The sequence below is a fragment of the Colossoma macropomum genome, unplaced genomic scaffold, assembly GCF_904425465.1.
Source record: "Colossoma macropomum unplaced genomic scaffold, Colossoma_macropomum, whole genome shotgun sequence".
Classification (NCBI taxonomy): Eukaryota; Metazoa; Chordata; class Actinopteri; order Characiformes; family Serrasalmidae; genus Colossoma; species Colossoma macropomum.
This window is the reverse complement of record NW_023494787.1, coordinates 14,231,380-14,303,468: the sequence shown is the minus strand read 5'-3', so window position 1 is coordinate 14,303,468 and position 72,089 is coordinate 14,231,380.

Sequence of the window (72,089 nt, the reverse complement as noted above, 5' to 3'; positions counted from 1 at the left end):
TGATACGTGGCTGCTGTGGGGCTGCCTGGGCTGATAATGTTTGGCTGCGTAAGCAGTGCTATGCCGTGGCTAGATGGCCTGCTGGCGTTTGGCTGCAGGAAAATACTACCCCTTTGTAGCTAAGGACAATTTCGGCTTTTGAGGCTTCCTAGGCTGTCTGCCTGTGTGACGCACCGTAGTTGTGGAGTGAGACGTTTCCCTGCGGCTAAGGACTCTTATTGGGCTAGCTAAGTGACTCCATACTGTGGTCATTGTAATCCCCCCTCTCTAGCTGTTGGAAATGTAGAGTTGTGTGTGTGTTTGTTCTGTGTTGTTTTATTTATTGTTGATTATGTATTTTGTTATTTTCTGATCTTTTGGTCAAGTGTCCTTGGGTTTAAGCGAGGTACTATATAAATTGAACTTATTATTATTATTATTATTAGTAGTAGTAGTAGTATTATTGAAAATGTTCTTCACTCACGTGTCAGTTACACAGCCACTGAAAGGCTTCCAATGAACCAGAAGTGGTTCTTCTGTGGCATTGCGCAAAGAATCCGTTTAGGTACCTTTATTTTTAATAAGGTCCATTGTGTGAACATGATGAATCAGCCAGTAGAAATCATCCATTATTCCTTGGAATAAAATCATATCATTATCACTCATTAAAGTTAAGAATGTTTTGTCATTTTCCTCTGAAGTTACTACACTGGGGTGTACATGGATGATGGACAGAATTCTTTGCAGTAGGAACAGTCATCTGCTTTTTATTTCTGTATTTCGAATTCTCTTTTATGGTTCATCAGAAAATTTCCATTGGTCCAGATAAGAACACATCACTGAGCAAAAGCCAGCGTTTTTCGGTATGGTCGTATCTGTCTGAATGTTTCACATTAGAAAACAGAAAAAAAATATCATAGACTTCTTTCACTGCAGGTGTGCGTGTGGGATGTTTTCCCTTATTTCACTTAAATCCAGCAGCAAAAAACAGCCCACTAAATCCTCTCCGGATTGAGGGTCTGCTGAAATCTTTTTTGTGGTCCTGGCCTGCCCATATTTATTTGACATAAAGCAAGCAAAGCTGTGGAAGATAGTGTAATCCAGATAACAGCAATCTGTCCTATGTGGGCTGCGCTGGCGGCAGTGTGGTGGATACGCTGTTGACCAGTCCTGCTGTCTAACAGAGCCAGATGTTCATAACAGCTCGGTGGGTGGAAGTCAACAGGCCACATACACCTCAGCTGCTGGACGTCTCTCTTCACAACTAATGAGCCTATGCTCCAACATTGAATACTCCAACAGCCTAATCTCTATCTGCTGCATCTGTATCATAACACAGACAATGATTTCAGTATATTTGCCTGCAATTAGGAGAGAACGCAAAAGCCACTGACTCAAAAGACACTTAAAATAGAAATCAATGGGCAGGTGTTGAATTCCATGAATTCCTTGAGACATTTGAAATATGCAGATATATAATGCAAATGCGAAACTACAACTGTTAAATTCTAAGAAATCATATCTTAGACATGAAAGAATGTCCTTGTACCAAAACTGTTTTTATGAGGGTGTTTCAAATTTTTTTGAACACTACAGCAACAGAAACAGCAGCAGAAAAAATTAATAAATAAGTAATACATTAATTTCACCATTCCAGGTAATTTCGCTGTCACTAAGGTTTTTGGTTTTCTGGTACCCAAGCTAATCATGTGGGGCCTCTACATTGGTAGAAAATTAACAAATTGTTCCCTCTGGAAAAGTAGTCTCATCACAGGAGCCATACAAAGCAATGTGTGCCTGTTTTGGAGGTCCCTCAGCTGAACTATGCTTTTGTCTTCAATAATGTCGTTTGTATATATTTTGAAAGAAATATGTTTTTTATGAAACCAGAAGAATTTCCAACCTTGCAAATGAGGAAGCAACATTTATAGAAGTGTTTTTATTGTGCTTCAGTGCTATTATTAGTTAGTTACTAATAGTTATTAATTAGTTATACACAACTTTTGTCATATCAAGAAAGCTGCTGTTATCCTCATTGCTCACTAGCAGCTCAACACAGCTATATATATATAAAATCATCAGAAAATTTACATACAATGTAAAGGCCAACAGGCATTTGCAAATTATGTCAAAATCTGAGAAATGGCAAATATATATATATATATATATATATATATATATATATATATATATGTATATATATATATATATATATATATATATATATATATTTGTCATTTTCCAAAACTACTTGGAAAACAATCTTGCAAAACGATATATAAATATTTTCATTGCCATAATTCACACAGAGTAATAAAACCTCAACTTCATACACATCCACACAGGCATAGATGGTCCTGGCAGACCATGCAGTAATTGGAGAGGGGTAATCCTGTGTCTGTCAGAGAGCTGAGTGGTGCCAGAGACTCTCAATGGTGGGGTGTGAGATACAGGAGCACTGATTGAGGGCAGGACAGAGACTGAGATCCCCCATCTGTCCACAAACTCACAGCCATACCACACAAGCCTATTATTAACCCCGGTCTCTACGTCTTTGATCAGCTTAATCCAGCATATTACATTGTAAACATTACACTAAGTGGTTAATGTTGTGTGCTAGAGGTTAAAGTATTTGTCACAAGTAGGATTTATTATCGTATAATTTTTAAGGCAAATCAACCAGCACTGGCAATGTAGTGGTGTAGATGTTGTTATGTTGGAACATGTAACAGGGTTATTAACATTTACTGATGCTAAAAATCCCATATTATACAATTTTCATCTTATAGTGTTAGCTTTGTTTTGTATACCAAAAACAGTCAAAGCTCAGTTTCACATGACCACCTCTTTTTATCCCTTAGGATTAAACAGGCTGTTTTTATATGTAAATGACCTCTTCTTAATGGCTGCTCTGTATTGTGTTTCATTCAATAAGCATGAAATGAATCATTCCTTATAACTTCAGTGTTAATGGGCAGGGCTAAACTGCTGTAGGCTTAAGGGCAGATATATGTAAATGTATTGACATCACCAAACCAGTGAATTCAAAATGAGCTGTTTTTACATTTTGAAACTAGCAATATTCACAAATAACATCAAATGCCTTTATTTGAAAAAATAAAGGAAAATGTGTTTTTTCCATGATGTGGACCCTTTAAGACCCTGATTTAATAGTTGCTTTGATCTCCTCAGACATCAAAAGCTTTAAACAGTCATTATAATTTTTATGCTTTGAATAGCAGATATAGATAGTTGACCATATGGTTCTTTGCCAGGCATAAGGCGTCCATTAAATCTGCCTCGGCCAATCAGTGGGCTGTTCGTCAGCTGTCAGTCAACCAGAATTTACATTCAGATCCATTTCCCCAGCAGCACCTGCTTAGCCATGTGTAATTCCTGCTTTTGACAGGTATTTATCCGGAAACATCATGAGTTTATTATAGCTCAGACAAGCACGCACACATGGCAGACAGGAAGGCCGTCAACTAGAGCGCAGTCTGAGCTGATGGGGAAATGATTTGAAATCATGCTTATAAAGCTCCGAGCTCAGCTTTAAGCTCTCCTGTTTCTCAATCCCTGCTCCACTGCCGCTGCTAACTTTAATACAGCAATCTGCCGCAACGCAAACAAGAGGGAATCTCACTTATTGATCTGTGGCCAAGCCTGACTCTCTCTCTCTCTCTCTCTCTCTCTCTCTCTCTCTCTCTCTCTCTCTCTGCAGGGATTAAACACCTCACCTCTTCCACCTTCATCGCCTTGCTGCGAATGCTAGCATTATTTTTCTCTTTCCATGGCTGGAAGATAATCCGTTTGAACAGATGTGTCCCAAATGGCATCTGCTGTGCTCACTTCTGCTTATATAACGTGTTTGTGGCCTGGGAGGACGGCAGCGGGTTCTGCAGCCCATGTGTGATATCATGGAAACAGTTTGTGGGAGTGCGAATGCAAATGTGTCAAACTGCTACACGACAAGAAAAGTTTCCTTTTTTCATTTGGACGCGAGTATTTTTGCTGTCAGCATGTGATAGTGGGGATCGGTGTTGGCACGGGGCTATAAGGCTGCCACGAAGTTAAAAAAAAGGAAAAAATAAAAGTCTAAAAATGAAAAGTGCTTTCAAATGTTTGCTAATTTAAAGCAATGGTTCAGCCAGAAGTCCATTTTACCCCACATATAGCTAAGAAGCCAAGACATTGTCTATAAAAATGAACACACTGTACACTGGATTAGTGAAAACAGCAGTAGCAGCCAACTTGAAGCTTGAATTTTGCCCATACTGTTTTCCATTTATGCATGAATACACAAAAGTTTGAACACCCACTGGTGAAAAGATATGTTTCGTTGATTTTCTAAGTGAAAATAAGTCAACCCTACAGGGATCAAACTTATAATTATTTGCTTAGTTTAACATTTAAAAAAAATAAATGAATAAATCATGAAGTATAAAACATGTCATAACTTGTGCACAGGCCGCATTTTATGGCATATTTTTTCCAACATGTTGAGTTCAACAAATAAACAAAACAGTCATTTGACCAGAGGCATCCAAACATTTACAAACCACTGTATAGATACCAATATATCATACAGCGTCAGAAAAAAGTCTCTTTGACATTCTCCCTTAAAGGTGCAGTGTGTAAGATTTAGGATTATTAATTAGCAGAAAAGGAATACAGTATACAAAACCATGTTTTCCTTAGTGTATTATCACCTTTAACTATGAGTCATTGTGTTTTCATTAACTGATAATGAGTCTTTCATATCAACATAGGAGCAAGTCCTCTTCCAACAGGTCACACCGCCATGTTTCTACAGTAGCCCAGAACGGACAAACCAAACACCAACTCTAGAGTGTGGCTTTTGCCTTTTTACATTGGAGTTGCTGCTGGTGCTGACTAACCATTTTGTGTTGTGAGTAATTTGAGAACCCAATTTTTGGCAAATGGAGGATCATACTTATTATTCAGCAGATGAAAAAAGCAAGATAGGGTGAGTCCTCATCATCGAAGAAACAAAACAAATCAGGACAAAAAAATATGATGACCACCATAAGTTCTACCACATGCTTGGAAATGGAGGGGTGAGGGAGGAGTATTCAGTTGCAATCTGCAACATTACCACTAAAATACCACTAGATACCACTAAAAATTACACACTGCTCCTTTAAAATAATTGTTTTTGCTACCTGTCATGTTGTGTAGTATTCTGTAGTGCCTTATCAGTTCATCATTCTAGCTTTAATCAGCACAAAGTGGAGAAAACAAGCCAAACTCATGTAAAATATCTACATAGCCAGCTACCTTGCTAACTTGCTAACTTTTAGCCAACGGTTCACTTCTTGCCCCTTAAATCTGACATCATTTCTGTCATTTAAGTAATATTCACCAAAACAACCTCAAAAATCCACCTTAAAGCAATTATAATGTTTGTAGTTCCTCCCACCTCTAAGATACATCATCAGATGTTTTTTTCTCTAGTCTTTAAATAGGAAAAGCTCACCCAAGACACCACTGCAGCACTGCTGTATGATGCGATCTGTTTACAGCAGATATAGTAATGATGACATTTTTCATTTTGAGTGCTAATTGATAGGGTATAAGCTTCCATTGCTTCTTAGCAGTAGCCTCATAGCTCCAATAAAAAACTAAAGAAGCAAACTTCCAACACCAAACATGTCTTGGCTGATTGACTACATTTGAGATTATGGGAAAAGTGTGTAAATTAGATTTTTGGCCTAACTATCACTTTAAAAATGCATGTGCTGTTCGTCACAAATCACGCATATTTTGACTTTGTGTGAAAGCAAAGTTCAATCAAATCACTGGCATGCAATTCAAACACATCCTGCAATTAGACTGAGTACACAGAGGGACATCAGCGCTGCTGAATTATGAGCATCCAAAGGCACACTTTTCACAGCCCAGCATAACACTCCTAAGTGTGTGTGTGTGTGTAAGCGTAATGCCCGTTCCTGACATCTTTCATGTCAGAGTGCTGAGTGGGACAGTATTTGAAGCCCACACAGGAGAAAGTGAAGTTTAAAAGCACGTTTGGCTGATTTGCATGTGGGGTTAAGCGAGCCGGCGCTGGTGTAGGCCTGCAGGCTTATCTCTCCAGGCCTGAGTCAATGCTGTTTTTCTCCACTCTCCTCTCCTGTTGATAATTGGGTCACTGCTCTTCCCAAATGCCTGTGTGTGAGAGCGTGGCTTGCCTCCAGGGAGAGTTCAGTGCTTTTTCAGCAACCTCTGTTTTCTGTCTGTAAAACACCATTTCATTTTATTATGTGCTTACTAAGCAGACTCTGAAGAAATCCATACAGGCGGCTCTTTTTCCCTGTTTGTTTCTGTTTTTGTGTGTGTGTGTGTGTGTGTGTGTGTGTGAGGCAGAGGGGTAATTCATTAATAAATATTTAGAAAATGTCCTGATGTATACTCATAATGTAATTCTTGGATTGCAGTGCACAGTGGCAAGCTGTAGCTATTAGAGCTGGGCCTTCAAAACACAATACAAGAATGATTAATTCTTGCTAGTGGCCTCCAGGATTCTAGTAACATGAACATTTTTTGGCCATTCTAGATAAAATCCAGACATTCGAAGCTTCTAACTGACTAACATTTTACCCTGTACAGTTTTACAGGGACTCTTTCAGTAAAGTGCTCTGGTACAGAGCTACTGCTGTTATCCTGAACTGACTGACAACTGACTGACAACTGACTGAAACATGGTTAGGCTACCATTCGGACTCAGTCAGTGATGTATCTAGAACTTCCGGAAGGCCGAGAGTGATGTTTTTTTTCCTCACATAATTGGTTCCACTCATTGCAAGTCAACATGTGATCATTTGACTGCACTGCCATTTCCTAATTATGTTAGTAATTAATCTGACGTTAGGTCTTCAGTTCAGCTCCTGAAGTCCTAACCAATGAGAGAGCTCACTTGACTGTATCTACCAAGATACCAGGAAGAAAAAAGTCCTGGTTAGATCATTTTCCTTTGGGCGTTTCAAGATTTTAACCCTTTTTTTTCCTAACTAAAACTAAACAATGATTTAATAGTGATACTACAATACTTGTAAAGTTTGAATACAGTAAGCATAAAGATTCTATTATTATTATAATATTATTTTGTTTTTTTATTTCACTAAAATCATTAGGCCTTGAATACACCACTGCTATTATATTATATTATATTATATTATATTATATTATATTATATTATATTATTGTTTGTCCTTTTGAAGCTGCTTTTTCAAGGGAATTCCACAGTTCATTCATATTTTCTGTGTAATTAAATGGTTAAGATGTAAACCAGATCAGTCAGAGTGGTTTGACGTGGAATGCTCTGGAGAAAATTAACAGTCAGAATTGTTCACAGTGGTGGTGGAACCAGACATCTGGAGTGTTTAATGCCCCTAAATGCTACATCACAGAAAGCTATTACATGAAATTTTAAAAATGATGTTGTCTGATGTCTGAGACTTTGTGCTACAATAGTAATGAGGCAAGCTTTTGGCCTAAAGTGGTGGAGAGCTACATGCAGGACATTGTAAAGAGGTTCACCTGTCATTCTGGACAATAAAGAAAAATGACTATATTTATGACTCCTGGTTCCACCACTGTAAAGAAATCTGTGTTGTTAAGTTTCTCTACAGTGCACCATTTCACATCAAACCACTCAAGGTTTCCAAGGGCCAAAACTGCTGCTTTGAAGTGGACATTTGGGGGTTGTGCAGAAAGTGATGAAGGGCTGTGTGTGCATGCACATGCTGTCTTTTATTGATTTAAAATGTTTTGTTTTGTCCCAAAAATGCACCTCAGTACAGTTATAAATTTCCAAAAGTCCCTCTCACTTTCAAAGTACATCATCAGGAGTTTTTCCCAGTCTAGGTGGAGTGTCCTTTTAAATATACATCATAGAAATACAGTTAGCAGTGACTCTGGCCTTGCGTTGCCCTCTCTTTTGAGTCTTAATGTGCTGTTGACCCAGCAAACAGCATTCTCAACCTCAGAGTTAACTGTCCTTTATAGAGCACTCTGTATGAAACAACCTGCAGCTGATTCTGTGGTGAGTCATGAGAGAAATCTCAGTGTTCTGATTAAAGGACAAAGGACAGCAAGTATACAGTCATATGCAAAAGTCTGGGCACCCCGGGGTCAAATTACATGCTTTGTTGTTAACACGTCCTCTCTAGAGAACACACTATTGCACATTTGAACGCAAAAACACAAAATAATTGTTTATTGCTTTATTTAACATATGGAAAAACATATATATTATATATATATATATATATATATATATATATAAAATGTGGCTGGTTAAAAAGTTATGACACATGGAATTTTTTTATGTTTTATATTTCCCAAGATACGTACCAAGAGCCAGTTTCTGTCGCAGGGGCCTAGGCCACCAAGGGCCCCCCTGCAATCTCCCACTGCCTGTACGGCACTGCACCACTCCCCCATGCTGGACCTTGCAGGTGGTGGGCCCACATGGTCCCCCCACGTTGCCTCTTCGGGCTGAGCCCGGCCGGGTTACGTGGGCTGCCCGGCCACCAGGCGCTCGCCGAGGGACGCTACCCCCAGGCCTGGCTCCAGGGGTAGGTCCCGGTGACCCTCTCCCGGGCAGGGTACACGATGCTCTGTGTCCGTTTTTCATGGAGGTTTTTGGATCCAAGTTCGAACCAAGGATGTTCATAAGTGTACATGGTACCAGAGCTCCTTGGGTCAAAGGTCAATGATCGACTTTGTTGTCGTTTCATCTGACTTGGGACCATATGTTCTGGACACTCAGGTGAAGAGAGGTGCTGAGCTGTCAACTGATCACCATCTGGTGGTGAGTTGGATCAGATGGCAGGGAAGACTGAGGGTTAGACCCGGTAGGCCCAAGCGAATAGTGAGGGTGTGCTGGGAACGACTGTCGGAGGCCCCTGTTCGGAATGATTTTAACTCCCACCTCCGGGAGAGCTTTTCTCATGTCCCGGAGGAGGTAGGGGACATAGAGTCTGAATGGACCCTGTTCAAAACCTCCATTGTGGAAGCTGCCAGGCGCAGCTGTGGCCAAAAGCTTGTTGGTGCCTGTCATGGCGGTAACCCTGGTAACCCCTGGTGGACACCGGTGGTGAGGGGGGCCGTCAAGCTGAAGAAAGAGGCCTTTAGGGACTGGATGGCCCGAAGGACTCCCGATTCAGCAGATAGGTACCGACATGCAAAAAAGGTGGCAGCTGCAATGGTGGCAGAAGCAAAATCCAGGGCGTGGGAGGAGTTTGGTGAGGCCATGGAAAAAGACTTTCGGTCGGCCTCGAGGAGGTTCTGGACAACTGTCCGGCCACTCAGGAGTGGTCGGGGTGGCTGCGCCCAGGCTGTATTCAGCAGGGGTAGAGAAACTCTGACTTCAAATGAGGATATTGTCGGTCGGTGGAAAGAGCACTTTGAGGAACTCCTTAATCCGGGTGACATGCCTCCCTCACGGGAGTCAGGGCCAGAGGCCTCTGGCGTGTCAAGCTCTATTTCCCTGGTGGAGGTCACTGAGGTAGTTGGCAAGCTCTTCAGTGGCAAGGCACCGGGGTGGATGAGATTCGTCCGGAGATGCTTAAGGCTCTGGATATTGTGGGGCTGTCGTGGCTGACACGCCTCTGCAATAGTGCATGGACCTCGGGAACAGTACCCTTGGACTGGCAGACCGGGGTGGTGGTCCCTATTTTCAAGAAAGGGGACCGGAGGGTGTGTGCCAACTATCGGGGTATCACACTGCTCAGCCTCCCTGGGAAAGTCTATGCCAAGGTGCTGGAAAGGAGACTTCGACCGATAGTTGAACCTCAGATTGAGGAGGAACAATGTGGATTCCGTCCTGGCCGTGGAACAATGGACCAGCTTTTCACCTCTCACGGATTGTTGAGGGGGCATGGGAGTTTGCCAACCCAGTCTACATGTGTTTTGTGGATTTGGAGAAGGCTTACGACCGTGTTCCCCGAGATATCTTGTGGGAGGTCCTCCGGGAGTATGGGGTGCCGGGGTTACTACTCCGGGCCATTCAATCTCTGTACGCCCGGAGTGAGAGCTGTGTTCGTATACTCGGCATTAAGTCGGACTCTTTCAGTGTTAGCGTTGGGCTCCGCCAGGGTTGTGCCCTGTCTCCACTCCTGTTTGTGATATTCATGGACAGGGTGTCAAGGCGCCCTGGGGTCAGGAGGGCATTATGTGTGAAGGCCGGAGGGTGGTGTCTCTGCTATTTGCAGATGATGTTGTTCTTTTGGCTGGATCACATGGATGCCTCCAGCGCACACTGGAGCGGTTTGCAGCTGAGTGTGAAGCGGTTGGTATGCGGATCAGCACCTCCAAGTCTGAGTCCATGGTCTTAGCCCGGAAAAGGATGGTATGCCCACTCCAGGTAGGGGGAAAGGACTTGCCCCAGGTGGAGGAGTTTAAGTATCTCGGGGTCTTGTTCACGAGTGATGGGAAGAAGGATCGTGAGATCGACTGCAGGCTGGGACAAGCGGCAGCAGTAATGCGGTCGCTGTACCGGACTGTAGTGGTGAAGAGGGAGCCGAGCCGTAAGGCGAAGCTCTCTGTTTACCGATCGGTCTACATCCCGACCCTCACCTATGGTCATGAGCTGTGGGTAATGACCGAAAGAATGAGATCGCGAATACAAGTGGCAGAAATGAGCTTTCTTCGCAGGATGGCGGGCTACACTCTATTTGATAGGGTGAGGAGCTCAGCCATCCGGGAGGAGCTCGGAGTAGAGCCGCTGGAGGAAGTTGCGGGGGACAGGGTCACCTGGGATTCTCTGCTCTCCCAACTGCTACCGCGACCCTATCTGGACTAAGCGGTTAACGATGATGATGATGATGATGATTTCCCAAGATGGTGAACTCAGAAATTATGCAAAAAAAAATGCAATGTTTAAGTATGTCCTCTGTAACAAACCATCATTTGACTGGGGTTGTTCAGACTTTTGCATACTACTGTAACTGGCTGTCACAAGGCTTTCTCCTTCTGAGGCAACACTGCCCAAACGCCTTGTTTGGAACCCCTCTCCTGCAGCTCCGCCTTGCTGATGTACAGTTATAGAGTTGGCATCAGTCAACCTCTAGCCCTTCATCAGGGATCAGATTCTGACCACAGAGCCGCTCTTGTCTGGATAATTTGGGGGGGGGGTATTATCAACCTAACAGTGACTCTGACTCTTTTAAAATGATTTGTTAGCATTCTATATTTTTTCAACATCCCGTGTTAACTGTACCATGTGTCAGAAATAAAAACTAGCTAAAAAAACAGACAGGCTGGAAGATTCTTTCCAATTTTGATGACCACTGCAAAGGAGAATTGCACAGATTTTTCATAATTAAATCATTACGATATACACAAAGTCATTCAGAGTAGTTTGGTGCGAAATGCTTCATTCTAGAGAAACTTCCCAAGTCAGAATTGCTCACAGTGGTGGCGATGGGAAGCATCTGAAGTGTTTAACGCCTCTAAAATCTCCCTCAAAGAAAATTATTACATGAACTGGTTGTGAATATGATGCCTGATGCCTGAGATGTTGCCTTATAATAGTTTTGCAGTAATATTTTGGCCTAAAACATATTTTTTATGGTATATACAGTGCAAAAAAGGTAAATGCATGAAATAATAAGGCAAAATATTACCTAAAGAAAACACTGAAGAAACACTGAAAAACATTACATATAAAAACTCAGACACACGTTGGTTAGCTGGTCAGTTTGAATAGCAAATCAACCCGGATTATTTGCATTCTTGTCATCATAACGCCTGATTCCTATCAGCACTACTACAAAGAATTCTGAGTCAGTAAGTTTCTCTACAATAAATCATTTCACATTAAACCGCACTGAATGACTTTGTTTACATCTCGATGATGTATTTATGCACGAAATACGAAATACAGGTGAAATTCCCCTTTAAAGCAATGAATATGTGCCAGATTCAGTGTAACTAAAGAGAACAGATCTAGCCTTGAAAAGCACAGATAACATTGCCTTTATGAATGATCAATAGATATCAGTCAGTTCAGAAGATCCTGACCAGATGCTTTGAAGATGCTATCGATCATAAAGGTCATTCAATTATAAATCTCTGAGATTCACACTGTTCGGATAATTATTATTTCATTTTATTTTTTAAATTTATTTCATTTTTGAAAGACTAAGGGTTCATAATGAATCCCAGTGTTACAGTCTTGATGACTGATCAAAGCTTGGTTTATGCATTCAGGTTAAATCAGTGCTGCTGGGTTTAAAGCGCAGGTTACATTAATACATATTAAAATGTTTTACTTTTTTTTTTTTGCGCACCACAGTGTTAATTGTACAGGATCAGAAACCCCAAGCGGATCCAGAACAGGCGTAACGTGGGTTAATACTTCTCTCTCAACTTTCATTAGCCCTTCAGCCCATGAAAATTACAATTATTTTTCATACACAGATGACTTTTATGATGACTCTTTCTGTCTCTCCTACTCTCTCTTTCTCCTACTCTCTCTCCTACTCTCTCTCTTACTCTCTACAGTTTGTCATCACTTTGTCTTTTAAATGCTAATATTAAGGGAGGAAAATGGCCATTAATTAGAAAGCAGCAGGGCGCTCATGCTGGGCTGGTGCTGAGGCGTGTGTAGGCTCTGTATTGATCTAAAACTGCAGAAAACTGCTAAAACTTGACCTTTAATAATCATATTTCATCATAGCTGGACTTCAGAGGTGCTTTGCAACTAGAGAAAACCCTAACACTTCAGTGTAGGGGGACATTATACTGCTCTTATTAAGCCTTTCGCTGTTTTCGGAAGAAAACCTCGAATCTTCAAAATGGTAACTTTACAGGAGAAGGAAAAAAGCTACTTTCCTTTTAATGTCAGTGGAACCAGACTTTTTTCCAAGTTGTTTTGGGCCGTTTCTTTTGATCGATTCTTCATGAAATTTACAAACGATGTGCAAGGCAACAGGCGTTTTCAAATTATGTCCAAAACTGAAAAATGACAAAAATGGAGATACGAGGTTTTCTTCCGACAGCACCGCTTTACAAGCCAGTAGCTAAATTAACTGACTACACATTACTACATTATTAATTAATAGCGAGGATGAGTTAAGCTTTTTCCAGAGCACTATTACACATCATAATTTTAACACAACATTTTAGCTGCCCAACGTTTTTCACAGAAGTTCATTACTGCTAATAAACTGACTGCCCATTACCACTTCATTAAGCAACGAGTTAATAAGTGAACTGAGCATCTATAATAGCACATACCACACATAATAATCTTGTGCATAACCCTTACACATGAGCATTGAGTCTATAATGTCCTTTGATTTAATTTCTATCACTACCTTGACAATAAATCACCAATTAGATCTAAATAGAGATGGTTTTCATTTCTAGTCTCAAGGTTTTATTTGAGCATGAGGTCTGACGGCTTATTTGCTGAGCTTCAGTTCCTAGTCTATTAGATTTCCCATCAGATTGTCTTAGCAAAGCACTAGTTGGAACCCTTCATATCAGTAAATGATATGCAAAAGATTATGATGCATAACACACACAAAAGCCTTGTTACTGCTTAGTAAAGAAGTAATAAGCAGCCAGTTAATTAGTTGCTACAGGCTGAATATGGCTTAATGAGAGCACTACTTCCTCTTCTTTATATCTGGTGCTAGTGTTAGTGTGTGTTGAGCTGGTATCAGTGGATCAGACTGCTAGAACTTTTAAAGACTGTGTCAACTCACTGTCCACTCTATTAGACACTCCTACCTTGTTGGTTGACCTTTTAGATGTAAAGTCAGAGAAAATAGCTCATATGTTGCAGCACATTTTGGGTTAGTCATCTTCTCATCCTTCATCAGCGGTCACAGAATGCTGACCACAGGACGCTGTTGGCTGGATATTTTTGATTTTTGGACTATTCTCAGTCCAGCAGTGACACGGAGGTGTTTAAAAACTCCAGCAGTACTGCTGATCCACTCGTACAAGCACAACACACACTAACATGCCACCACCACATCAGTGTCACTGCAGTGCTGAGAATGATCCACCACCCAAATAATACCTTTTCTTTGGTGGTTCTGGGGGGTCCTGACCACTGGTGAAGATGGCAAAGAAGGGAATGGGAGTCCAACTGTATAATATATACAGCTAAAAGATTTAAGCTGAGATTATAAATATAAGCATTTATAAAATATGTAAATTGCAATAAGTTAAAGTGCCACTACTTCAGTAGATGAAAGTGGGAAAGGCTCTTATTCAGAAGGATTATGGTGATATACAGTGGTTATGTACATTACATTGAGAGGGGTCCTTAATTAGAAGGATGATGACCTGTGGAAAGAAGCTGTGGAGGTGGCAGTTGGTCCAAGTCTTTAGGGCTCTATAGGTTCTCCACTGAGATGAAAACTGCTGGAAGAAAGAGTGATTGGGATGTGAGGAGTCAGCCATGATTTTCCCCTCCCTCAATCATCCTAGATGAGTGAAAATCTTCAAGATTAGAGAGCCAACAGCCCATGATTTTCTCTGCACATCGCACCGTTCACTGTAGCTTACACTTGATGTGTGAAGATGCAGAGCCGAATCAGACAGAGCAGGAGGATGTGATGAAGAATTCAATTATGGCGGTGTAGAACTGGAACAGCAGTGCTTGAGGCAGCCCAAATTTGAGTTCTTGCAGGAAATACAGGTGCTGCTGGGCCTTCTTTATGACTGCAGTGCTGCGTCTGTCCCATCTGAGATCCTGCTGAATGGTGATACCCAGCAATTTGTAAGTCTCTGCTCTGCTGACCGTGGAGTCCTGTATTTTTATTTCCAGTGGAGGCAGTTGGGTTTTTTCCACAGGTTTTGTGTGTTTAACTCCAGGTCGTTAGCTCCGCACCATGACACCAGCCACATTACTTCCTCCCGGTTCTTTGAGACGAGATCCTAAATTCATTGAAAATTCATTCTCGATGCTATATAGCTTTCTCAGTTTTGGAATCATCCACAGCTTTATTCATCATTGAATACTCTAAAGAGACCATATTATGGAAAAAAACCTCACTCAGTTTCTACTAAGAGTTTAATGAGATTAATTTAGTATGTAAACATTGTTAAATCTTTAAAATGTACTATTCGTATATGGAAATTACGTTGCAAAAACAGGATGTTTTAAAGTCATTGTTTTTGTGATGTTACACATTTACATATTTGGGTATAACGCAGTTTAGCCCACCTATTCACACTGATTGCTTTTTGAATCAGAGTATGCAATGCAAGGTAGCCAATAAGAGCAAGGTTATTTACAAACACTATATGGACAAAAGTATTGGAACACACCTTATAATCATTGAATTCAGGTGTTTCATTCAGTCTCATTGCCACAGGTGTATAAAATCAAGCACCTAGCCATGCAGCCTGCCTTAACAAACATTTGTGAAAGAATGGGTCGTTCTAAAGAGCTCACTGAATTTGAGCATGACACTGTAATAGGATCCCACTGTTGAAACAAGTCAGTTTGCAAAATTTCTTCCCTCCTAGATTTTCCATGATCAACTGTGAGTGGTTACAGAGTGGGTCGCCAAGTGCTGAGACGAATAGCGCATAAAAGTCACCAACGCTCTGCTGACTCAGTAACTGCAGAGTTCCAAGCCTCCTTTGGCAGTAACATCAGCACAAAAAAACTGCGCTGGGAGCTTCATGGCATGGGCTTCCATGGCCGAGCAGCCTTACATCACCAAGCACAATGCCAAATGTCAGATGGAGTGGTGTAAAGCATGCCTCCACTGGACTCTGGACTGTGGAGTGATGAATCATGCTTCTCTATCTGGTAGTTTGAATGCCAGGAGAACATTACCTGCCTTACTGCATTGTGCCAGCTGTGAAGTTTGGTGGAGGAGGGATGATGATATGGGGTTGTTTTTCAGGGGTTGGCCGAGGCCTCTTAGTTCCAGTGAAGGGAAATCTTAATGCTTCAGCAGAACAAGATATTTTGGACAATTGTATACTTCCAACTTTGCGGGAACAGTTTGGGGAAGAACCTTTTCTGTTCCAGCATGACTGTGTCCCAGTGCACAAAGCAAGGTCCATAAAGGCATGGCTGGGTGAGTTTGGTGTAGAAGAACTGGCCCACACAGAGCCCTGATCTCAACCCCATCGACCACTTTTAGGATGTACTAGTATGGAGACTGCGAGCCAGGCCCCCTCATCCAACATCAGTGTCTGACCTCACAAATGCTCTTCTGAATGACTGCACATTCTGACAGTCACACTCAAAATCTTGTAGAAAGCTTCCCAAAAGAGTTAAAGCTGTTATAGCTGCAAAGGGGGGACCACCTCCATATTAATGTCTATGGATTTAGAATGGGACGTCATAAAAGGTCCTGTAGATGTAATGTGTAGGTGTCTCAATACTTTTGTCCATATAGTGTATATCAGTCTAAGGAATAATGAGAGGTGGGAAAATAACCATGTAAAAATGAATTATGACTGGTCTTGGTACTTAAACACAAATAAACAATAAAAGTGCAACTCAAATGAAAACAAAAACAAAGTGCTGGAGAAATGTAGGCTACCAGCCTTCAATTTTACAGCCTCCCATAAATTGTTTGAAACTATAGTATCTTATCATTGTACTATATTGGAAGCACTTTATATGTGTCTGCAACAAAATGGGCTTTATATTATTGAAAACAGTGATTTGAACATTTGAACAGTAGCATATACTAAAATGTTCCTCAGAAATATTGAATTAATTGTTATATTAGTGGAAGCTTTTACTATATTGTAATTCTGCTGTTGAGAAAAGTGAAAAATTAGTAGTTTGGTCTTTTGTTCACAGAGAGCCCTGTGTGTGATTCCTGAACAAAAGGCATTTTGTTTCGAAGTGCTTAATAATGCAGTGCAGGCTGGTGCAGAGTTCATCGAGAGGCCTTTGGATACATTGCTCTGTTTAACACACAGTGAGAGATCGTGCTCTAATACCACAGATATTTCTCACTCAGCACACTCATTAATTAATGATGCTGCACATAAGCAAGAGCTCCACTTTATTTAACTAGAGGATTTCTCTGCAGACAAATTTTTCTTCTTGAATTTTAAAGTAATGCTTTTTGGATGATGAAGCAACAGAAAATGCCAGAGTTGGGTCAAGACTGACCTAAATGGGGAAATAGGTGCATACCAGCTTCAGATGGTTTCTGATGAGCTTGTGAATTAGGCCAGAAATACTGCTTTGTGCCAGTAAATGCAGTAAAAATCTCTCATCACCTTCTTTCCAATTAGAAATTCACCAACTTCAGTCCATTAACCAGATGGTGACTGCATCCTAGCTCACAAACTGGGATTATTCTAGTGAGGCCGTCCTCAGGCGCAGATGTGTCTGAGTGTCATGTAGGAGTAGTTACTGAACACTGTGTTGCTGTGGAGATGCTTTAGCATTGAAGCCTAAAGGCTCTACATTAAGTCTCTAGTTTATGAGGTGCACCTATCTTGAACCTCACTCACTGGCCTTGTTTTATCAGAAACACTAACCATATAGATGCACCTTGAAGGGGTCCTGATACACTCATAAACAGAGCAACACATGTATTAACATGCAACTACCAAGTTGAGGTCACTGGCATGCCACCAACTTTCGGTGAAGTTTGTCTAGTAGTCATAAAAGAATACATTTGTGGGTGGATCATAGACAGGTCAATTGCACTTGCACCTACTGGCCTTAATTGGTTTAATAGGAACCCATTCTAATACTGTGCAGGACTCCTCTTTGCTCTCCTGAATTCTTTGTGCCATTCTTAGAGAATGTCCTTATTATGCATCATGGAAATGCTGCACATTCATTCTGTGAATCTTCCCTTTTACCACATCCCAAAGGTGCTCTATTGGATTCAGATCTGGTGACTGTGGAGGCCAATGAAGTACACTGAAGTCAATCATGTTCAAGAAACTACCCTGAAATTATTTGTGGAGCACTATTATGTTAGAAGCAACCAATAGAAAATCAGAAAACTGTGGACATAAAGGGATGCACTTGGTCAGCAACAATACTTAGATTCGCCACGGCTGTGGTTTTGGGAAGCCTATGCCCACCGTGGCCTCAGACTCCTGTTCTTGTCTGAAAGAAGTGGAACCTGCTGTTGTAGCCCATCCGCCTCAAGGTTGGATGTGTTCTGCATTTATGGATGTTTATCTAAACACTACTGTTGGATATTTGAGTTACTGTGGCCTTCCTCTCAGCTTAAACAAGTCTGATCATTCTCCACTGACCTCTATTCATCAACCAAACAAGTTTTCTGTTTTAAACACATAAAGCTGTCGGTGAGTGTATACAGCAGATATAGTGTATAGGGCAGTATTCAAAAGGCTAGATTTATTCCAATAGACATAATTTGCTATACACTATTTGGCCAAAAGTATATGGACAGCTTATCATCACACCTGTAGAGCTTGTTAGACATTCCTTTCCATAACCATGGGGATTAATATGGAGTTAACGACCCTTTGAGGCAATAACATCCTCCACTCTTCTGGGAAGGCTTTTCACAAAATTTTGGAGTGTGTCTGTGGGAATCTGTGCCCATTCAGTCAAAAGAGCATTTGAGACGTCAGACACTGTTGTTGGACTAGAAGGCTTGGCTTGCAATCAACGTTCCAATTCATCCCAAAGGTGTTCAGTGGGGTTGAGGTCAGGGCTTTGTGCAGGCCACTGAAGTTCCTACACAGTAAAATTCTCAAAACACGTCTTTTTGTAACTCTCTGTGCACAGGGGCACAGTCATGCCGGAACAGGAAAGGGCCTTCCCTAAACTGTTTCCACAAAGTTGGAAGCATATAATTTACCAAAGTATCTTCTGGTATCCACCAAACCCAGATTTGTCCATCAGACTGCCAAATAATAAACACATTTCCACTGCTCCAGTGGTGGCATGCTTTACACCACTCCAGCCGACACTTGGCATTGCACATTGTGATCTTTGGCTTATGTGTCCGCAACAAGCTTCATTTCATGAGGCTCCTGCTGCACAGTTCTTGTGCTGATGCTGCTTCCAGAGGCAGTTTGAACACTTAGTTTAGACACTTTTACACTCTATGAGATCAGCATTTGGCAGCCCTGCTGTCTGAGTTTGGTGGTTTACTACTTTGTGACTACACAGTTGTTGCTCCTAGATGGTTTCACTTCACAGTAATGCCACTTACAGTTGACTGGGGCAGATCTAGCATGCAAATTTAATGAACTGATATGTGGCAAATGTGGCATCCTATGACAGTGCCCCGTTAAAAATCACCGAGCTCTTCAGTACAACCAATTCTACTGCCAGTGTTTGTCTCTGAAGATGGCATGTGCTGGATTGTATACAAAATGTACTTATTTTGCCCAAAAAAGTGCCAAGACACAACCCAATATCACCTGACATCACTTTTGTTAATTCAACTTGACATCAAAGTTGACAAAAGCAACCTTTATGATAGATGATGCCTATTGGAATAAGCCTTTATGAATATTTATGTAGGTTTGTCAGTTGTCATGACAAGCTAATGTAGGTTTTATGTATTCTTATGAACACGATCTTTCAGTAGTGTTACCACATATGCAACCTAATAAACTGACAGTCTGTAATGCTATTGGTGCAAGCATGCCAGTTTGTCTTGAGCAGTGCAGTACATTCTTTTAAAGCTAATTCTTTCATCTATCCTCTGACATCTGCTTCTCTGAAGCCCAGTAAGATTCTTAGGCATCTGCCCCATATGCACAGAACAGCAGTCCTAGAACATAAGCACAAAGTGCAATGCACCGTTAAAAGACAAACAGGGCCAGACGGGGAGCTATATCCACATTCCCCCACCCATTCTCTCTCTTCACTCTTTCCTGCACACTTTAACATACACTTTTAATCTCTATGCACCAGGCACCACTTGTCTACACTGTGTTGTTTCACTTTTGTTTAGCTAAGTCATTCTTTTTTCGGTTGTATAACCTCCCCAGCGAAACAGCAGTGTTTAACAATCAGTCTAGTGAGAGAGTGCGAGCGAGCGAGAGCTACTTTAGCGTGGCCTTGATAAGATCAGAACCTTGTTTCCAGCCTCCCTGCCAGGCCCAGCTGGCTGATAGAGCGTATGACCCATTTCTCATGATGCAAGCGCAGAAAGCTGCACTCAGCAGAATATGGGCTGGCTCTGTGGGCCCAATCTATCGCATTAGCATACAGCGCATGCAGTCTGTCAGGCCTGATGAGGCCATAGCTGCAGCACACTGGCACTTTACACTCCCATCACTGCACCGTAATGGCTTTGAGGATAGCCTCTTAACAGAGGAGCGAGCTGAGCCTCAAGTGCTATGTATGTGTGCACTCTTGAAAATGAAGGTTTCTAAATGGTTCTTGGCATGGATGTACAGTTCTAGGAAAAAACTACTGGTATATAACCTTTAAATTATGTGGAGTTTCTTTAAACTTTAAAAAGGTTTGTTGCACTTGCTATGAATTGAATTTATTGAAAGTTTCTTCTTTCATTCTATTGTTCCAAAGAACCCTTTTGGACACATTTGTTTTTAAAAATATCTGCTCGGTTTCTTATATTTCAGGACATTTAAAAGGTACCAAATTTGTAAGAAAACATATGCATAATACATATTGTGCAAAAGTCAGAGATCACCCTTCATTTATTTAATGTCTAAACAGCCATTAAGTACAAGTTATTCATTTTTCAGGAGATATTTTTGAGGAGATTTGTTACAATATATTTAACTTGCATAAGGAAGAAGAGGAAAAAACAGTTTCCATAGCTAGAGATCAAAAAAATGATTAAAAGGTACAGAAAAAAATTTAATCCTAACAACCACCTGCAACACCTGGTTGACCACCAAGACTGTTCCCATCAGATAAACAGCACCTAAAGCTTTCATCTTTGAGACTTTGAGAAAAATATCTAGTCTTGCTTCAGATCTGAAAAAATCCACAGGTGTCTCTGTCCATTATTCACTGTGAGAAGGCAACTCAGCACTAAGGGTCTGAAAGGATGTGTAGCTGTCAAGAAGCCTCACTGAGAAAAGGACACAGACAAAAATCAAACAAAAAAGCTACTGGTGTTCTCAGAACAATGGACTGACCAACTCAAAGTCCAGAACTCGACATCACTGAATGTGTTTGGGATTATTTGGATTGTAAGAAGCAAATAAGAAAATACAACCAACTTCTAAGACTGAACTGTGGAGGTGTGGAAAGAATATCCTTGCAGAAAGTAAGGTCTCCTGACATAATGGAATCGGCAATAAAGGCAAGGAATGAAAACATCAAATACTGAAAATGTTGATATTATATTCAGTTACTGAGTTAGTTTTGTTTTCTTTTTCTTTCCAGAGGCTGAAAAACATAGAACTGGTCCTTAATGGCTATTTTGGCTGGAAGTTAAATAAATGATGGGTGGCCTCTGACATTTTCACAGTTTATGCATAAATAATGCATATAGTACATATTAATATAGATACTTGCATATAAATAATGCATCTGGGTTTATGCATGATCTCACGTCCTGGCATTGTGTAAAAGAAACCTGAATGTGTGTGTGTGTGAGTCAGACTCTACACTGAACAGTCTGAGTTGACCTGTCAAGAACTCAGCTTCTTTAATGTGCTAGACAGCCTCATCTTTCCTTCTCTTTTTTCTTCTCTACTTGACTAAGTGGCAAAATATGATGCAACACAGAAGCATTCGAAGCTCTGATGTCCTGTTTTATTTCTGGACTTTTTCCTCTTATCTCTTTTCCTCTTATCTTTAAATGAAATCCACATATGCTCTTAGATTCCTCCAGATAGCTTATAATACTTCACATTTATATGAATAATTATGACTGTCAAATGTAGGAGGTTTTAAAATCCATTAAGGCTTTTTCAAAGATTAGCAGCCTGACAAGATAATGCTTCAGTCCCTTTTGAACTGTTTACCTACTCAAACCTGCAGCCTTTTTGTGCTGGTGTTTATATGTAGGCTTATTTCTTTGCTTTTCAAATCTGATGTCTTAGAAGTAGATGCAAATGTTTAGGCTTTAAATGCTTTTCTAAATGCATCACAATGTTTACTTGCCCCTAACTGAGAACACACTGGAGAAGGCTTGACTACAATGTCAAAGAAACACCATGTAATTATTTATGAAAATAAGTATTTTCAGCTTTAAACCTGATGTTTATTTGACACTGTTGTCAAACTTCCCATAATTTGTTAACAGCTCAGTTAAACACTGAGATGTGTTTAAAACCTGTTTAGAACCGAAACATTTTGGATTTACAGTGTGGATCTAATTTCTTGGGGTTTGGAAATTCTGCTGCAATGAGAGAGGGGAGGGTGAGTTTAGTTTTCCGTCCTGCCTATAGGTGGCAGTAGTGCTTTTGGCGTCAGTGAGGCCACATGCTGAGATAGGCAGTCTTGCATGAAGAGAGTGCATGTCTGGTCAACCTGTCTACTAGGCTGACCATGTTCTGTCGAACCATAAAACACAAAATGTCTTTTGGAAAGATTTTTCTTAGATTTTTAGCACAAGGAGGGAACAAAGACTGCCTTCCAGTCTTGGGGAGTTAGTGAGGCAGTGCATGGCAGCTTTTACCCAGAGAGCCGCTCCTCCTGAAGCACAGCCAGGTGGTCTGAACACAATGGCTCTCATTATAGAGCACAACTGTACTGTGATTACAGTCAGTCACTCAGAAACGTGCTCTGCTCTGAAAGACCATTACAGCCATTTTGTTTTCCTCCACTTGGTGACTGCACACATGTAGTTATGGGCTGTAGGTGAACATCATTTCCAGATTAATTACTCTGATATTTAAACACGTATGAGGCCGGAATTACAATGCTATGAATAAAAATGTTCCACTCACAAGTAAAGGTTCTTAAATGGTTATTGGCTTGGGTGCACAGTTCTAGGAAAAACCTGTAATTGACGTAAGGTCTTTCTTAAGGTTGAGGTTCTTGACACTTTGAAAAGGTTTTCATACATGCTTATTTATGAAAGTGGTTATTTAAAGTAAAGAGTAAAAAGTACTTTAGGGATTTGAAAGTGGTTCTTCAGTGGCATTGATCCATTTTGGCACCTCTACTTTTAAGAGTGTAGACTATTCCATTTGGTAGACAATCCAGTTTTTGTTGTTTTTGTTCTGAACACCTGTCCTGTTAGAAATAAAGATACTGTGCCGGTATTTTTCGTTCATCAAGGCACAAACAATGGAAATGTTCCCTCAAAGGTACAACAGTGGTTTTAAGGTCCAATTGTGAACCTTAAATAAGTTTTTTTCCCAGCTGTAAAGTACATATTTGTACATTTTCATAACCTAATGTTTAAAACAGAACAGTAAAATAAAAAGTCGAGACGAGACGGGGTGTGTGAAGTCAGTACAACTTAGAAAATATATTTTGAATGGGACAATTATGTTCCCTCTCTAAAGGTACTGAGATGTACCCTTGAGGATACCACCCCAGTGACAAGAGGGGAACTGCCCCAGTGACAGTTTTGTATCTATTTTTCTGAGAATGTGTGCACTGGATTTGAAATGAAGCAACACCTATGATGATAAAGAACATCAGCATTTAAAGAAATTTGTTATGATGTAAAAGTCATAGAAAGTGGTTTGACGCAAAGTTTTGATGCAATTTTCTCCCCAGTTTAGTCACATCCAATTCCACCCACTAGTCAGGACTGCCCCAGTCACATGATACCACCCGCACTTGAAGGGCGAAGGCAAACTCAAGCTTCGTCTGAGTCATGTGAAGCACCACTGCGTCTTTCTGAAGTGCCACTAATGCAACATTATTGGACAGCTGAACATGCTTGGAGGAGAACACTAACCACCAGCTCTGTTACGTCAGCTAACAGATGTCTATGCTGAGTGACAGGGAGATGGGGAGGCCATCCTACCTACCCACAGAGAGCAAGGCCAATAGTGCTCTCTTAGACTCCTGGCCACATTTGACTGTAGCATTACTGGGGATTAAACTAGTGATATCCTGATGTTAGAGTCAATAATGCTAATTTTATTTACCGTCCAAAATGACCAGTGAATTTGGACATATCATCTGAGTTTGTATATGTAATACTGATCATGATAAATAGAAGTATATATGAAAAAATGTTTTTTTCGGGGGGGACTATATTGCCTACTTGCTAAACTCTGCCAATGTATTCATGCATTTTTGCTCATTCTTAACACAATTTTTTGTTTTGACATAAAATGTCTTTTATGTTTTTATGTCTCTGAATTTAAGCCTCATTATGGTCTGTTTTACCAGCATTGACACTTTGTTAAGCCTCATAATGGCCTGGTTTACCAGCATTCTCCCCCAATGCTGAGTGAAAACAGCAACAGATTAAAACACAAAGGCCACATGAAGAATTAATTTAGCATGTTTTACTTAATATGTTTAGGCAGTAATTCTGTCCCTGTCCAATTACTGTTGAACTACACTTTTTATGGATTGTGGAAAATGCTGTGCAATTGTCTTACACAGCCATGGAAATAGTTTAAAACTGTTCATCTCAGCAGTGTGTTTTTACTTATTAAAAACACTATGCAACCTTAGAACAAATACAAATAAATAAAGAAAAACATAACATTTTTTGTTTGTTTTTAATAAAGTTATTAATATGTTGGATAGAAGAATACAGTAAGAACACAAGTTTCGTGCCTGACTTCTTGCTGCATTCCAGTCATTGTATGGATTCAATCAGCTGGACTTAATTTAATTTAACGAATGATTGGTCAGATAAATGAGGTACTGGGTGGTAACTACTGTAGATACTGGACTTTCTCAAGGGAGAGCTTTGGGAATAGTCACCCCTGTCACACACTGCTACCAAGCTGAGAGGCCTGGTCTCAGAGACTTTGGACCTATGTTCAGCATCATCATGTTAGATCTATGAGGCTTCATGGCTGCAAGTGTATAAGAGACAAATAAATGCTAAGAGGTCACTTAAACTCAACTCAGTTCCATGGTTCATATTCACACCACATTCTGCAAATCAACTGTGTATTTTGTACTGAATAATCAAATAAGCATTGTTATTTATTTATTTTTCATTTAATATATTTATTTTTAGTTTACATCATCACATGTATTCCCCTTTTAATTTTTAGGGATTCCATAAACATGTATTGTATCCAAAGCAGCCTGCAAAAAGTCTGCATTATCCCCTTTGCAGCCTAGATGAATAGTGGAATTAGACACTATGGACTTTCTCAGTAACGTGCACATTTAGTGCATTCTTTGCAAGTCTGGAGAAGACTGGAGATTTACATTGGGCACATGAAGGCTGGCATGTACTTCCTTCATTTTAGAAATCTCAACATGCTTGGAGGAGAACAATACTATTATGTCAGTGAACAGACACCCAATACTCATCTGACACTGCTGGGGATCAAACTGGTCATCTCCCAATGATTGGTTTAATGCTTAGACAGTAAGCATACCGCCTCTGTGGGCCTGAAAACATTCATGTCTTCCCTCTAATGACTCAATGCAATGAAGATGTTCGCTTTAAACATTTTTGCACAGCCTAATTTAGCATTCGTGGTAAAAGAGCATTGTAAGTGCAGACCACTGATGACAACCTTTTTTTGTTTTGTTTTTGGCTTTGGATTGGTAGAAAATGATACCCTGCTCTTTCAGGGGATGGGTTCTCAATTCAACAGGCCTTGACCATAACTGCAGCTTCAAATTCAAACACTGGCGCATTGACGACAAACTGAAGGCTTGAGGCAATGGCAAATAGCAACAGTTGCTAGGCAGTCATTGGAGGGCTGAGACAAAAGACGCAGAAATTGGCATCACTTAATTATTTTGAGCGACCACAATACAATGACAGCACTCACGGAAAACAATTCAAAATTCATTATCTTAAAATATGCAGGTTAATAAATATAGTGGGCCTGGCTATCCAGATAGCCCCTGGACCATGCAGGCCTACCCCTGGCTAATCCCCTGAGTGTATATATAGTCTAAGTATAAATAGTGGTGTATGTTGGTAATGACTTGTCAACTAACAATCATTGGATTTTCCACTATTAGAATACCCCTCTCTCTCTCTCTCTCTCTCTCTCTCTCTCTCTCTCTCTCTCTCTCTCTCTCTCTCTATCTCTTTAAATTTCTCTCTTTTTTTCTATTGACTCAGAAATCCCAGTGTAATCACTGGGTCCATGCACATTATAGGTGGTCTGGATTGTGTATGCTGAGGTTTACTTATTTATTATTTATGCATTTTAGTGTAGTTTCACCTGATGGACCATGAGTGATTGTTAAAGACACACCATGAGTACCAGTTGAAAAAAAAACTCGAACCATTTCACCACACTGTATGAACATTTCTGGCTGCTGTCCAGCTGTCACACAGTGATACACACATCCACGCTGTGTGGGTTTCAGCACAGCGTTCAGAGGCATCAACACTCAGGCAGCTTTCATCTCCAACATTAACATTGCAGCCTAGAATTATGATTCTAACACGCAGCCTACAAATATTAACACATGTAGCACATTGATTTTTCTCCTTCACTTTGATCAATAAGAGCTGTCTGAGGAACTTCACAAGCTGCGATCTGATATTCAGCATTGAGCATAATGTCTTCTCTCTGAAAGCATATGCATCGGCGTCCATTTAAAAGTATATTTAATATTTTCAATTCGAAATTCTCAAAAACACACTTGAGTTAAGGTGAAGCAGGTCTGAGGGCTGATCTGACACCAGGTGTGTGGGTGCGTGTGTGTGTTATGTGAGTTCCCACGGTGAGGCCTGGTGTGTGAGGAGGTCGTAAGGTCAAGAAGTACATTCAGCTATAGAAAATTCCATTTGCTAGACAGTCTATAAGTAATTCATAAGTGAGAGACAATTTGTGTTTCTTGAGTTTTTAGTCCATCACATTGGATTTGAAACATAAAGTTGAAGTGCAGGATCTCAGCTTTAATTCTCGGTGAAGCATCTGCATCCATGTCGATTCAGAGTTCATGTTTTTCTGACCTTTTAGCACAATCTCATATTCAGAGACACATCATCTCCTGTTAAGGTGAAATAGGTCTGTTAGGGTGAAACAGGTCCATGTGACTGTTTTTTTTTTGTGCTGTGCAAATGTCAGAAACCACCCTTCACCTTCCAAACTGCAGTCTTAGAAGTTGGTTGCATTTTCTGCTATGATCCATGTAATCCCAAACACATTCAGTGATGTTGAGCTCTGGACTCTGGAGTGGTCAGCCCCATATTCTGAGAACACCAGCAGCTTCTTTAGTTGATATGCAGAATTTCTGCTTTGTTTTGTTTATCTATTTTTTTTTCTTTTACACCGATCGGCCACTTTATTAAGTGCACCGCTTTGTGTCTACATTGTCCATTTTATCAGCTCCACTTACTATATAGGTGCACTTTGTAGTTCTACAGTTACAGACTGTAGTCCATCTGTTTCTCTGCATACTTTGTTAGCCCCCTTTTACCCAGTTCTTCAGTGGTCAGGACCCCCATGGACCGTCACAGCGCAGGTACTATTTGGGTGGTGGATAATTCTCAGCACTGCAGTGACACTGACGTGCTGGTGGTGTGTTAGTGTGTTTTGCGCTGAGTGGATCAGACACAGCAGTGCTGCTGTAGTTTTTAAACACCTCAGTGTCACTGCTGGACTGAGAATAGTCCACCAACCAAAAATATCCAGCCAACAGCTTCCTGTGGGCAGCGTCCTGTGACCACTGATGAAGGACTAGAGGATGACCAACCCAAACTGTGCAGCAGCAGATGAGCTATTGTCTCTGATTTTACATCTACAAGGTGGACTGACAAGGTAGGAGTGTCTAATAGAGTGGACAGTGAGTGGACACAGTGTTTAAAAACTGACCACTGAAGAACAGGGTAAAAGGGGGCTAAGAAAGTATGCAGAGAAACAGATGGACTACAGTCTGTAATTGTAGAACTACAAAGTGCACCAATATAGTAAGCGGAACTGATAAAATGGACAATGAGCGTAGAAACAAACTGATCTATGTACTTTCTGGTGTTTGTCCTATAAGCTCACTGGACAAAAAATGAGTCACCTATGACTGAAACATACCTAATAGCATATAATATCTCCACAAGCATGAATAACAACTGGTTGTGAAGGATCTGCATAGACTTCAGAAGCAATTCTTGCCTGAAAGCAAAGTGATTTTTATTCACAAGCTTTGAAACACGCCAACGATCCCTGTCCACCACTTTCACCTTTTGGCCACAATTCTGAGAATTTCCTGTAGACTGGGATTTTTGCGACTGCTGGTAGACTCGTATGACTGTACGCTTCAATACACCTACAAATTTAACTACTTCCTTCACACCGTGGCCTTTGGAAAGCCCAAATGCAAACACTCCTTTTTGACAATCATTAACATCTGCTTTGTGACCCTTTTTTCACACATCGAATGAGACATTCACTGCCCTGTACCACCTCTTCTCAATCTATGAATCCTGTCACACACACCGCAGGTATTTATAGCCTGATCATCCTGATGCAGTGTCATCTGCAGGAGCCTGAAGTTACTACCACCTTAAACACACAAGATGACTAATTTTTTGTCTGGCGAACTTAGTATTACAGTCTACACCTTAAGTGTAAGTAGCATTATAGTCACTGAATTAAATAACAGAAATTTATTAATACGATGAGTGATTACAAACTTTTGAACAGTAGTTTAGACGCATCCTTGGTTGAATTAAATGTATTATTGATATTCTAAGTGTAAATATGTTAACGGAGAAAAATCTTTCTGCAATTAAACATATTAGAGGAAAAAAAAGCAAATAAATAGACATTTTGCCTAACAATATGCAGAAAAATGCCATATTTAAGTGTGTAACCTGCAGAGGATCTGTTGACTTATTTTGAGCTGTGAGTAAAGGCAGTCTCTCTCTCTCTCTCTCTCTCTCCTGAATGCCAGTTTGACTCGTCCTTCTCATTTCAGTGACCCTGACAGCAGTGTACAGGGTCTGTGGGGAACAGAGTGTACAGGAACATCTGGGTGGGCCACAGAAGCCTCAAAGTGGTAGATTGATGTGTGTGTATGTGGGAGATGGAGAGAGATATAGGGAGTGAGATAGCGGTAGAGAGCAAGAGAGAGAAAGAGTGTTTGTCTCTGAGGGAGACTGTAGTAGAGGGGCTAATTGGTGAACTTTAACAGAGACCACAGGGGCAGAGAAGAGGGAAAGTGTTTGTGGAGAGTCTGTCCAGGAAAAGAGAGAGGGCGAGGGAGAGAGTGAGTGAAGAGTGTTCTCACGCTGCACCGGTGCACCTGCACAGCGGGGCAGTGTGAGGAGCAGGTGCATGGCAGGTGGCACCACACCTGTCCACACTCAGGTGAGAAAGAGAGGCAGCTGGTGCTCTGGGCTTTAGCTTTACGGTGCAGAGAGTTCAGCGCCGCCTCTACACCTCTCCCCACTCTAGCACACCTCTCCCTATTCTAACACAGCACCAGCTTAACAAAAGCAGCGTCTGCCACCTGTTCAGCCTTTCCAGGTCATGTCTGATTATCATACAGCAGGAAATGAGCACAGTTTTAGACTGAGAGCTGAGAGCCTGGAGCCCAATTCCAAAATACTGATATACAGTCGCATGCAAGTTTTAACACCTTCAGTGAAGTTGCTTGCTCTGTTGATTTTCTAAGTGAAAATAAGCTAACACATTCTCTACAGGGGACACACTTAAATATGGCAATTGTCTGCAAATTTTAGCGCATAATTTCTTTCTATTGGGAGATAACATACTGGAAAAAAACATAAAATTAAAGAAAAAACATAAAACATTTTATTATTTTTTAAACTTTAATAACCTTTGTATATATTTTATATAATTTTGTAAAATATGTTAAATTTAAATGTGTGTTAGACTGGTACAAGTGGATCAGACACAGCAGTGCTGCTGGAGTTTACCAGCTCTGTGGTGGTCCTGACCACTGAAGAACGGGGTAAAAGGCTAACAACGTATGCAGAGACACAGATGGACAAAGGCTGTAGATACAAGGTTGGTGAACTTAGTGAAGTGTATTTTTGTCCACACATATAAGCTAAAATGCACTGCTTTAAATGGGAAAAAAGAATCAAATTTGAGCAAATAAGAGAAATGCAACTGATTCCATGTAACGACAGTAAAAGAACGGGATTGTTTTAACCTACTACATAAGTTCTTACAGTATATTGTTTATAATTGAACAACCTCTTGATGTTCCATAAACAGCTTGAATAAAACATCTTTAAATACTTTCTAATGTTTACAGTATTACAATCTACACTATAAGTGTAAGTTATTATTGAAATATTACTATTCTTGTTACTGAATTAAATAGCAGAAAATATTAATACAATATGTTAAATTCAGAAAAAAAAACACTAAGTGGGCTTTGAAATATGCAGTGTGATCTCAGAGGATGTTCACTTGGGTTCAACAAAACAAGTAATTTAACTCTGGGCACCCAAACTTTTGCATACAGCTTTACACCAAATACCCTGACTGAGAGGGGAGAAGAGTACTGCACAAAACAATGTAACTGGACCCTCAAAGATACAACAAGGCTATTAGGGTCCAATTGTTGACCTTAAATGAGTTTTAAAGGTCATTCACTTTAACAAGAGAAAGGTGCATATTTGTAATTTATCATAACTTTTTTGAACAAAAAAATAATAATTTTAATGTTAATTTATTCAAGATTGAAGTCTAATAAAAACTAAAAAACTAAAACACACTAACAGAATATATGGTACAGTTTTGTCCCCTGACTAAAGGTGCTGATATATGGAGAAAAAAATACTGTTATATTACTGAACAAAATCTGTCATGACAGCTTATAACTGCACATGACATCTGCTCCTGGCATAGTTATGTCAGTGTTATGTAGGGTTCTATAAAGTGTTACCAAAAAATCTATGATACCTGAGATAGACATTATGTCAACTGGACATTAGAATTGACAAATAATGCTTAATTGAATAAGCATTTATAAACGTTTATGTAGGCCTATGTCAGTTGGCTTCAGGTAGCCTTAGGAACACTGCCCTAAAGTGCTATCATTCTTTCTAAATATACTTATGACAGCCTGTCCAGTTGTGTCATCATTTGAATTGTACTGCTGGCTTCTCTCTCCCAATATGTACATATGTGCTTAGGTATGATAAGTGACACTCATACATAAAGGAAGTGTTCAATTCTATATGTCTGAAAGATAATTAAACTGGAGGCAGAAAGGAATGCTTGTTGGATGTGGAAATATTTGGGGGCAGTAAGGAACTGGAGGTCAGTTCATGGTGTCTATTGATATCTAGAGTGTTTAATCTGTTAATATGGTCGAATAACTGTCACTTATAGTTTGGTCTTCTCTTATTATTGCTGTCCTCGACCTCCTGCCCCTTTCAATATTTATATCTACTGCATGTTCATATGCATGACTGGGGAGCCTCATTCATCCCATTTCCAAACCCTGGGTATCCCAGTCCACCACCACTGGTTGCCATGGTAACCCTGTGGAATGTTGGGAGTAATAGGCTGGCTGCCCGACCCAGCCATGAGGATGTTTTTGTGTGTGTTCAAGGGTCTTTTATAAACACAATTTTTGCTTTGACTAACTTTTGATCAGCTATTATTAGAAGACCAAAAGGTATTTAATCTCACTCCCTCATTGACTCACTGTCTGCAGACAGGAGGGGTATTAGTGTTATTTGATCCTGAGGAGACGGTACAGGACACAGTCTGAGCACAAAAAAGCACAATATTGTAACTTGAAGCTTGAGTCACTCCTCCTGTAGACTGTTGTCCTCAGTTAAAAAAAAGTGCATAGTGTATTGAGTGTACTGAGGATGGGGAGCATGGGGGAGGAAGTTTAAGGTAAGATTAATTTATTTAATTTCCAGGTAAAAAGTTATTCATTTTTCATGAGATGTTTAAATTAAAGATTAAATATAAGATAATGTATTTGTATAAGGGACTGGACAATAAGTGAAAAAACAGGAGTTACCAAAACTGGAGTTCAAAAAATGATTAAAAGATACAGAGAATCTGGTTGGTAAATGTCTGGTAGACCACCAAAACTGTCCCCATCAGATAAACAACACTTAAAGCTTTCATCTTTGAGAGAGAGGAGAAAATCAAGCTGATTCCGATCTGGAAAAATCAACAGGTGTTTCTGTCCATCCTTCCACTGTGAGAAGAAAACTCAGCAGTATTGGGCTGGCCAGTAGCCTAGTGGTAGGAGAAATCCCATGACTGACTATGTATACCTGGTTGTGCCTTTGGGCAAGGCACTTACCCCGCCTGCCCCAGGTTGGCGCTGCTCTGCTGGTGACGCTGTGCTGCTCCCTGACTGGGCATAGTTAGGCAGCAAAATGACGAATTTCCCCTGTAGGACCAACATAGTCTGAAAGGATGTGTAGCTGTCAAGCCATCCTCACTGAGAAAAGGAGACAGACAAAAAAAAGGAAAACATTTGCACATAAAGCAAAGAAGTTCCTGAACAAGAACTCATAATCACTGAATGTGTTTGGAATTACCTAGATCATGGGAAGACTGAACTTTGGAAAAATATCCCTGAAGATTTCTTTTAAACTGAAAAACTGAAAGCAAATCTCCTGATATATATATATATATATATATATATATGTGCTTGGGTTCAGACACATTAAATTCTCAGACAGTCAGAGTGTCTCTGATGGACTGAAGGACAGCGTTTATTAGGGTCCTGTTCTTGTGCTCATTATCGATGCTTTGCAGGGCACAACATTCACATATAGTTTGTTTTTGTGGGACATTAGGGAGCTGGACGTTCTTGGGCAATGTTGTCATGTCTGTGAACTAAACATAGCACACTGGTCTACATCTGTCTAGACCAGGGGGCCACAACTTAGGTCATAGAGGGCCAGAGTCTAGAATAGTTTGATTTCCCTGTACCACTAAACCTGGTCATTAACCCTTATAAGTCTAGAGTTATTACTGTTTATGCTGTTTAAGTCTAGAATTTATTATGTTTTTGCTATGACATTATATAACTTCTGGAATGTAATGGGATAATTACAGTAGTAATTAAATAGCTACATAATGAATTACATATAAATTTCATTTACATTCCATATCAAGAGGTTGAAGTCTGCACTCAATGTCAAAATCGGACAAAAAACTTCTCCACACAAAACATTTGCAATAATAACTTTCCAAAAAATGTAATTCAAAGTTCAGTATCCACAGATTTCCTCTGCTTGTTTCAATGAGGTAAGAGAGAGAAATAATTAATGTTCCATGCTTTTGTTATCATTGGTGATAATTGCCACTAAGAGTTAAGCTGGGAAATCACCAAACTGTGCTTGACCCTCTGGCCTTCCAGCACCAGAGACAGACCCTCTTGAGTGCACTCAAATGATGTCACTCAGCCAGACAAACACTCCTCCTCGTGCCTCTGCAGTCACAGCACAGCAACTTTAACATAACCAGCAGCCTCTTTATGTTATCAAAGAATGTCAATCATGACCTGCCTATGAAAAACATTCAGTAGAAGAATCCTTTGCTCGGTCTTGCTGCCACAGGTGTGATGATGAATCTCTGCTGGTCTGCAGCTTCTCAATAGAGGGTGGAGGGCATTGTGGAAGAGCACTGTGCATCGATTGGGTTATAATAGAGGCTGTGAGTGCCTCCAGCTGAGCCAAATGTCAGTGGCGCTCCAGTGGGCCTTGCACAATGGCAGCCTGTTTTCGTCCCCTGCCATGATTTTTCACTGACAACCAGTAAACACAAAGCCACGTACCTCTGCATGCTCTTACTGTCATGGTCTCCATAGAAACCAAAGAAAAAAGGAGATAAAATCCTGTCTGACTTCTTAAATCTCACCTTTGAGGTCAGAGATTTGGGGAAGTGAGGGAACAAACACTGAGGAGTTCTTCTCACAAAGAGCACACTTTCTTAAAACTAACAGCAATACTTTGGTGACAGAATTCAGGCAGATTTAGGCTAATTTCACTATATCCACTTTCTTCTTTAGTTGTGGACTAAAGACTCAAGGCTAAAGATGCAAAACAAGCTTATACCTCATGTTTTTTTTTTTTCTATTGTCTTGAACTTGCCTTGTACTTAGTAATATCAGTCCCAAGGATATGTCTTTGTCTTGGACATTGGTCAAGTCAAATTTAGTCTCTGGTCTCGAGGAAGACCAACTGCTAAAAAATGATTTATATGTATTTGCTTTCTTTTTACCTTCACCAACAGACACTGACTCATACTCAAGCAACTCAGAACCAAATCACTGTGTTCCAGTCATCGTCTTGGACTTGACTTGTACTTGGTAGTATCAGTCCCAGGGCATACGTCTTTGTCTTGGACATTGGTCAAGCCAAATTTTGTCTCTGGTCTCAACCAAGACCAACTACTGTGAAAAAATGATCTATTTGTATTTTGCTTGTTATAACCCTCACCAACAGACACGGATTCATACTCAAGCAACTCAGTTTTAACCAGTTCTAGATCCAGTCATCATCTTGGACTTTACTTGGACCTGCATAGGCAAAAATAATAGTAGCCTTTGTCCAGAAGCCTGGCCCTCTGTTGAATATATAGCAGAGTGTGTGAGTGGTGCAGAGTGGGAGCAGAACACGGAGCAGGGCAGTGTGATTTTGCCCAGAGTGCAGAACTGCTTTTCAGAAAGTCGGAGCGTCGATGTTCTTTCTTGCTCCAGCACCACTCCATCCCACAAGCCAGTCCTTTTTCCCTGCACTGACATGGGTGATGCAGCAGTGTGACTTCAACAGCTCGCAGATGGCGGCCATTCGTACACAGTGTTTGCACTGCATAACTGTTCAGCACACCTGTACTGGACATTTTCTCAGATTACTACAAAGTTCAACAGATATTACATAAAATGAGTTTTGTGTCATCCACTGTGCTGTGTGACTGATAAAGAAGACTGTGTTAAAAGCATGTGCAATGGTTTGCCATCAGCAGTTTTCTGGCTTGTGATTGGTCCATTGTTTCAAGCCTAGACCTTTCAAAAAAAGCCTGGGTAGCACAGAAGGTTTAACTAGTTTTTTTGTATTATAACTGCCCTAAATTATGTAATTCATGAAATGAAGTGCATGGTATATTGTCCATACGTTCAAGACATAAAGTATATATTATAAGAATGAATCATATGGAGCAGACATAAAGACGGGTTTTCTCTGATGTGTGAGCAAGGAGTAAGTTAGGAGTCGGGAAATAAAAAAACCCGGAGTGGAGTTGGAGTGGAGTGATTACAGAGCGCTTTAAGCAAGGAGCAGAAATCTCTGCCGCTCCACTCCACTCTGCACAGCACATCTAGCACCCTTCCAGCCAGATGCTGGTCTACACAGACAGGATATGTTTACATTGATCATAAGTAAGAAGAGTGGTAGGGCTGAAATATTTATCAGGCGGTGAATTGCAAGCCCTGGCCTGGGAGAGTCGTGGCCAGCGACACTTTACTTTAAATGCATGTGCTCAGTCATCCGGCCTTTCCGGCTCAGGGGGCTTCATTGACCTAAAAGCTCATTCAGCCTCCTGAGGCCCAGCCCCGGGTCAAACACTGCTCTAGGTGTAGACGAAAACATGGCGTCTTCCGTCTTCTGAAATGGAAGCTCTCACGCGTACTGATTTCAAACATCTGAACGTCAAACGCTCCGTTTCAAATAGAATATTTAAGAGCATGCTGGAAATGTGATGGGTCTTCAGAGGGTTGATGTGTTGTGACAGGTAAAGATCAGAAGAGACTGTGGTGGAACTCTGCGCTGATCAGACAGTGGAGCATGCTATGGTGTCTTTACATGGCCTGTCCTTCTCTGGGTCAGACAACACAGTCCTGTTCAGCCAGGACAAGGCTGCTTCTCTCATGGTGACCCACTCACTATTTAAAAAGCCTCAGTCTAGCTAAAGCCAAGGGACCAATCCAACAGAGGAGAGCAGATTTATTATGACAAACAACATCTGATCCACCAGGAGTGCTACATATAGAAATGTTTGATCTCTGTAGGCATCTATTTGCTATAGGCTGATGTTGGCAGTCAGCTTTTGAAACCTCTGAAGAACAAATCAGTTCTTATCAGCGCAGGGAAAACTAGTGGTCAACATTATTTTCTCTAGCAGGAGTAACCTCAACCTTGTTCTCCTGTGGAGGGCTTTTATTATTAATTGATACTGGACCAGATTCATAAATCGCACTGCCAAATTTACCATAATGTTAAGAGTAAATAGTTTTGCAGTGTGTTTTACCACTTGTGTAATATGTGAGACTGGCATGCTGATCTCTGCTATTGTGACTGTATGAATAGGCAGGGCGGCTCTACCTTTCTGGGGGCCCAAACAGGATTTTTAGGATTTTCTTGCTTACCCAGCTGATTTTAAACTTAGTTCAGTTAGTTAACTAGTTATTTTTTTCCTCTCACACGAGCATCTGAGACAACATAATCGTACAGTAATAACCTATAAGTTGTTAGGGGGCACGACATAAGCAGCTGCTTATGTCGCTTATTAGGAAGAGCGGGCACTCTGAAAAGCACTTCCGTGCCATACAATTTGCACAGCATATAAGTTTTATGAATCTGACCCAGTATGTTCAATAGTCTATAATTTCATAGTTTAACTAACATCACAGTTTGAGTGCCATATGTTTGTTGAGGATAGCGCTTTTATAAGCCTGCATTGCTAACAATTATAAGCCTATGTTGTTATGGATTTTTATATGAACTCAGGAAAAATTAAGCTTCTTCTTTGTGGTTAGCCTAATAGCATGCTACATTTTTTAGCATCTATTGGTTAAACTACTATAGCTAACTTAGTGAGTTGAGTCTGGCTAATACCGAACACAAAGGGGTGAACGCAACTTTGTTTTGGGTTTCAAGATGTGTTTTTATGTAAAATATGAACTAAATATTTGCTAATGTTGATAAAATGCAATAACGAGCAATATATTCATTTTTGTCCCCAATCCATGGGCGTGAGGAGCATATGTCATGGGCACCTAAATGCCTGCGTGCATGTACTTGCGAACCACTGGCATAAACAGTGGCATAAACTGCTGTAGCTTGTTGACAGTGACTCCAGCGCATGGAATTTAAGCCATTAAACGGGTTGTTTATGTTTTTCCTGCCTCAGAGAGGAGCACGCCACTCGAAGACAGCTGGATTTAGAGCGGCAAGTCCAGCTTTGCATCCCGCGGGAAGAAGGGGGTGGGGTTGTGGGGGGTGTGGGGGGGGGTGTGTGGGAGAGGAACGAGTCTCTGTCAGTCATGCATGAAAAAAACCCCGCAGAGGCCTGGAACACAGCAGTGATGTGCCGTGCTGACTGCGGGAAAACAGCGTGGGGGGGGGAAAGGCGGCTTATGGGGAAGAGTCAACCTGCCCAGCCTCCACAGAGCCAAACCAGCGCCAGAGAGTAAACAAAGCTCCATTATCCTCTCCTCCACACTGTCCGCAGCCTCTCAGCCCGGTCCTGCCGGCTAATCAGAGTGGATCTGCAGCAGTTATTTTTCATCAGGATGAGGCGAGGGCTGGAATTTTAATAAGGCCCAGTGGCAGCGCCGGTGATGAAGCAAGTGGCCATTTCAGTAGGGCTGAAGTGGGTGCTGTTCTGTTTTAAAGCTGCACTGATATTCCTGGCTCTGCTGTGAGAGTCATTGACTTTGATTATTTATTGTTAATGCATGATATTAGAATACATTATTAGCAAAACATGAACTCTTTTGACTTTTTTTCACTTTGATTTCAGAGGCCAATAGTTTGCAGCTTTCTCTTGTGGAAAGCTCCACTTCACTAACATGTTTCACCCATGTGCCCTTGGGGCAACTTCCCTCATCTGTGTCAGTGGAGAATTTTAAAATAAAGGCCCATAAATACATTCCAAACAGCTGTGGCAAAAGAACATAAGAGATGAAGAATTTTCCTATAAAAGCACTTTGACAATCTAGCCATGCCTTTGACTGTCTATGTGCCATAGGCCCAAAGTTGTGGATTTCCCTCCCCCAGACACTGATGCTCAGTTTCTTTTGTGATGTTTACATTTTTACTAAAGAAAAATCTGTTTTTCCTTGCAATGTTTTCATCCTTCTTCTAACACATAGGCATGCTGTTGATATGAGCTGTTTTAAATGAGAAGCACTTCATGGAACTGGCTTTTAACTCACTCACTCATTCACATTTAACAAGCTGAAGATTCTCCACAAGGGGGCACTGTTAGCACTCCAGCAGCATTTGATGCTTTGCACCCTACTTGATACATAGTTTAATTTTCATGAAACAAGCTTGAACTTGTGAAAGACATTAAGTAAGTTAAACTGATGGAGTCGTCATGATGATGAGTGATTTGATACATTTCAGAATCATACTGCTTTCCAACTGTATTATAGTAACATGGTGTTTGATGATATTTAAGTTTGTTTTAATAAAGTGAACAAACCTATACTGGTATTCTATGCTGTTTTGTTTCTCTTCTGTTTCTCTTAGACCTCATTTATTTATTTATTTAACATTATAGTCTGTCCAAACAAAAAATTGCATTTTAGGTAGAGATTTTATTTTTGGAAAATTTTGTTTTCAGGTTTTTTTTTTTGTATGGACGGGCAAAACACAGCTTTTTTTTAAACATTATGCTGGTAATTTGTACATAGTTGTTGCTATTTTCATTTATTAAGCATGCAGAACAGCTGATGACAGGGTTGTTTTTGTCCCCTTTTGTAAGCTTTTATTTTCTGGCAGAAAATAGGCATGCTCTCTGCTTTGTGCAGTACAGTCACGGAGTTCTCTTTAAGGCACTTGACAACAGATTTTATGAGGCATTATTGCCTCCCTACCAGGCTGACATGCTCATGTTAGCATTTTCGAGTTGTTGTTGCCTACATATATGATTGGACAGCAGTTTGAAAAGATGTGGATGAAGAAAAAGAGAAAACAATACATTTTCTAAAATATCCAGATATGTTTGGATAACGCTTCAAAATAACCCTGATCTCACACAGTACTGTAAATGATAGCTGGATAGAAAGTACCCTTCCAGAGAGAAAACTGTATTTTTAAATCTTTACAAAAAATTGAAGCAGCCAGCTAAAGACAAACATTACAGCTTTTATCAATCAAAGCGAATCAGTATTGTTTTGTGATTTCAGTCCCTGTACAGTGGTCTACATGATATATTGCCCAGCAATAATGATATGATGAACTTCTGCACCCCCCCTCCAGACTGTTCTGCTAGACTCTGCTTTGCTGCTGTCGTCCATGCCATGTGCCAGCCTGTAGTTTTGACATGTACACGGTGGGTTTGCTGAGGAATGATGGGGGGGAGGGGGGGGTGTAGTCTGTGCGACATAAATTAGCCATGATCTGGCAGCATTTGGATTGATTTAGCCAGCCGTGTCTGAGTGGCGCATCGTCGCTTCTTCCCCCCAGAGGGAGTGGAGTGCGGCTGCCCCGTCCACACCGCATCTCCAGCGGGACATTTACATCCATGCAAGCCACCAGCACAGGCAATTAAGGAGTTTAGTTTTATCTCTGAGGCTGAAGGCATTATGGTGCTGTGTTGGAGAAGAGAAGAGGGCTCCTGGGGGTGATTTTAGCGCGATCCTCCGCATGCTGGCTGTTGAATACTGACAAGTTGAAACGGTCCCAGTCCTGCGCTACAGGCTTCTGGAGTGGGGAGTGATTCTCAGCTCCTCGCATGTGGGAGATGGGGACCATGTCCAATTAAGCATGGTGTTTGCTTGTTTGTTTGTTCTTTTTTTAATCATAGGGAGCTACTTGTTGACAGTGCAGTGAATAATTGATGCTGTTTGTGCATTTCATGGAGCCTCTCTCACTCTTCTGATGATATGAGAGCATGATGATATAAGAGCAGGAGGCAGATTATAGCAGGCCGTGACGTCAGACGCAGGGAGGGGTCAGACTCCCGTCCGTCCTCCAAGCCCAAACAAACGACGCTGACCTTGTCACTCGACACAGAAGACATTATGAAAGCGAAAACCTTTTATATAAGTTGTCAATGTTGCCTTTAGAAAGACAGCTGTGGCACCCACAGTAGCCCAGACAAACTCACTGACCTCCTCCCTCCCTCACTCTCTGTCGGCTCGTCTACCTCACTGAGAGCGGATTAGCATGCTGGCCAAGACAGCAGGTCATGGAGGAGGTGTGAAAGGCATTTCTGATGAGACAACAATGTGGTGGTATGGGATGAAGTGATAAGAAGAAGAACGGAGGGAAAATAAAGGGCATCATGCAAACAAAAGTTTTGTGGTGGCTACTGTTGACAACAGTTGCATGAAATCTCTCAGGCAGTAACAATTAAAGTAAGTGATAGGTAGGTTCTTCTGGAGCAAAGTAGGTGACAAGCTACCTTGGTTACACCTGTGACATTCCAATATGCCATTAATGCGGAAAATATGAAATGAATGAGTCCCTGCTGCTATATCTGAATGTTAGGCTACATTAAATCAAATGTCTTTATTGAATGCTGAACTGTTTTTCTCCCTTTAGCCTGCATATAGATTTTACCACAGACATGTTTGTTAATAGTTGATATCAGGGCTACAGAAAGTTTAAACACAGTGATATTTGTGAACCATTGTTATTTAAAAAAGAATAAAAAAGTCTAGACCTATATCTATGATTAGGCTAGCTTAGTTAAAATTTGGCTGCATTGGGAGTTTAATGAGATGGGTCAAGCAACTGCACAAATGCGCAAGGCCATGTGTGGCTAGAGTGGTGTAAAGCATGCCGCCACTGTAGCTCTGGAGCAGTGGAAACATGTTCTCTGGAGTGATGAATCATGCTTCACTATCTGACCATCTAATGGACAAATTTGGGTTTGGCAGATCCCAAGAGAACACTACCTACCAGCATGCATAGTGCCAACAGTAAAGTTTGGTTGAGGGGGGATAATGATCTGGGGCTGTTTTTCAGGGTTTGGGCTCATCCCCTTAGTTTCAGTGAAGGGTAATGCCAATTTTACAGCATACAAAGACATTTTGAACAATTATATGCTTCCTACTTTGTGACAACAGTTTGGGGAAGGCCCTTTACTGTTCCAGCATGACTGTGTCTCTGTGCACAAAGCGAGGTCCATAAACACATGCTATGCTCAGTTTGATGTGGAGGAACTCCAGTGGCCTGCACTGAACCCTGAACTCAACCTCACTGCACTTTTGGGATAATTCAGCGTGTCAATGGTGAGCTAGGTCTTCTTGTCCAACATCACTGCCCGACCTCAGAAATGATCTTTTGACTAAATGGGTGGAGATTCCCACAGACATACTTCAAAATCTTGTGGAAAAGCCATTCTAGTAGAGTGGAGGATGTTATAGCTGCAAAGGGGAGTTCAAATTCATTTTAATTCCCATGGATTTGGAATGGGATGTCGAACAAGCTCTCTCTCTCTCTCTCTCTCTCTCTCTCTCTATATATATATATATATATATATATTTATATATTTATATACATACATATATACATAGACTTGCACTTGATTGGTTTGGTCTCAAGATTTCACAGCCCTCTACACCAAGCCGAGACAAGTCAGAGTCAAGAAACTGTCATGTCTGAGACAAGACCAATATCATTAATATAAGTCATAAGTCATACTATGCTAATACACTTTGACTCAATGACTTTCGCTGTTGTCGGAAGAAAACCTTATATCTCAATTTTTGACATCATTTGAAAATGCCTGTTGTCCATCCAAAAATTTCATGAAGAATGGACCAAAAGAAACGGCCCAAATGGCCCAAAATTAAAAAGAAGTCCGGTTCCATTGATTACATTAAAAGTAAAGTAGGTGTTTTCCTGTAAAGTTACCATTTTGGAGAGGATTTCTTCCGACAACAGCGTAGTGTTTGCGATAAATTAGTGATTCAACACATAAAAAAAACAAAAAAAACATTTGACCTTAATTGTCCCTTAACAGTCCTGACTGTTTGCTGAGATTGTGTGTGGGGAATTTACATAATACAGGGTCAAAAGTTAGGAAACACCCAAATATTAAGACACTTAATGTTAAATGTTCATCTTATCATTACCAAACCATGTATTCCACCAATCAGTATACCTAAAATGTATATTATTAATCGGCCTAATATGTAACAGCAACGATGAAAATGATCTAACATAAAGTGTCTTACATATATTTGAGGTTCTGACCTTTGACTAACCTGAAACCTAGTGGAGCTCTGTTTGGAACATAAGGATGGTCAGTGGGATGAAGAGAGAAGTGAAAGTGTGTCCCTTTAAAAGTAACCTCACTGCTGACTCATTTAAGATCTGAGATTTATCTATCTATCTATCTATCTATCTATCTATCTATCTATCTATCTATCTATCTATCTATCTACCTACCTACCTACCTATCTATCTATCTATCTATCTACTTTTCAGAAGCAAGTCTGAGAGACCGAGGGCAGGTGGAGAGCAGGACACTGAGAATAGCACTGGACTGGAGCTTCTTCTGCCGCTGTTGTTGTTGTTTTGGAAGGAGCGTGCTGTTCTCCAGGAAGCACTGAGAATTGGCGTGCTTCTCTTTCCCCCCGGCCACCACAGCTGTTTCCTCCCATCAGCCCCTGCAGGAGGCCGCACGGCACTCTGGCCCGGCCTGCTACATTACAGCTCGCTTCCAACTCAGCAGGGCACACACAGACGCACACATACACAGATCTTCACATTGTTCAGGAGGGGAAAGTGCTGTCATTCCTCTACAGTGAAGTCAGCTTTAGGTGGGAGATAGCCAAAAGGAAAACATTGCAGACCTGGGTCAACATCATGGGGGATGGCACTGACCTTTCGGCCTCTGGATCCTGCCACGCTCAGCTGACAATAATAACAATTCAGTAACAAATACAGGATTAGAAACCACAACACAGGCTAATTACACATAAATCATGTGCTTTAACTTTTAGAAGTCGTCGTTATGGCTGGGGATAATAAAAACATGGTCATGTTTTGATATTAGATAGCTCCCACTTGTAGCTCACTGAAAGAAGCTGAGAACTTCTGTGGGAAGTCTGGATTCTAAACTTTAAATCCAGACCACATTTGTGTTTGCATGCAGAACTTTTTTTTTATGACTTGAATTTGACAAAAAGTTATTGTTGTGTGCTCAGTCTTGTTTTGTGCTGTCCTTTGCATTCTTGTCACATGTTTGTCATTTGCTCGAAACAGAAAAAGGTCAGGGGTACAGACTTGAATCTGTAAATAGAGAATGTAAATAGTATGTAACCAGAATTCTTCATGCAATTAATTATGTAATTAATGGGCTAATTATAGAATTATATGTCAGAATAACAGAAATAATACTCAATTTATAAGGATGAATGTCCTGTAAGGATGATCTATTCTGGAAACTTCCATGCGTCGTGCTTTTAGTGCGACGGAAAGAAAGCTGTGTTTACACGATGCTCGTTTTGCATGACTGTGTTTTGGTATTTCTCCCCCGTATCTGAAACATTTCCCAAACTCTTGTCGCAGGGGGGCTGGAGGGGGCCGTGTTGGAGAGGTCTGAGGGAGCGTGCTGAAAGCAGCAGCTGAACGGCAGGCAGCAGATTGATTCAACTGAACAATGGAGCAGTGATCTCTGTCCTCCATCTCTCCCTCTATCCTCTACAAAAACAAGGGAAAAACTGATCTCCTGAGAGTGCTCTGGGCTTTCCAGCGCAGCTTTAATTACCGTCTGCTCCTCGGGTTCAGGCCCAGGCGCTGTTTTTGTGTCTGTCTGATGCTGTGTGTTTGAGTGAGAGAGAGAGAGAGAGAGAGAGAGAGAGAGAGAGAGAGAGAGAGAGAGAGAGACTGTTTGATCACTGTGGTGAGATGCTGGGTTTGCATGACAGTGAAATCTCTACATTTCCTGCACCTTTACATGACCATTTACAACTTTGTAATCGCTTGTCATATTAATAATTTCTGTTATTTTACGTTCAGTAAAGACTGTTGTTGTATATAATGATGACTATTGCTCAAAAAAACTTATTTTAGATGTTAGAAGACATTATATCATAGACTTTTATCATATCCCATAGATTATTATTCTGTAAAATGCAATACAGTGTAAACCTGCTGAGTTATTCATAACCTCTTTTTGCAGACCCCCAGTGGGCATTTGCATTGACATAATGTAAATCCATTCAGATAACTTTTTAATAAATATAATCCATTTTTTTTTCTCTGTTATCAGATTAACTAGGACAGTGTTGGCTCTCTGTGTGTAAAATGTCGTCACTCTACGTTGAGCTGCTAGTGAGCAATGAGGGGGTGAAGTAGGAAGGGTGAGACCCCCTTCTGTGAAAACTATTCACACCTCTCCACAAAGACAGCTGTGCAGAGATAAAACTGACACAACTGCAGCTTCTGTCATATCAATCTTGTACAACTGACATAATATAAAATAGCATTTAACAATAAAATAAACACTTTTATAAATGTTAACTTGATTTCTCACCCTTTAAGACCAAATTCCTTCTGCCTTTGTAAATCACTTTTCCTTAAAATATATATTTCATCAGTGTTACTGAAGAAAAGAAATACATTGTGCAAAATGGAGGGACCTCCAAAACAGGCAGAAATGATATATGATATAGAATGATATAATAGCTACTGTGAAAAGGGGTTAGTCAGGATTGCAAGCCTGGAACCTGTAGTTGTGTAGTTACCATAATTTTTTGCCAGGTTCTCAATGCTGACATTTAATCACCACTTTGAAAGACGAGGCAGTCTTGATGTTATTTTTTTTGTTGTTGTTGTTTTGTTTTCATCTAATTTTCTACCAAATTTAGTCACTGCCAATTCCAGACACCATCTCGGTCTCCCCCATCACATGATGCTACCAAGATGGGAAGGTGAAGCCTAGCACGAGCTCCGAGTCATATGAAGCATCACCACTCTACATTCTATCCTACCATTCAACCCACCCAGAGAGAGCAAGGCCATACCACAGAGGACGGTGGCATAGCCAAGAAATCGTACATGAGATTTCCTGACAGTAGGTCCAACATTAATATAGTTGCACCTCTTGGGAACCCCCTGGATGTTTTATGCTGATTATTTACTGCTGAAACCCCTGAAGTTGGACAGAACTAGCATTTTAGAATACTTTTACACACATATCTGCAACCAAAATTTAGATTACTGGAAACATTGATTACAATTACAAACAGTAATCTCTCTCTCTCTCTCTCTCTCTCTCTCTCTCTCTCTCTCTCTCTAATCTTCTCCAGCCTCTTCGGATGTGTCTCAGCATGATATTCCAGTGCTTTGGGCCCTCTCCTTACTTACTCATTTCCCTGAACCAGCGGCATCAGCCACAGAGCCATCCACAGCCCTATTTTCAGCATGCTGTTGTCTTCCATGCCGCAGTTATTGAGTCATAATTTTATGTGTTTTCAGTAACAATCCTGGCAGCCTGATCACTTTGACTTACAGTAAGTGCTCTCCAGAGAGGGAGCTGCACCCTAAGGTCGTGCCCATAGAGAAAAGAGATAGGGCCTAAGTTTAGCCACACTGATTGGCTCATGTGATGCATGCAGCTAATTGGCCCTTTAACACTTCGGCGTTACTCAAAGTCAGTGAAAAAGAGAGAGAGAGAGAGAGAGAGAGAGAGGAGAAGAGAAAGAGAGAGAGAGAGAGAGAGAGAGAGAGAGAGAGAGAGAGAGAGAGAGAGAGAGAGAGAGAGCAATCCTCATTAAAGCTCTAATGATTGAGAAAGAGATCAACTAGAAAATGACAGTTTACTACAGAGCACAATCAGAACCAGACTTTCTCCTCATACACTGGATAAAGAAATACACTGAATTGATTTGATTTAAATGTGTACATAATGTGTATTTCATATGAATAGATAGATAGATAGATAGATAGATAGATAGATAGATGGATAGATAGATACATAGATAGGTAGATAGGTAGATAGATAGATAGATAGATAGATAGATAGATAGATAGATAGATAGATAGATAAGCAGACAGACAGACAGGAAGGCAGAAAGACATACGGACAGTATACCATATTGGGGAATACTAAAAAGCCACTTCCTCCTCTCTCTGTGTTTAGCTTTCTCTCTCTCTCTCTCTCTCTCTCTCTCTCTCTCTCTCTCTCACTTTCCCAGCCTTGAAGCTCTGGGGATGTGCCAGATCTTTATATTTCAATCGTCAATAATGTAGACATCTTGGCCTATTTAACCCAAACAGCCATTATGTTTAGATGAATGATAACTCTGGCAGGCCAATATCTGGCAACCTTAACATAACCTTCCTTGAGATATACTGTTCACACACACATGTTCAACCCTTTCTACCATATATCCTCATTTCATCTCGCTCTAACTTTGGCACTGGACACTGGGGGCTGGGGCCAGCCAGTTGATCTAATAATGACCAGACAGACAGTAGCCACTGCCAGACCCACAGCCTCCTTCTTAACCCGTCCCAGCCCAGTGCTGACGAGAACTAAAGCTAACCCTGCTATGCTATTCATTTTGAGCTTAAATATAGCCCAGGCTGCTTTTTTCCCTTGCGCTCCTCCGAGTCTCCTTCTGCATCTGTGCCTCTTGGACGATGGCCCGTTTTTCTTTCTTTTTTTTTCAGAAGCAACATACCCTTTTTGTTTTCTATACTCGCCGAAAATGACATGACGAACGCCAGGAACGGAAAAGACGTTTTCATGTTTGACATTTGAATGGAAAATCTCGGCTTGAGCCAGAGGCTCGCTAATGCTGCAGACAAGGCAGCATGGAAAACACAAACAGGATGCTGCCGCAACCTTAAATAACATTATGTATGGATGTGATGTAACGGGCTGTGTCATAGCTGCAATGCTGTTTATCTGGCCTACTTTCTATTCTGCTCACTTTCATATGTTCTTTATCCTGAGGTCTAATGGTCTAAACTCGCCACAATACAAATCCCCACATCATAAACACTGTTAAATGAGAATACTTTGGAATATCATTGAAGTTTTCAGTCATGTACATACACTACATGTCCAAATGTCTGTAGACGATTGCTGATCCAGCATTTCTGCTGAGATTGCAGGTATTAATAGGGAGTGTGTCCTTTTTTGCTGCAGTAACAACCACTTTGAACTAGATGTTAGAAAACTGTTGTGAGGATTTCATTGCATTCCACCACAAGAGCATTAGTGAGGTCAGGTCCTGATGTTGGATGATTAGTTCTGGAACTCCAACTCGTCCCAAAGGTGTTGGATAGAGCTCCATCACTCCAGAGAACATAGTTCCACTGCTCCAGGCTCAATGCTGGGGGGGCGTTATAGTCCTCTAGTCAATGCTTGTCATTGGGCATGATAACCTTAGGTTCATGTACAGCTGCCCCAGAGCATCCCATTCTATTGATAAATGCTTTTCTTTGGAGATACACACAAAAAATACCTAAAACTCTTTATCAGCAACATGTGTACTTTTAACATTGTTGAGACACTTACCAACTTGGATTTCTCTACAGTGCTGGTGACTGGAAGCAATGTCTACAGCACAAATATAGCCATTTTATTTACCAGTGAGTGAAACTACAAGTGTTTACTGAGTTTTATATGTAATATAAAAACAAAAATAACAAATAACAAAATAAAGTTTTCTTTGGGGATTACATTCCTTGCTATGCCCTGCATGTACCTTTCCACTAATAAATTGAATTCTAAAAACCATTTTAGGTCAAAATGTCTCAGGCATATCTGTAATCATTTTCTGTGAGGGAGATTTTCACGGCCTTAAACTCTTCACATGCCAGGTTTCTATCAGAAGTTTCACTCAGTAAGTTTCATTTCTAGTCGTAATGGCTCAATTACGCTGACATTTAAAAAGAAATAGGTGAAATTTCCTTTTATAGTATTAAAAAAGGCGTGTCTGGATATGTCTTGGTAGTGCTGTCGCCTCACAGCAAGAAGGACCTGGGTACGATTCCCCGTCCGGGCAACCAGGGTCCTTTCTGTTTGCATGTTCTCCCCGTGTCTGTGTTGGTTTCCTCCCACGGTCCAAAGATATGCAATCAGGCCAATGACACACTAAATTGCCCCTTGGTGTAAATGTATGTGTGATTGTATATGTCTGTATGTCTGTCCTGCGATGGACTGGGACCTGTCCAGGGTGTTTCCTGCCTTCTGCCCAATGACAACTGGGATAGGCTCCAGCACCCCCTGTGACCCAGAAGGATAAACAGCATAGGTAATGTGTGTGTGTGGATATGTCTTGACATATAGGGCCATGATGTACTAAGCCCTTTGCAGCAGTTTGTAGTGCACATTGGCTACATTCTGTCTGCATATTATGTATGGAGTTGGCACCCAAACCTAAACATGCAGTTTATGGGCCCTGTGCATGGTACAACACAAAATGTGCTTCTGTAACCCATGCATATGAGGATCATTGATATAGTGGGTAGAGATATTACATGTATGGCTAATTACATACTGAGCTTGATTTACTAAAGTTTGAGTAACCTACAGCGACCGGCTTTGCTTCGATTTACTTTAGGAACAAAAGGTGTGTTGTAGAGAGACTTGTTAGCAGATATAGTAGTTAGATGGAGGTGATGGCATCAAGCATGAACTGAAAGAATGTTTACCATCATAATATCACTTTTTAAAATCTTAGTTTGTGTGTTAACTGCAGTCTTAAGTTGGCTTTATACTGTGAAACTTACATGCAACTTTAGTTGCTTGAATCTTACATGACATTAAATTTCACTTTAGTTGCATAAAAGACAGTGACCTGCAACTCGGCCACTTAGCCACTCAACTTCGAAGTAAAATAACTACGAATAACTGTGAATGTTTTTGTGCGAAATAATTAATCAAGTTAGTGTATGGGCTATGCACAGTTTGTGTGTTAACTGCAGTCTTAGGTGGCTTTACACTGTGAAACCTACATGCAACTTTAGTTGCTTGAAACTTACATGACACCAAATCTCACTTAAGGTGCATAAAGTAAAGCGCTCTACAATTCTGCCACTCGGCCACTTGGCCACTCAGCCACTTGACTTCACAAGAGATGTTTCGTGAAACAGCCAATCAAAATGTTAACACAATATGTGATCATGTCATTATCAAATGATTGATCAATGGACAGAAAAAATTCATCTAAATAACATGTTGCAGATGACTTTATATAAAATAAGAACAACAAAATGATTTTAAAGATAAGAGCTGTTAATTTAGTTAGTTAGTAGAGTAACTGAAAGTGTTGCATGCAACTAGGTGCATGGAAATTAAGTTACATGTAACTCAACATGCAACTAGTTCAATGTAGAACGAATGGAGTGAATGGAGTAATGAATGGGGTAACTGAAAGGGTTGCAGTGACTATCAAGGTGCGCAGAAATGAACTTGCATGCAACTCACAACATGCAACTCGTTGAATGTAAGTTTCACTGTGAAAGCCAGCTTTAGTAAATTGAATGTTAAATTCAGGCACCTTGTGCGTGCATGTTACGAAAGCATCAAGGCACTTTTTGCACTGTGCTTGCACAAACAACTGGCTTCTAGCCTATGTTTGATCTTGTTGCATTTAAATTGTAGCCCAGATTACATTGTTCTGTTTTGGAGAATTCTTGTAACTTATATTGCAATTGCTCAAAAGAAAGCACCCCTGGCCACTGCTGTTATTTATTTATACTCTCACACCAGGGAGAAGTATGTTACAAAGTCTATGCAACTTTGAAAACTTACATGCCCCGTCGCAAAGTAGATATGATTCTATAGTGTATGAATGTATACAGACAGCATCTGGTGGTGCTGATGATGAAAAGAAATGCTGCATGCTGTGGAGGGATGACAGCTGTCTACTGTTTGAGCTCCTCTAAGCATCGTTTTCCTTTATCTCTCAGTGTGTGTACGTGTGAAGGTGTGTATATTAATGCATGTGTGCAAAGAGTAAATTCTCTGCAGAGTAATACGGAGCTGATATAAATTATTCGGCGCCGTATGTCACAGTGCTGGGTGGATTGACATAAGCCCTTGTGGCATTACTACAGAGGAGCTGAGCTCTGCAGCAGTGCAGCGGTAAAAGTGCAGAGAGCTTCACATGTAAAGAGAATATTAGATTACAGCGAGCAGGGCAGACTGCGAGGGAGCACTCTAACACAATAAGACCATTAACTGGGCCGAGCCTGAACACATGCTGAGCCAGCTAAGCACCAGCGCTGCAGAGCCACTGAGTTACAGGAAGTCTGAAATCAAATGACCTGTGACCTTTAGCCTGCTAAATTACATTTCTTTCTCTTTCTCTCTCTCTCTCTCTCTCTCTCGCTCCCCCCTCTCTCTCTCTCTCTCTCTCTCTCTCTCTCTCTCAGTCCAGTTAATTAGTGCTTAAAAAGCGTGCATGTTACAAGTTGCATTTGTGCTTAAGTAATTAATCCTTGAAAGTAAAAAAGAGAAAGAAATCTATCCCTTTCACTTTTTTCACTCTTTCATTCTCTCTCTTCTCTTATTTCTTTTTATCTGTCTGTCTCTCTCTACCTCCCTCTGTGTTTCTCTGTCTCTTTATCTGTCTGTCTATCTCTCTATACTCTCTCGCTGTCTCTAGATTTTCTCTTTCTCCCCTCTCTCTTTCTTTCTCTTTCGCTCTTCTAGCTCGTGCCTCTCTCTGTTTTTGTCTTTCTATCTCTCCTTTTCTAGCTCTTGCGTCTCTCTCTTGATTTTCTAGGTCTTGTCTTTCTCTCTTTCTCTCACTTTTCTAGCTCTTGCCTCTCCTTTTTGTGTCTTTCTTTTACTTTTTTAGCTCTCGCATCTCTATCATTGCCTTTCTTAATTGTCTAACTCTCGCATCTCTATTTCTCTCCCTCTCTCTCTCTCTCTCTCTCTCTCTCTTTCTTTCTCTCCCTCCATGTATCTGTCAGTCTGTCTGTCCATCTGTCTTTCTCTCTCTTTCTCTGTCTTGCTTTTCGTTCCCCCTTTCTCCTTCTCTCTCTCTTTCTTTCTCTGTCTCTCACTCAATTCCCAAATGCTTTATAGACATACATGTTACAAGTTAAGGCTGTTGTTTCAAATGAAGGTGGACCAGCGCTTGGTGGCTTAGCCCAGAAGCCGCCCACAGAAGCCATAATTTATGACATGTAGCTTAAATTTACACCCATCAAGACAGCCAGTCTAGAGACAAACACTAGTCTTATGTTACTTCAGCTAATATTTATAGCTTAGTCACATCATATCTCATTTCACTTTGTACCTTTTAGCTTGAAAGCAGTGAGTTTGTGAAGAGTTAACTGATACAAGTTATGACAAATTCACAAAATGATTTAACACCATTAAATCTAAGTGTCAAATTAAACTGAGCTTGACATTACTCACTGTGATGTACTGTATGTGCGATAGCTGGACTTTCCCATGACAGGTCAGGGGTGTCAAACTCAACCACTAAAAGGGCCAAATTGAAAAATCTCAACAAATCTGTGGGCCAGACAACGCCTATGTTTTTATTTCATTTTTAATTAATGTTCTGTGACCTGAACTGGCCACTGTTTATTCAAAATACACCAAAACTTCAACAGTAAAATACAAGCACTTGTAATAAACCTTGAAATGTTACATAAATACTTGGAATATTCAGAATTTAGAAGTTTGGTCTTTTAATCCTACCTACTTGCTTGAACTAGACTCCTTGCATCCTTTCTTTGCTGCACTTTCATTAAGACTTGGGCTTAATTTCTGAGCTGCTGAGCTGACGATAGGTGTAAATGAAGTTAGTCTGTTTGGTGATATGACTGGTATGGAATTGTGTAGAACTGAGTAGAATTGAGGTGAACTGCTGTCCCATAGACTTTTGTTGGGGTAGGAGAGTCAGAGTGCACATTACATTGCAGTGCATGCTGGGAAGTGTAGTGCAGCACATTGTGAAACAGGCTGATATTAAAAGAAAATTAAAGCACTTTTGCAGGCCAGATAGGATTGTGTCACGGGACGGGCCTTGTGTTTGACACATGGCCACTAGGTGATGCAATGCTGTGCTATGGTCTGCTGCACATTGTGGTACATTCTTGTGCAGTAGTCTTTATATTATTACCAAAGCAGTTAATTCTAGAAATAAATATGAAAGAGAAATCTCTCTTAGTCTATCTCTCTACCTCTCCCTCAATCTCCCTCTCTCTCTCTCTCTCATGAAACATGAGACTCTTATCTGTCCCATAAATGCTCATAGAAAGCAAAATCCAAGATAAGATCAGTTAAGATTTCTGTATCTCCTATACAAAACTCAACAAGGTTCAACACCAGTTTGAGATTTAGCTCCTTTTCTCCTTTTCAAATCTCCTGAGATATGAACCAAAATTTGGAAGCTTTATCTCAGTGATCCATTCTTTATCCTCCTCTATCACTCATGATCCTCAAATGCTGCTGAAATGATCATCTCATGTCTGACAGAAATATCTCAGTATTCTGCTTCACTTTATTGCTCCTGCCATCATTTTAAGGAATTAAATATGCCTTAAACACTCCCTAGATGAGAGACCCTAATCTCAAGAGACTAGAAGGTGCAAGAGATTTTTCCTATGGGTGCACTTAGTATGTGTAGTGGAGCTGGAAAATAAATGATCAATAAGAGCTAAAACTTTAAGGCATTATAAAAGATTAAATTGTGCTTCATGTTATGCAAGTTTGTATCCAACCCTCATACTCTTTTTGAGGGGGAGCTGTGAGGCTTTGTGGGTCACTGTGAGCTAGTACGTCTCCTCTCTGAAATGTGTGTCAGATCTTTGATCTAACTCCAGATGTTTGCCTTCAGGCATTTGCAGGGATAGTTCTACCCTTGAAGGACCCTGAGCCTCCAGGGCTTTGAGTAAAAGGGTGAGGATCCCAAACATGGCTTGTATATTATCTTAACCTATTGGCTCAGAGTGCTTTGTCTGAGTGCTGTAGTCCTGGAAGGCCAGATTCCTGCTCAGTTTGGTGATTTTCCTGCCCAAGCACACCTCATTGAACTCGTCAACTAATTGCCAGGTTTAGCTGGTGTTCTAGAGCAGAGAAATCAGTTCTCCACCCCTGGTTTACTCTCTTAGGAGTATTTAAGGCCTCTTTTCCACTGCAGGGCTGAATGGTTCTGAACACAGGGGGGAACTGTTCCAGTGGCGTTTCCATACGGACACAGTTCGACAAGGAATGCTTAAAAAACCGGGCTCAGCCTGTTTTTTTTGGGCACGGTTAGCGAACCTTACTTGGGGCCACAGAACAGTACGATGGGATGGCATAACGACATAGCTATTCGCTGACTGGTTCTATGTGTATGTCGGTATTGTGCCGCATCCTGCATTATTTCAAACTTCAGAACAACCAAATAAGTTCCGTTTGCTCACATGGACGGCAAATAAATGAAAGCAGTGCACGATTAAAACCCACCAGTCAGTAAACACCAAAGCTTCAACCTAACACCAATTTTTAAATATTAAATGGCGCTGATAACCATACTAGAGTAACTGGTTAGCATCAGATTAGCTAGCATGCTGCCAGCTCCGCTCACTACAGAACATGTTCAATTCTGACTAACAAGCTTTACTGACACAAGTTTAAGTTTGATACTGACTCTGAGGACGCGAAGTCGAGCGGCTGATGACAGAAAGCCAACATTAAACCTGATCTCTGGTGTCTGGAGCTAGAGCCTCCTAGCTAAACTAATGCTAGCTGGGTTCTCTCTCCGAGTTAACTTAGCATAGCTAAAGAGATCCAAACACCCCGGTGTGGGTTAGATTCGACTAACTGCTGCTCTGCTATCACAAGTATAGACGATAAAAACTTACAACAGTGAGAGCAAAGTAGACTGATTGGTGGTGGAGTGACAGGAAGCTGAAATTGAGCCTGTTCTGTAGTACTTTAAGCTGTAGCCTGCTAGCCTAAGCTAACACGAGTGCATGATGCCCCTCTCTGCAATACGCGCTCGGTTCTAGTAGTAAGTAAGTAAAGTTTATTTATATAGTGCTTTTCACAACAGGTGTTGTCACAAAGCAGCTTTACAAGGAAATCAGCATTACAGAAAGAAACCCAGGTCCAAGCCCCCATGAGTGTTGCCAGTGGCGACAGTGGCAAGGAAAAACTCCCTAGGAAACAGGAAGAAACCTTGAGAGGAACCAAGACTCAGAAGGGGAACCCATCCTCCTCTGGTTGACACCGGATAGCAAACATTGTTAGTATAAAAACAGGGAAAAAGTGAATGCTAATGCGATGCTAATGCTAATGTAGCTAGTTATCCGGCTACAGGTGAAACCCACCGCAGTATAGGCTGTTTCAGTAACAGATGCTCAAATAACACCCATTTAGAGGATAAAGAAGATGAGAGCACACGGAGAGACTGGAATTGGAGTGACAGACGGAATCAAACGTGTTTTGTGGTGAGTGGTGTGTGCATGGCTATTAGCCTGTTAGCAGTTAGCCACTCATTTGTGTAGTTTTCTTGGTTATTTCCTGATTCTGACTTCACAGTACAACAGATAGAAAAAGAAAGCATAATTGGTCTCACGAGTCCAGACCAGTGGGGAATGGCCCAGTACGGTCCTGAGAACCATTTGGCTTGATCGTGGAAAAGCGGCCACTGGGGCTTGGAAATGCACAGCATCAGTATTACTCTTTTTGATGCTTTTTTCTATGTAGTTTAGATGTTTTAAGACATTATGTAGGAATTAAGTGCTCAGTTTGATCCCATGGTCCATTGAAACTAGAGTGATTCTCCAAGTGAGTGATGGAATTAATGGAAATGTCCCCAGCTGTAGGTCCAGTTGAATTATAGTGCATTCACAGTATGGTTTGCATCCAAGACTGTGGGTTTACTGATTATTCATAGCATGGACTTCACTCTGACCAAACTGATTATTCTTTGGAATGCACTGTGGCGTTAGATATGCAGCGTGTGTGAAGGAGAAAAAAATGTAAATCCATTTTGAGAAATTGCAGTTGCTTGTCAGTTGACATCCCACCAGAAAGGCAAGATTTATGTACTTGTGGTTTTCTTACCAAACGCACTCAAATATTTTGCTAAGTAAAAGGGCTTTTACCTTTCAGCCACTGCCTAATAGTATTACTCAAACTCTACCGTTGACAGTCAGAATGTTTTTAAGCAAAAAAAAAAACAAAACAAAAAAAAAACCAATAGAACATCAGGGAAACATGTATTATGAATCTTGTATTGAGCAATCACCATAGCAGTTATGTTATTCACATTAGCACATGAGCTCAAGCTTTCATTGTTTATATAAGGCAGTTTTTGAAAATAAAGAAAGAGGTAAACAAAGATGTTCCAAGCATTGTTTCAAATATGTGTTTTTAATACTGGTGATTTCTTCTGCTAAAAAAAGTTGTAGTTCAACCAATTAAGGGAGTGCACACCAATCTAAAGACCACCAACAAACACCAGCATTTGAATGTTCACATGTTGTTTTAGACTTGATTTACTCTGAGACTTTCATGCAACTAGTTGCATGTTGAGAGTTGCATGCAATATATATGTGTTTGCACACAACACATTTGATTACTCCACTAGTTAGCCAAATTAGCAGTTTGTACATTTGATACATCATATCGTTCTCGCTATATAAATAATGTGCAAGACATTATTTACATATTTACAGTATTTTTTTTTTTATTTAAAGGCTTTACTTGGTGAAATCTACATGAAATTAAATTTTACTTAAGTCGCGATGGATAAGCATCCTGCAACTCATTTGAAATTCAACTGCAAGTTGCAAGTGTCTCAACTTTGTGAAACACTTGATGAAATATTTCATGAAACTTCCAATTAAAGCATAGATAGTGTGCCTTGTGATCATGTCAAGCAACATACTTCCAAATCATTGATTTCACCAGAAAAATGGACAAGAAAGATGGTCATTTCTGATTTTGTCACATTCCTTAGCCATGACAACAAACATGATCTATTCAGTGCTAATGTTTCTGCAACTAGCTGTGTTAACTAATGCTAGCAGCTGTTTAAATGGCTGCTTATGCCAGCATTTGTTCTTTTGCCTGCAGTTAATGACAACTTAAACATTCATATTTAAAGGCATAATCTACTCCAGAGGTGTATAATAAATGAGGATACCAGTCATTGGTTCATAATGCTCAAAATGGTGTTTGTTTGCAGATAAAGTCCTGCCCTTTAATAAAAAGAGTGAGTCAGCTTGCTTTTATGCCACAAGCAGAGGAGTGTCAACGATAATGTGGCGCTAAAGGGGAAAGTCCTCCTTGTTGTGGAGATCTGCGCTAGTGCCGTCGCTGGAACATGTGTTATTGAGCCAAACACTACAAATTGTGACCAAAAGAGTTTTTTGGTCAGGTTTTACTGTTGATTTAAAATATGTTTTTAATGGGTAATTTGGCCTTTAGTTGATGGTCACAGAGTGAAAAGACTTTCCTGTAAGGACTTTGCCTACAGTTACCTGTCTAGTTAATCCAGCTGGTTACAGACATGTTTAGCTTTGTTAGTTTGTTTGTTGTCATAGAGCAAGGATCTCCTTTTCAGTCGCAAAATATACCATCTTCTGTTTTGTTTTCTTTTCCTTTGATATGTCCTTTGATATAATAATTTAATTCATTATCAGCAGTGTGTGAAATACCCACTGTTATTTTTGGGGGAGGGCATCAGCTGGCCATTAACTCACTCATCATAGCGGTGCTGATGCTAACTTCAGTGGCAACAAAATGTTTGCTAATACAATTCAGTTCAGTTTAACAGTGCATTGAATGTATATATATATATATATATATATATATATATATATATATATATATATATATATATATATATATATATTCAGGGGATCCAAGAGGTTACTTAGGAGGTCTTGGACACCCAGGGCCCCTGTGTATTTCACTCCTTGATTATCAGTGTTTTGATTGCCTATTTCATGAAACTTGTTTCAGTAACTTGAGATGGTTGCAGCTGCAGTGACTGAGTTTCAAATGAGTTGCAGCATGTTTTATATTATGCAAAAAAAAAAAATCTGCATAAAAAGTAACTTTACAAAGAAAACCTATCTTAACTTTTAATGTATGTATATTTTATTTTCATTTTCTATTGGTCCATTTGTCATGGATTTTTGATGCAGTGTAAATGGCAGCTGGCATTTTCAAATTGTCTAAAAACAAAAATGAAGACAAAAATTGAAAAACAAAGATTTGTTCTTAGAGCCACAATATGCTCATCTCTGTATGAGGTGGACAGTATGAGGTTTTATCCACTGTCCCCTATACAGTGTACTGTCAGGATCTTTAAAACAGCCTATAAAGCTGCTTGACCATTATTTTCCAAAGACTATGCCTTGAAGAGGTTTTGCGTTTCTGGGAGATTTGGTTCCATGTACTTTCATAGAAACCAGAAAAAGACATACTTGGTCAGTTTTCCAGGACTTTAAATAGCCACATTCTATCTAAAGTGCTGTGGTTCTGGGATTCTGGCAGCAAGACTGTAAAGCTGTGACCCTTCATGTATGTTTTGGTACATTAGTTTAAAATAATATCATCTTTCACATAAACTCTTTTGCACCCCCAACCTAGCTCCCATCTCCTCCCTGTGAAGTGTTCATTACCCCCATGGCCTTCAGAGCAGCGCCTCCAGCTCCACTAGACCCCAGAGAGCTCCAATCCCTGCCTCCTTACTAACCTGAGGTGACTTTTTCTAACAGGCTGCTGTCAGGAATCCCCCACATCCTGGAGAGAAGCACTGATTGACCCCAACAGGGTGGGGATGGACCTGGAAAGATGGAAATTACCTCTCCTCTGGTAGAGATGGATCCCACAGATGGAAGTCAATTTTGGATTTGGCTTAAAGTGGACGTGGAGGTGTGGTGAGGTCAATGAGGCTGCTTGACCAGCAGGATCTCTGGAAATTTACACAAACTCATAAGAAACCTTAGATTGTTGTTTGAGTTACATTATACTGTTATCACAAAGTAATATAAACATATATAACTACATAATTACTGCATATCTTGTTATGTACATTCAGAGTTGCATTCAACTTGCATTCTGTTTTGATAAATTTGCATCTGCACTTTCTATTTGTCAAAGAATGAGAAAAATGTCAAAAATGTACATGAATTCTTGTTTTAGCTTTAAAGATGTAGTAACCAGGGTGCCTTTGACAGAAAAATAATCTGTGTTTTACATTCTGTTAACTAATTTTTTAAAGATCAATGAGTCCAGAAGTTACCGGACACTAAAATGGATGTTAATTTTACCAAATTCTTCTGACCCATAATCAAAAGATCTAAGTTAACTGACAAATCTAAAATCACAGATACGACCAATGGAAACATCAAACACATCACAGTGTTCTATATAAACGAGGCTTTAGGCTTTACTGAATAAGAAAAGTAGCCTAATGTAACAGATATAACAATAAAGGAATGCAGTCATATTGGCTAATATGTTGCATATTGGCTGTGCATGTAAAGATCTGGGGCTCAGCCCAGTTCACTGTAGGTTTGTTTTGGGGTATCCTCCCCAAGATTTTTTTAATAAACCTGTAAAATGTGCAGTTTTTAACCCTTTAGGGTCCCAATTTTTACATATCTTCTTAAATTTGCCTTTAAAGGCCCTTGCATATAGCATGATAGCCATATGTTTTAATATGAAAATGCTCTTGTATCTTCGTTGCTACTTTTCAAATTTGCTGCAGCAACCTCAGCAGCTGTAAACTCTTCGCATGCCATTTCATGTGTCTCTGATGTAGACAGAATGAAGAATGAAGGGTTTCCAGTGTGATAGTGTCAGTCCTTAGCAATTTCCTGAATGTCTATTGGTCAGTTTCACACAACATGTAAATAGACACACAGATCTACCAGTTACATATGGTGAATGGCAGATGACGTGTTTCTCAACCCCTCTTCATAACCTCATAACTCCGAATATGAGTCATAGTATCTCGTAATGAGATGGAAAGGGAAGACAACTCTAAAGATTCAGAAAATGTTTAAATTGAATTTGTGTGCCATATTATCACAAAGACAGAGAAACATATATAGAAAAATCTAATTTGAGAACAGTCCTTTCATTAAACTTAGCAGGCAGAAAGGCACATAACATACATCCAACCCGTGGGGGAGGTCACAATCAACTGCACCCTTCATGCCCACCCCGGACACAGAATAACACATATGACACATCACACACCTTTCCATCACACTAACAAACAACATAACCAACAATAAACAGTACCTTTTGTTAACCGTGCATCTTCGGGCAGCTCTCTGCAACACCAGCTCCTGGTTGTCATTGCACCACCTTCGCCACAATATTTTAAATAAGAAATGTCATGCTAAACCATTTTATCTGAGTAATTTTTAGAAATATCCTGATAACCATTGTTAAATGTCTGCTACACGACAGGGCCAATCAAATATTGGGTTAGCATTTTTCACATATAACATTAAAGCTGCAGTATATGATTTTAATCAGATACACTTTTTGCCAATTCATCTAATATCTCCTCACAGTCTGCTAGCTCTAAATCCGGTGTTCATACACAGCCCTGGCTTTGTAAAAGGGAAACAAAGTGGTTTGGGATGAGTTACACAACACTGTTCCAGCCAATCAACAAAAGGGAGTGTTCGTGCTCATGCACAGGACAGGGGGAAGGGGAGGGGCTATGTGCTGAACGCTTCGTCAATAAGAAGGAGAGAGATCAGAGTGAAAAAGTCAAAGATCTGAAGAGCAAAGATTGAGAAAAAAGCTCTTAGATCAGACAAGTGTGTTCCTACAGTGGAGAGACCTCCGAAAGTTGACGAGATTGAAATTAGCTTCTTATTCATTTTTTCCAGTTCCACCTTCAATGGTGCAGCAGTTCCATTCTGGTGGAACAGGAACATTTTAACAAAAAGCTGAGGTGCCTGAATGCAACTGCTGCACCATTTAAGGTGGAAAAGGAAAACTCAGCTTCACTGAGAGTTGAATGGCATGAAAAGGGATGAGGAGGTTGCTCTGTTTCTGCTTAACCCTAACGCTAACTTAGTTTCGCTGTTTCACAGAACCAATAGGTCGGTATGGTTTCATCCCATTTCCTAATGTTTGTGATAGCAGTGGGTTAGCTTAACAGCAACAATTGTAGCAAAAGTTTGCTAACTGTGATGAATCAACAGAAACCAGACGCTCACGGATAAAAAGGATAATATCAGGTTTACTTCCAGAATAACAATCCAAAAACGTAGTCAAAGAACAGGCAAGGGTCAAATCCAGCAAACCCAGCAGAAGTGTTATGATGGGCATAACAGCAGACAAACAAACACAGAAGGGTAAGGCAAAAGACGTAGTCGTAGAGGCAGGCAAAAGGTCAAAACACGAATCAAAACACAGTCCAGCAAAAGTACAAAGGGATCGAGCAAAAGGCAGAGTCAAAAAACGAAGCAAACGGTCAAAAACAGGATACAAACAATGATGAAGAGCGCTCAGTAGTTTACGGTGAAACAATACCTCGCAACTAGACATGACTAAAGCCCGGGCTTATAAACTAAACTACGAGTCATATGACTGCACACACAGGTGATACATATTAGTATTCTGGTGACTGAGAGCGCTGATAGGAGCGTGATAGAGAGTCAGAAGTCATGTGATTCCCCGAAGCATTCTGGGTAATGGAGTCAGAGCCGTATTCCGGTTCTGAGGGAAGTATCTCAGTCATGTGATCTCCCAGAGGAGTCTGGGAGATGGAGTCCATGTTTCTATGAGAACATGCCGGATGCGTGACACTAACCCACAACCTAGCTAATGTTCTGTGTAACTATGTTCTATACAACATTTGCATAGAGTTTTATGGCCATCAAGATCTAAAACAACAAGTTTACTAGTCCAGTGTTGTTCACCTTGGCAATGCACGTCCATTAATTTGTTTGTTTTAGTAAATGATTTTTGTGTAATAGATAAGATTTTTTTAACAGAAATTAAACACATAATGTTAGAGTCTATAACTGTGTTGGAAAAGCTCTTTTGAGGAGTGGATGAATGTGACCCTGAATGATGAGAGAGATGCGCAAACAAGCTGGGGTGAAATTGTGAAATTTTAACATCATTTAGCCTGAAAGGTTTGGGGCTAATTAAAAAAAAAGGTATTAGCGGCTATAGCCCTGGAAGCCCAGGCCAGGCAACACCCCTAGGACTAACTAGCTAACAAACACATTTGTAGGCTTTAGTTGAGACTCCAGAAAACCCTGAGTTGTGCATCACTAAGTAGGGCTACTGGAACACGTTGTGCTCAGGCATACAATTCAAAAATGGTCCTTAAGTTGAGTGAAAAATCTGTCTATTCAAATATCAATTGTTTATAGAGAATGAAATGAATTTTTAACAGAAAGTGTTGTTCATTTATGTGTTTGTCAGTTAACAGTTCATCATTAAATTCCTGGTTAACTTTTTTTGTAGTTAAAACACATTTTTACAGTGTAAACTATGTTTTTCCTTCATTCTCTATGCACAACCATGCATTTTCAACAAATTTAAATGTTAAAAAATGGCTTCCTCTTTTACTTACAAACACACATCTTGACTGAAAGCTTAGCATGAAGTGAGAAGGAGTGAGAAATAACAGATATAGAATTACAAGCTGCTTTTATTATTGTGGATAGATTTAGTGGCCATAGTGTACAACTTGGTTTGTATGAAATATGGTGAAATATTACAATTCCTTTGCATTCCTGGAGAGATTAGTTTGCTCTGAGTGATGCTTTCAAGGGTCACGGGGTTTTGTTGTGCTTTAATAAAGCTGGCAAGCACCACAGATGTTAAAGATCCTCATCTGAAGTATGTTGAGTTCAGCACACACACACTACACATACATGTGGACACTGGTGTTTATTAGTTCTTGGCCTCTTCGTAATTTGAGGGCGTGTCATATGTCTGCATAATGTTATGTCTGAGAGTGGAATGTGAGGGAAAGTGAATGTTTACAGAGTAACCTAAGGACAGCTAAAGAGCGTGTGCTGTCAGCCTCTGACAGTACAGCCCTCTGCTCAGCTTTAAGTCCAAGGAATGATAGGCTTCCTCTGTGAGAGCACTGCGAGGAGAGAGACTGATAGAGGCCACTGGGACTTCATATCAGTCTAAAGGCAGTCAAGGCAATCTGCTCCGGACCAGATGTGTCAAACCTCAGCTGTCGGTTTCTCTGCTCTTTTTTGCCTTCGCTGTTTTCTGTCCCTCTCACTCGCTCTCTCTCTGACAGACGAAATGGATGTGTGTCTGTTCCTCCTGACCTCACTCGCTCCTTCGCTGACTCATTTTCTTTCAGTGTTTCTCTCCCACCGCGTGGCTCTCTGACGCTGAACTGAGGTGAACTCTCACTTTATTACTTTTTCTCCGCTCTCCGGCTCTCCTTACCCTGCAATGATAGCGCTGTCGGCAGCAGCAGCCGCTACCAATACACCAGCTAGACTGAAGTCAGACGAAGAGGGCAGGAGAGGAGTCAGATAAGGCGAGATGAGGCAAGACTCAAAAACAACATCTGAATAAAAGATGGTGTTTGCAGGCAGTTTGGAGAAGTACACTGACTGGTTGCCACACAGAATTAAATGTTCTTGGCTTAACCAAAAAAAAATTGGCTCATTATTTAATGAGTAATATCATCACGTCATAAAACTACATTGATTGGCCTGTTTATTGGAAACACCTACCTTGTACCTAAAGTCATTGGCCATTTGATCAGAAACACCAACCATGTAGTACCACTCTCATGCCTAGGGTTGCCAGATTTCAACTGTGTTCATCACACCTTTTGGGCCTTCTTTTGCATGTTTTAAAACAGTTCTATAATCAAAGATTAAAAAAAAGATTAAGTGACCCTTATTAGTCCCACAACGGGGAAACTTCACCTCCACCCCAACTTCATCGAACCGGTGACCTTCTGGTTGCAAGGCTGGTTCCCTCACCTCCAGCCCACAACTGCCCCCAATTGTCTAGTTTACTGGTGTATTTGTATCTGTTTTTTTTTCATTTTTCTTCGAACTTGTAGAAAATAAACAAACAATACATTAAATTCGATAAGTGCTGTTCAAATACATTCTGCTGTTTAGCTTTAGTGAAAGTTTGGCCAGGAAGACTCTAATGCTACGTCATTCATTCATTCATTACTCCTGACCAATCAGGGGCCTAAACCTGTCTTTGACTCACTCAACTTACATACTTATTCTGCTGCTTTCAGGTGCTTACGTTTTGATGTTCCCCTCCTTCCTCCCCACCTCCACCACCAGTTGGGTCCCTGTCTGGTTGTCCGGGGGAAGTCTCCGCCCCTGCCTTCTCTATTCGGCAGGATCAGCGAGGGTCTCAATGCTCCAAGACCTGGACCGAGGACGGGGCCTACGCCAAAGACTCTTTAATTTCTACTGAATTGTTATCTTTCAACTTGTAAAATTCCATTGAGGACATAACTAATTGTTCTCCTTCACTCTTGCTTCCTGAGTCTTTCTGGTTTTCTGTGGGTGAACCGATGCATAAGATAAAGATGCATATTAAATTGCCTTTTAAAACTAGCTGTAATTGAGAAATAACAGATTTATCCTATAACATAGACATAACGCTGACATAACGCAGCCTGACTGTATGTACGCGTCTACAATTAGGCTGTGTAATCTGAGCAAAGGCAATAGCAATGGATGGTGGTATACTAATTTGACAAGCTGCTTAAACCACATACACGGTTTGAGACGCAGCCGCAGGACGCACCCAGCTCGCAACTGAAAATCTCTGCATGTGCTTCCGCAAATTAGCATGAGAGTGTCCAATTGAGAAAGACTTGAGCATTAAAGAGTAAGGTGTTGTGACGGGACTAGACTGGCTCTTTATCTACTTCAGTTGAAATGCATTTAAATCACCATAAGACCATAAGACCACTACTCACCAGATAATATTGGTGGTGGATCATTTTTATCACATCCTGTTGTGTGTGTGGTGCTGGTGCGAGGCACAGTTTTCAAGCCATTTACACAGCAAGGCTGCCAAAAACATCCAGCCAAGAGTGGCCAAAAACTGACCATTGATGGAGTAGAGGATGGTTCACAGAAACTGCATCAACAGATGAGTCTCTAACTGATGAGGCTCTGACTGTACACCAGCCAGGTGGAGCTATAAAGGAGGGGTTTCTAATGCCAGTGATGAGGCTCTGTTGGTTTAATCTGAATGTGAAAAAAAGTTAAAAAAGTAAAAGGCAAGACATAAAAAAATAATGTTTCAGTGCTGATTGGCAATAATTTCTAACAGAGCACACACTGATTCATACCTGCTAATGTATTGTAGTTGTATTTGCCCTTTATGCCCCTTCACCCTATTCACCAGGGGAAAGGGACCTCTGTAGAACCATCACTGACCAGATATTATTTGGGTGGTGGATCATTCTCAGCACTGCAGTAACACTGACGTGGTGGTGACCTGTTAGTGTGTGGTGCGCTGGTACAAGTGAATCAGAGGCTGGAGTTTTTAATCACTGTGTTCACTCACTGTCCTCTAGTCCTTCATCAGTGGTCACTGGATGCTGTTGGCTAGGTATTTTTGGTTGGTGGACTACTCTCAGTCCAGCAGTGACAGTGAGGTGTTTAAAAAACTTAAGCAGCACTGCTTAATAATAATAATAATACCTGCCCTCTGGTGGTCCTGTGGGGGTCCTGACCATTGTAGAACAGGCTGAAAGGGGGCTAACAAAGTATGCAGAGAAACAGATGGACTACAGTCTGTACTTGTAGAACTGCAAAGTGCTCCTATATGGTGAGTGGAGCTGATAAAATGGACAGATATAATGAAAAAATGTACTTGATGAAGTGGTCGATGTAAATCTGTATTTATTTATTTATTTATTTATATTTATTGCTGGGTCCAGGCTGGCGATAGACAAAACTTTACACTTGAAATCCTAAACCAGGGGACCGTTCAGGCTTTGGTCATTAACTCTAACACAATCATGGAGTCACTCAATACAGTATGACTCACCAGCATGTAGAATATTGATGGCAGTCTAAGGAAATCCCCTGTTCCTGTTGACATTGTTTGATCAAATTCTCTTTTTTGTGTTTGTTATGACCAGTGGTTAAAAGTGACGATTAGAGTTAGGCCTGCAGTTCAGGCCATAAATGTCAAAAACAAACAAAAAAACAAAACAAAAAAAAAACAGAATAAGAGAAAAATACACTATAATAATGGCGGTGTCTGGTAGCAGCACTAGCCATATGTAAGCACTAAATTTCTAGATTTCTAGTCATATTTCAGCTAAACTAACTGGTGCACATCAACATCTTTGGCTGGATTTTTTAAGGTTGTAAAAGACATTCTATGTTTGACACACACGCACCTTATATAAGGCGGTTTATCAGTAAAGAGCCCTGACGTAGAGCTGACGCCACTGCTTTCCATTTCCAACAACTGACTGAAACCCATTGATCAGGCTTCCCTTCATAATTGCAGTCAGTAAAAATATCTAGAACTTCCAGAAATACTTAACCCTTTTGTTTTTTAACCAAAACTTAACAATGAAAGAGTTTTAGGACAATAATTATAGAGTTTAAATACAAAATCATGATGTTTGAACAAAATTTTCGCTGAAGGCCTTGACAGCTCTGAGGGTTCCCCACTGGTTATTCTCCACAAGGCTTCTTTTATCACACTTTACTTTGTATACACTGCGTTTAATCCAGTGCGAGGATTAGTGCATCTTAGCATTGGGTGGAACACATGTTTTTGTTGTCTCTCATACTTACTCTCTCATACACACACACAGGCTGAATAACTGAAGAGATCAACGCACACTAATGCTGTCACTAGGAAAAGAAAGGTGACTAGTGCACTGTACGTACTACAAGCTGGGGGCATGCCTAGGCCCTGGCTGTTGGGCTGTATCCCCAGGTCCTTTTTTAATGTTAAATTAGCATTATGTGGAGAATTTTAAACAGGCATAGATTCCTCTCACCAGGGCTAGACTGTATACACTAAAAAAGTGTCAAATTGCTCCACCCCATGCTTGATTTCTAACTATGTAAACCACTTTGCCTCCTTTCTTTTCATTCGTTTCTTGTCTTCCAATTTCTGAAACCTATTTTGTTTGCGTTCCTTGCTAAGGATAGGCTCCGTCAGGTTAAAAATGTTGTGTTTATGAAGGAACACTGGAAAGACAAGAATGGCCATCAATCTTTTTTCAATATAAAGGAATCGCAGTGCCAATACTAAAACACTATATAAAATAATATACTTTTATTATTAAATTCACTTGTTGAACACAGCAGTACTAAATGTATAATAAATATATAATTTCAGTAGAATGGTATAGAGCAAGGCCCCTCACAGCATCATCAGACATTGTTTTGATTGCAATTTTATGAACATTTTATAACATTTTATGGAGCAACATCTTGTCTCAGGCTGAGCTACGATTACAGTCTAGGCACTTTTCTGCTATAAGCTTTCTGTGCAGTATTGCATACATCACATCATACAGGTTTTATGAGAGTGTTTTTGGAAGAAATTAACACATTGTCACTGTTGACAAAGCGTAGCAACTTCGAAACACCGTTTTTGTTGGAAATTATGAATTTATTCATTATATTCTTTGTGCTTTAATGCTAATGCTTTTATTTTGGGCCAAATCTAATTTCTTGAAAACTTAAGCAGTGTTGGGTCTCACTTTATTTGGATAATCCACTATAGATTATCTACAGATGTTCAAATTGTTAACAAGCTATCTGTTGAAACTCAGGTGGGGTTAGGGTTAGGATTTGGACCAGGGTTAGGGTTAGGACCAGGGTGAGAGTTGGGTTGAGGTTAAGGTTAGGGTTAAGATTAGAGCCAGGTTTAGAGTTAAAGAAAATTATGTTGAATGTAACTTGAAATTAAATGAAGTATCTACAGAGCATCTAAACTGGACCATCCAAATAAAGTGTTACTGAGTGTTGTTTCTGTACTACTTCTGCTTTACTAAGACAAATTCCTGTTAGCCAAAAATAAAATAAATAAATAAATACATAAACATCTTTTGGTGTAACTTAAAAAGGTGAATATTTCTATTAGCCCATTACGCTCAAAATGTTCACACAATGTAACGAGCAGCTGTTGTTTTTACAGTTAAAAAAAAAATGGAGTGACAAGGTTTTGCTTTGACAGCAACAATATACACCTAGCAGACTGTGGCATAAAGACATTTCACCCATAGCTGAGGCCAATGGTGGCTGATACCCACATCACACTACGGTCAGTTACAGTTTGGTTACAGTATCCACAGTGACTCATCTGTGTGGCATTGAAATAGCAAACAGTGGGATGTTTCATGTATACACCTATATAGTGTATCCTAGCTGAACTGGCTTTAAGGCTAATCCTTTAGTTTAGGCCATAAATGTCAACATTTGGTGAAAAAAAAATGAGAAAACGAGAAACTTTATGATTTATATGACTTCTGTTAGCGCTAAGCTAATGGTGGTGCACAAGAAGATTCTCTTTTTATCTTTTCTCTTATTGTGATATTTACTTAGTTCCTTGAAATCCCAGCCTTATTACATACTAAAGCTCATCATTAAGCAACTAAGCAACTTCAATGCAAACCGACTGAGCTAGTCTGAGATTAGAGGAGTGTGTAATAAAACTTTGCCTTTGGCCATTTAAGGTGTTAATCATCTCTCTACCAGTTATACTTCCCTTCTGCTTTTTGTGGAAGTGTATAAACATGCATGGTTTCTGTGTTTGTAAATCCGCTAAAAACAATTGGTTGCCAAAACACAAACAAACAAAACAAGCGTGATGGGACAATTGTGTCCCAGAAGGTTAGTCACTGCGTTTGAGTCAGTGTCAGTCACGTTGTCCCCTCACACCTACACAAAGCTCACACACCTCAGCTGTCAGAGAGTCCAGCCATGTGCCGTTGGACAGTGTGAGTCACAAACTTCCAGGCGGGGTCAGTTTCACTGCACTGTGTTCTCCTGCTGCCCTGAACTGAACTACCTCCAAACTCACACCTGGAGCCGTATCTGTCTGCACTCCGCCCCGACCACAAAGAGCCGACACTAGACACGGCCCACTCACACTCCCACACACTCGCACCCTGAGGAAGATGATGCCGTCCAAGCAACTTTACCTGCAGCTTACATCTTTAACTACAGGGTAACATTAGTCTCTTTGTAGTGTGTTAGTCATCTGTTGTCATTCAGTCTGTAGGTTAACCTACTTTATTGCTTTACAGTGGAAGGACAAACCCATTTCTTGATTACTGAGGTTAGGTTTGCCAAATCCGAGAATGGCTTTAATTTATTTAATTTCCAAAATGGCCATAAGTACAAGTAATTCATTTTCAAGAGATATTTATGATGAGATATGATAAACGATAATCCACTTGCATAAGGAAAAAGATCAAAGGAAAATAAATACAACAAAGGAAAATGCAGACTGATTGCGTAGCTGAAGCTGGTTGCTAAAGTGTTTCTAGGCAGTTGCTATGACATGAGGGTGTGAACTGAGTGGTTGTTAGGGGGTCGCCAAGTGGTTGCTAGTTGTATGTGAATGGGAGTCTATGGGAGGAACAAGGGATGAAAATACAACACAGAGAAGTGCGGGTCAGTATGTGGATTAGAGCTTGGGGACCTGCCCTGAGTGAGTACATGCAGTTTCATGACTGTCTTGTAAAGGAAATAATACGGCTGGGGTGTGGGTGGAAATGCATGGGACTCTATGGGAGGAACGAGGGATGAAAAAAACAACACATAGAGGAGTGCAGGTCAGTATGGTTGTGCAGTAGAGTTTGAGGTCCTGTCCTGAGTGAGTACATGCAGTTTGGTGGCTGTCGGGACAAAGAAAGAATTGGGCTTGAGTGAAGGCAAAAATGAATGGAAGTGTATGGGAGAACTGAGGGATAAGGAAAAAATGACAAACAGAAGAGTGAAGGTCAGAACAACATTGAATTTGTGCTCAGAGGCCTGCCCTGAGATAGTATATATGAAACAAAGTGTATCGGTCAAGCAGAAGTACAGTAGATGGACGTGCAATTTTTGGCCCCATTCACTCCTTTGGCAAAAAATTTAAATGTAACAAAGATTGTACAAAAACAATACGTCGGATCAAAAAGCTGTATACAAGCAACCATTCCCAATCAGACCAAACATTCCAAATTTGGAACGTCGTTATCAAAAACTGCAGGACGAGTTAGCGGACAAAAATCTGATAGAAAAAGTAGAAGAAGAAGAAAATCACCAAGAACAGGAATTTCCAAAACTGAAGTTCCAAAAGATGATTTTTTTTTTTTTTGGGACTCCTAACAGCGACATCAGGCCCCGTAGACCACCAAAACCATCCCTATTAGATAAACACCACTTAAAGCTTTTATCTTTAAGAGACATAAGAAAGTCAAGCTCCTCTCTTGCTTCAGATCTGACATCATTGAATGTATTTGCAATTATCTGGATCACGAAAACCTTCTAAGACTAAAATTTGGAGATGTAGAAAAATATCCCTGCGGATTTCTTAGAAAAGCTAAAAATAAAGTCTCCTGAAAAGAACAGAAGCTGTAATAAAGGCAAAGGGTGGATCAACTAAGTACTGAAAACAGTATTATATTTAGTTGTTGAGGCTTCTGTGTAATTTTATGTTAAATACATGGTTTTTCAACTTATTTTAAATATAGGCACTTACATATAGAAAAAAACATATGTGTGACACACATCATGACCTTGTATAAAAACAAACTTGTCTATGTGTTTTCCAGAGATTGCTTTATAGTGCAAGGGCAAGAACAGCACTTAGAGGGTTATGTAAGTTGTTGTGGTTTGTAAAGATGGCAGCCTCTGTTGCTTTTGGCTAACATGAGTCACATCGAGAGTGATTTCTCAAAGTGAATAGCATCCTCTCGTCCACTCCTCCAACCACTCTCTCTCTCTTTTTCTCTTGCACACTTTCTTTCTGCTGATTTGAAGCTGAGGAGAGATGGCAGAACTCCTCGGCTCTTGACTGTGGCCGCTCTTACGTCATAACAGCTGCCATCCCTGAAGGTGTGCGTGTTTGTTTCTGTACGTTTAACCTAATCCTCTCTGACTCACCTCTCTCCCCACGTCCCTGTTAAAGAAAAACGGATGCGTTAAAGCTCACAAGTGTGCATCAGCACTGTGATCATCTTTCTGCCCCATTCAAGCAGCTGACCTATTCACAAGCCAAACAATGGACGAATGCAGACATGGTGAATATGTGAAGTGAGAAAGGTATTCCGGTTGATCTGATAAGGTGAGAGAGAAACGGAGGGCGAGAGACAGAGTTTTTACTCACCTCTCATTAGAGTCATAAAATCACTGGGCACGGAGCCGCTCGGCCTTTTCCGAGAACTGAGGGCATTGTCTTCAGCCCGCATGACAAACCCCGACACGCAAGCTGAGGACAGTTAAAAGAAAATGCTTTTGATGGACCAGTCTTTCTTCTCTTGTCTCATGTTGACTTTCCTCTCGTCCTCCATTGATCTCTCCTTTTTAAGTGCTTGTACACCCAAGCCGCCCAATAGGCATCCCTTGGCGATGAAAGCCAAGTGCTCTTTTCTTTTCCTTTTTTCTTCTCCTGCTGCTTTCTTTTCCCTTTCTCGAGGAACAACACACCTGGCGCTTCAGTTGATGCACATCTTTAAAGCATGGAAAGGAAAAAAGGGAAACCTTTTGACAAGTTGTTCTGCTCAGACAATGTCCCGAGCCACTAGCTCCATCTACTAGCCTCGAGGCTAACAAGTGAATCTCTGAGTGACGCTTTGCTAATTTCACAGGACGCTAACTCTGCATGAAAGTCTTGACAACTGACATCTTCTCGTGATTGTTTTTGTCTCTACACACTGTCAGTTTCCAAATCAACCATTAAGCTTGAGACTGACATACGCTAACGGAGTGCTTGCTGTTCGCTCTCTTATCTATCCTTTTAAAATGAAGATCTAGGAAAGCTTTATGGTCATCTCATCTATACATTAGAAAGTAGGGAATGAAATAATGTCCAAACCTTGGGGCAGCATACAAAACAAGATATTGTGGAATTACATGGCAGAATTAGTGCAGCACAATACAAGAAATTAGCCAGATAGCATTAGATAGCTAGAGAGTGGAACAGGGGACTGTGCAAACACATTTAGATGTGCAGACTTGAGCAAATTACAACTGATGTTAAACAGTTTACAGAAAATTATATATCACAAAGTTTGTGCCTAAAAAGAAGTAACTTTACCTGGTTAGAGTTCAAAAAAATTCTTAGCTGTTAGTGTGATAATGTAACAAAATTTTATTCTACATCATTTTAGACCATTTCTATTGGTTCATTCAACATGACATTTGAAAAGGGAGATACATGGTTTTCATTCCAACAGAGATCATACATACATACATACATCATCTAAACCGCTTATCCTTCTGGGTCGCGGTGGGGCGCTGGAGCCTATCCCAGCTGTCATTGGGCGGAAGGCAGGATACACCCTGGACAGGTCGCCAGTCCATCGCAGGGCAGACAGACAGACATACACAGTCACACAATCACACCTAGGGGCAATTTTAGCACGTCCGATCAGCCTGACTGCATGTCTTTGGACTGTGGGAGGAAACCGGAGTACCCGGAGGAAACCCACGCAGACACGGGGAGAACATGCAAACTCCACACAGAAATGACCCTGGTCGCCCGGCCGGGAATCGAACCCAGGCCATTCTTGCTGTGAGGCGACAGCGCTACCCACTGCACCACCGTGCCGCCCCAACAACAGAGATCATATGATGGGTAAATCGCAACATTATAATTGAATGTACAATGAGGAGCACAAGCAGTTTCTAAATTGTAAATATGGACAATAAGAGGTTATTGTGATAAAGTGGCCAACATGAGACTGACATTAGCTGTCTATGAAATTTTCTCTTCTTTATACCGCTCTATAATGCTAAATAGCAGTAGCTACACCAACAGCGAAACAGAAAAACAGCTTTGAAGTTCTGTTGTAGCATTGATTTCATAGTTACTGCAGTTTTGCAGCCTAGTTGAACCAAGAAATTTTGACACAAGATTAAACTTGTGCATGCCGCTGGTCAAAAGACTTACTTGTGAATAAGGAATTTCTTTACTGCTGGCCAAGAGACTTCATAGGTAAGGAGTTTGCCTGCTGCCAGCCGAGAAACTTTTACTTATGGGTAAGGAGTTTGCTTGTCACCAGCCGATGGTAAAGAGTTTGTTTACTGCCTACCAATAGACTTCCAATCAAAGGTGAGGAGTTT